Source organism: Echeneis naucrates, chromosome 7 (genome assembly GCF_900963305.1).
Source record: "Echeneis naucrates chromosome 7, fEcheNa1.1, whole genome shotgun sequence".
Classification (NCBI taxonomy): domain Eukaryota; kingdom Metazoa; phylum Chordata; class Actinopteri; order Carangiformes; family Echeneidae; genus Echeneis; species Echeneis naucrates.
In genome coordinates, this window is record NC_042517.1 from 22,542,063 (window position 1) to 22,603,010 (window position 60,948).

Below are 60,948 nucleotides of genomic sequence, written 5' to 3' on the forward strand. Positions count from 1 at the left end.
AGGAGACAGCTGGCAGGCACAGGCCTTAAGAATCCTGGGTGTGATGCCATCAGGGCCTGCTGCCTTTCGCTGGTTCAGTCTCTCCAGCTGCCTCTTTACCTGGCCTGTAGTCACTGTTGGGTGGTTGATGCTGGTGTCCTCAGTTGGGGGGGTGGAGAAAGAGGGGGGGCAGATGGAGAGGTGATGTACAGGGGTTATGTTTTTGATGTGTGGAATAAAACCAAGCTCAGAGTCAAAGAGTCAGGTATAAAATCCTGTTACTTTTGTGCTGTAGTAAATTTGCGTCCACCCATGACTTGATATCTAAAATTTAAAAAAAGCATCAATAAGCCCTGCCATCAGGAGACACGGCGATGCACAGATGTATCACATCAGCATAACTATGAAAGCTGATGCCGTGCCTCCTGATGACGTCCCCAAGGGGAAGCATGTAAAGAATAAAAAGAATTGGACCTAAAATTGACCCATGGGGAACCCCACACTTTATTTCATGGGTTCCTGAGGAACATCTATCCATACATGTGTCATCAGTGTCATGTCCAAGAAATGTTAAGTTATGTTGTAGTTTTTTGTTTGTTTTATTTTGAAACCTTACTCTCCTCTTATTTCAGGTGACTTGCCTTTTCCCCTTGTGTGCTTCTCACTAGTCTGATGGTGTGCCTCGCCCTGATTGTTTGACCTGTTTCCCATTACCTTGTGTGTATTCTGTGTAGTCTGTGTTGCCCTTTTTCCAGTTCGTCTTGTCTTTAGGCCAGAGAACACATGCCAATTTCCATGCCAAGTTTCAAGTCCAGCCAGGTTTTGTATTAATTTGTCACTTTGTATAGACCCTGCCTTAGTTTAGCTTCCTGTTAATTTGGTACTTTGTCTTGTTTGTGCTTCCTGTTTTAGTAGTTATTCCTCGAAAGAGTGCTTTTTGTTTCATCCTAGTGAGTGATTTTTTTTTTTTTTTTTTTTTTTTCACTATCACAGATTCCGAACAGGCTCTTTGGTCTATTTAATAAAATGCGATGGTCTAGTGTATCAAAGGTGGCAGTTAGATCCAGTAGTACCAACATTGGGAAATGGGTTTCCCAGATGAGGAGCTGCTAAAACAGGAGCTAATGTAATTAAACTCTTCAACATTTCAAAAGCATGTTGACACTGAGTGGACATATTATGTGCTGTTTTCAAAATCACAGGCCTAAGTTTAAGTGGAACCACAACCTGAAAAAAGTTGGGTCATCCTGCTGTTCCGGTATCAAATCAGAGTGTGTCAGTCATGGTCAAAACAGGTAAAGGAAACAACATGTGGACCTCCTCTTTTCACACTTTTTTCATTCATAATACTCATGTTCACCAAAGCCTGGGCCCTCGTCACCGCACAATCCGGTCGCACCCTCAAAGCCACCTCTCCATTTACCAGATCTTAGGACAAAACCATCTTATGCAAGGGAACAGACAGCATAGCAAACCCCATACCTCTAGCTAACACAACCTCTCCAGTGTCAGTCATGAAAAAGGAAAGACCAACGCCAAGATAAATGAATCCAAAGTGCCACTATCTTTTTAAGATCTTAACAGGAATTAGTTTATCACTCCCTACCAAACACACAAAACCACTGGTGACATATTTCCTGTAACCTGGATTTATTTTTTTTTTTTATTTTTTTTTCGTGAGAGTCATCTGACGATTGGAGAGATTTATCCACAAAGAGCACTGGCTCCACAGACATGCATGTGGGAGCAGCCATTGCAATTGCCTTTAACGGCAGCAACAGCTTCAACCTTCTCCCTCAGCCATGCTGGAGCGATAAGAGCTGCTCATTTTACAGGGCACTTACCTAGTTGTGACTTGTGTTAGGGTTAGTTTCCAATGACTTTTACCCAGGCAATAGTGACAAGTTCGAACTGAATCCAAATTGCCACCATCATTGCCTGACTTAACAAAAGGAAACTCGCCTCCCGAGCGCCTTTGAAAAACACCAACAGCACCATCTCGACATCCATATTCCCCTCGTAACTTATGAGTTAAGGCATACTCAGATCGCCATCCGTTCTGGCAGAGTGTTTTTAGACTGCTCCAATATGGATAATTCACACAAATCTTCCCAGATCTTAACGTCAGAGGCTAGTCACCATTGATTAAAGAGAGTGGACAGTTCCTGTGCCAAAATTTCTGTCTGTATGCCTCATGAAATTATTCATATGCCTTTAAAACGGCTTCTTTCACCAAATAATTACCACTATCTATTAAACACAGCACAGAAAAAGCTTCCTGAGCCTTTCCTGTTAAAACAGACTGCCACAGCAACGTCTGCTCAGAATCACTCTACTTTCTGTTTTCAGCCAGCCTCTAAAACAATAGAAAAAATGTACAGTACAGGCCAAAGGTTTGGACATACTTTCGTATTCATTTGAATGAAAAGTTGTGTCCAGACTTTTGGCCTGTATTGTATCTGGATCCTTTTCTGAAAAATTAGGAACCAAAACGCAGGCAACTAGATACATCAACCCAGAAAAACTGTTCTCCACATGTTTTACCACACGTTTTTATCACTAAATGCTTACCATCCCTGATCAAATCCAGTTTTTAATATCTCACACACACACACACAGCCGTCACAGCAGGCTATGTGTGACTTAACAATATCAATATGGATGTCGAGATGGTGCTGTTGGTGTTTGTCAAAGACACACACACAGCCGTCAAAGCAGGCTATGTGTGTGTATTGGATGGGTAGGCTCCTTCCTGTTTACCAGACCTTTTGGTCATCACTGTTTCCAAATAAGGGGGGAACCATTTCTCAATTTCACTTATCTTGAACTTCACCCATGTTGGTTATGCAACATTATGTATGTATGTGTGGTATACTTCACTCTCTCCTGACACTCCAGATGTTTTCTGGTGGTTGTTTTGACCTGTTCAGGTAATGGTAACCTGGTAATGCCAGCCTGACTCTCGTATTGACGTCTGAACCGGCTGTGGACCCTGGACCCTATCACTCCACTACAGAATCTGGACCAAAACCAGTTTAGCCAATTTTAGCCAATCAAATAATCTCTGAACTGAGCAGCGTATTGTTTCCTTTGTTTGAGTCCATTTTGTTCTGAACTTAAGAAAACAATCTGAACATAATAGACAGAAGTCCATGTTATGTTATATGGACTTGGCCAGCCAAGGCAATTAGCTTGGTTATCATGAACAGCTAAGAAGAAGACCCCTGAGAGTGTCGGAAGCCCCCAGAAGAATCAGCAGCAAGTTTGAGCTATCTTGTGTGTGGACAGTGTCAAGGTTCAAGATGGACAGTGGTGCAGATTGGCTGTCCCTGGTACCTTCTGTCTATCATGACCTTAAGGAAGTTTTCAATAAAAACCATAATGTCTCACCCTCCTCATCATCCTTACAATTGTGCCCTTTCTCTTTAAGGATGGGAGGCTATGGAAAGGTTCTTCACAGAGTCTCTGGCTGCGGCCATCATCTGTCCCTCCACTCATCTCCTTCACCTGCTGACCTCTGACAGCATCCCTGCACTGCTCTTTTCTGAATAGAAACGTCCCTGATGTTGCCGCTGGAAGACCAAAGACTGTTGTTCAAGTCCCACTCAAAATATTTCCTGTGTTCAATTGTGTGAAATAAACCTCTGAAATGAGCAGCTCATCGCCTGTTATTTTTGAGTCTCTTTTTCGATGATCACTTCCAATATGACTGATCAGACCTACAATAAACCAGTCCTGCCTTTCCTGTCTGATGAATCTCTTCTCTGCTGCATTATTCCATCCTTGGCCTTATTGCGATTGAAGCAGCTTCCTGCCTGGTTTTCTTTTCCCTTTTCTGTCTACAGACTTATTTTAATTTAATTAATTTATTTATTGGTTCACAAAAACAACTGGATGCTTCATTTGTTTTGTTTTTGACTTTGTCCCACTTCTGTACAAAGGGAACATTATGGAGAATTTTTTCTCAGTCTCCTTTAGGGAAACTAAGGCTCAGAAATAATCAGCTGCCTTACTCATACATTTTTTAAGAAATCATGGATTTCTTAAAAAAATCATGGACCTGAAAGCTTGCCTGGTGAGCCTCTCCTCAACTAATTCTCCTAAATTAGGCCTTCCAGCACTCCTCCCGAAATATTTACCCAGCAGACTAGCCAGTGAGGGAGGGAGGAGAAAAAGCTAGAATGGAGGTAAGAGAAGATTAAAGGTGAAGCAGCACAAAGAATGAAGCTAAGGGAAAAAGGGAAGGAAAAAGAAAATCTGAAATGAGGATGGGGAGGGGTGTGTGGTTATAATAATTTGCCCTCCATTAGTGTTGATTATGTTACCGTAATTTGTTAACCCTTTTCAACCCACATTCAGGTGTCTGTTTGTTATGCCTTTTTTGTTGTTTTTAAGTTTTCATATTCAGAATTAGCTCAACTTCTGCTAATACTGTCTGTGACTCAGTAAAGACTGTGTGAGAGAAGAAAGAGTTCTGAGTACAAAAAGCCCGGCAGGTTGGACATGGACATTAAAACCTGTTGATGGACTCAATGGACTGATATATTCAAATGTGAATTTGAGTGTTTCTAATATACACACATACTCTTTAAGGTAATGTGCTCATTGCAGAGTTGTAGTCAGTCGAGTAATGAGGGTTGAACTCTTCTAGGAAACAGGTTCTGGTTCTGTTCTTAGTACCATGTTGACACTCCTGATACAGAAGGTTTCGCTAATGCATAAGAATTGTTTTATTATTTCCACATGCCTGTGCAATGAAGACTTGCTTGCTGCTGGTATATGCAAAGACGAACAGCTTACACATAGTCGTTCACATATAGGCTAGAGACCTGCTCGCACATCATAGCTGTTTCATCATATACTCTTGACGTAGGTATTAGCTGTAAGAATCAATTTCTCACCACACTTTTGATTTTGATATCAATGTCCATTTCATTTCATTATTCAGTGTTTGAGTTTTTTAATGGTTTTTAAAGGTGTGACTTGAGAAGTTGGTCGCCAGAGGGGAAGGGACCATGGGAGAATTTTCCTGAAAGGTTTTTTGCTCCCATACATCTCTGATGTTGTTTACTGTCTTATGTATTCCAAGTGTATGCAGATAAATGTTGTTGTGTGTAAATGTTGTTGTAATGTTGGACAATATCCAGTATTTCATTTTTTATGTTTCAGTCTCACTTTTCAGTTTCGATTTTACGATTCAGCATATCATATCATTTTTATGTCTCAGTACATAATATCATTTTGTGTTTTAGTTTTTAGTTTAGCTTTTCAATGTTATGTGTTATGTTAATGTTTCTCCATCATTTATAATCAACACATTTAGTCTAAATCACTATCGTGATTTCAGGGGGGATATGTGGGAGAAAGACAAGGTTCAGAGGCCTTGTCTATGTTCCAGCATCAATATAAGAATCAGGTAATCGGGACCTGCTCTGGCGCCTAACAAGTCAAAACAACAAGTAGAGGACATCTGGGTGCCAGGGAAGAGAACTACACCACACATACACACAGAGCTGCACAATCACTATGGTTGAAGTTCAAGAAAAAATGTGTCATTGAATTTGTCCTTAATTGTTCAATAAAAACACTGTAAACCAGAATAACCAAAGAAAAGATGACACCGGAAAGTTCCACACATTCTTGGGTTGTTCTAGAGCTGATTTAGCTATGTTTATATGATCAGGAATTCTGCTCATTCTTTGAGTTATGTAATGATGAAAGATCAGATCCAAAGCCTCTTATGCTATTATTATCATATTCTCATATTACAATAAACCTAGACTATCACCAAATGGTAATGCTCTGAAGATGGGGTAAAGTTTGGAAACATCTACACTCTGAGGGATCAAGAGGGTTAACATCACAGTTATTTTTTTATTGTTTTTTAATTAAATCACATTTTGGACCTTATCTTCCACTTCTTCATGACTTCTCCTTGTTGACAATGTCCAGCTGCATAGACACATGAACTTGAAATAATACATGTGTCAGACAAACAAGGAGCCTCGTGAAAGGAACTGATAAACTCAGAGGTTTCAGACAATCTGGAATCTGTTGTCACATGGAATTGGTTCTCACTTCCAACCACCGTCAGATCACAGAAACATTTGTCTAACCACTTGCTAACATAACACACATTTAGACTCTATCCATGCAGAAAACCTTAACTACACGGTCTAAAGTACATCCAATATCACCAGTCTGAGTGTGGTAAAATAAAAATCATGATGTCGCTCAACAGGAAACAACAGGAAATTAAACCTGTGATATTTTTTTAAGCTTGTACATATTGTCAAATGAGATTAAGACCCCAAGACTTTGACCCTCACAGAGCTCTGGCCAGTGAGGAGTGAGCGGGCCTCTTGCAGAAAAAATCTGAATGTCTTATTATGTGGGAAATAATCTCAGGGAGGAAGTGGATGTTATCTCTATACCCATCAGCCATGGCAAGTGGCCTGCTCTCCTCACATATTTCTCTCACCTACTGTCTGACGTTAGTCTGGATCTGCTAATTATATGTATCCACTGGTTCTGATCCCTCAACCACTTCATCTGGAATTCTGCCAGATTCTTCTGCAATTTGAGCTTTCAGGTATTTCTTGCACCTTTTCTGATGGGAGAGGGGCTCCAGAACCGACCCTCTGAATCTCTGATTCACTTAGTGCCACAATAGCAATAGTTATTTTGCATGTTCCAAAGATTGTGACTTAAGAAGCGGTGCTATTGATCTCACGAAGAAATTTTTAACACAATGTGTGCAGTGTCACGGGGGTGTTGTTGTTGAGGGTGGTGGTGTGGGAATGAGGACCCAAACACAGGAGCCAGAGAGCCAAGTAGGTGTGAAAAAGGAATACTTTTAGTTAACAAAACCAAAACTACAAAATAGCAGAGACACTGATAATGACCAAAACAAAAAAACTACAATAGAACTGAGATGGAGGGATGAGAGGAAGACAAGCAGAGAGACCAGGCGCGGCCTATAAGTACTGCGGAAGCTGTCAAACTCAAAGAGGGTCATTTGACAGCTGTCACCGTCCTCCTCGCTAGCTTCTAACCTGCCCGTGCCTTATTTCCTGTGTGTTGCCTGTGTTGTATATAATCTGCACGATCCATATTCATTTGTATATACCAGCATGAAGCAGTAGGGGTGAGCTGCCATTTGCTTTTGACTGTTTTCTCCTGTTTTGTGTAGTTTAGGGAGGTTGGTTTATTTATTTATTTATTTATTTATTTATTTATTTTATTTGTTTGTGTCAAGAGGCTATTTTTCATCTGTAATCCCTGGACAGATGTTACAGAGTCACCCTGAAAACAGAATAGAATAAATTATGAAAATGAAATTGAAATTATTAACTTACTGAGGTCATTAATAGACATGCAGAACAATTAATAAAATGAACAAAGAAGAACATATATAATATTAATAAAAAATGTTGTTCAGGACCTCCTTAAAATGTGCAACACAGAGACTCATGATACAAGTTATGCAGGACAATAAATACATGAAAATATTAATGTTATTATGTTGTTTATTAATCTCTTTTTGTTTACTTTTGTTTCATGTAGGGTTTAGTTAGTAGGTGCCGGGAGAGACAGTTTTGTTTTTGTTTATTAATTTGGCATGGGTTCCCCCAAAGAGAAGCTTCGACACATATCCTGAATGCTGGCCGGTGTGTGTTAAAAATAAACTGTTCACCTTATTCGATAACTGTTTGTTTTGGTCTTCTTTTTTTTCTGTGTGTGCGTTGCACCTTCAACCCCCCTAGACTTGGGCGTAACACCGTCCCACTGGCAGATCATCTTGATGCAATGGGCAACATCTGCCCTGACAAAACATGGGGGCAGTTTTGCAGGTTGATTCCCAAAAAAACCCAAAAGCATTCATTGATGTAGGTATTCAGATTAGGATGAGGGGTAAAAGAAGAATGGCCAGAGAAAAACCACTTAAAGCTTCTTTTGGAACAGGAGCACCTGCATTGATCCATTCTTTCAGCCACTGTGTGAAAGCACTAATATCATATTTCTCTGACAGCCTTTGCATCATTGGGACATTAGAGCTGTTATGCCCTGTCATAACACCCTGATAAAAGAAGATATAGCCGGACAAGCCATTCGATCTCGCCAGTTTTTGAACTACTGAGCCAGTTGCATGAAAATATACTGTTGGTTGAGATTTCTTGGATAGGGTCTTGTACACATGCATTTGTGTTTGACTCCAGTGGTCACAGAAAAACTTGTCCAGTCCAGTGTCTTTAATGCTACCACTGTGAGGTGCACTGTACTTCAATAGCTGCAATGTGCTTCCATCCAGCGTGTGAGGAATTCACATAATATGTTTGAGTCATAATCTGGTACTTTAACAAGTGTGAGAATTCATATAATATGTTTGAATCATAATCTAGTAGTGTAACAGTAAAGCAGAGCAGCTTACGTAATCATGGCCTTGAGGAGCTGCTCGTGCAAAGCAGAATGACCTAGGTAATAATGGCCTAGGGAAATCCGGGGGTACAAAAGACTGGGACCTCTCTTTGTTGTCCAGAGCATTTTCACACACGGCGCTTGCATGTAATGCTCTCCAATGATCGTTGAGTGTTTATCCTCACCTGGTTTACCTGTCTTCGCATTAATATGGACTTTGGGACAGCAACCATGAGAGGAGCATAGCAAGTGTGGTTGCAACACTTGCAACACAGTGTTCTTTGGCTATCTGCACACACACCTATCCGGATATGAATAGCTTTGAGTTGCCAAGTCATCACTGTTTTCAAGATAACAGTTGCGCAACATTGGGCTGTTGATTTTGGGCTCTCTGTCACAATTAATGTCAAGAGGACCATGACACTCCTTACTGTATCCTCTGACTTCAATATAATTATTTGTGACTGATGGATAGACTTTGGCTCTTTTAAAAACAAATGTGCAAGGAATTTTAACTGCTTTCCAGATTTGCTCATTTATATGTGGGTCGAGGTGCCAGGCTTCAAAATTGTCCTTTTTTGGGTTTTATTATACTTAGCTTTGTATTCAGCCTTTTCTGGAATAAAATCCCTCCACTTGTCAAAAGGAACTTGAAGCTGAAATGACTGTTCAGGGAAAAGGGGACCTGATTCAGAGCCTGTGTTATGGCTAGTTTCAGGATCAGTTACATGATAACTGAATCCCAAAGCTGACCAGATGCTGTGTCTGTTTGTTTTGACAAAGGTGTACAGAGCCGTCCACATACTAATATTTAGAGTGGCTATGTTGCCATTTTGGAGTATGGCCTCGTTTGATGAGCAGAGAACTGCAAAAATCGAATCTCTGTCTACTGCTGGTTGTTTGAGCATCTAGTTTAAGAACAAACAAATATAATTAGGATTTATTGCTTGAATAATTTTGGCCTTTGCTACCAATCATAATATACTCTGTGCTATACTTCATATGCTTGGCTTGAAATCAAATATCTAGGTCAAGAGTTAGCAACCATAACAATGCTGTGTTTGTAGACAAAAATAATAATTTTAATTTCATCAAGATGGTTTATTATTTAAGTAATTATTTGGAAATTAATTTTCCCCTTCTAGCACTTTTGTGCAGTTGCTAATGACACATCTAATGTGAAAATGTTAGCTAACGAGCTAACATGAGCAGAGATTAAGATTTTCGGTCATTTCGCACTGTCGGCATTGTTCATGGACTGTTGACTGACTGTGATGTCTTTCATTCTATATTGTATTAACTCAGTTTTTACACATTTTATTGACATTGGCCAGAAGTTTGATTTTCAGGGGGGTCGTGAAATCTGTGCTCTCAAAGTGCTTGATAAGGTTTTTTTTTTTTTTATCTCCAGAGTTAAAGATGGCGGCACGGACACATGCTTGGCTTTTCTACTGTTGTTTATTGTTGGTTTTTTCACCCACATTTCAAGTACTTATAACCTTAATCCAGTATGGAAAGGCTGAACTGTGGGAATTGGGCAACAACTCTGGACTGTACGAACTTCCAAAGCTGGATTTTATTCCACCCAACTGCAGCGGACCACAGGGGTTCCCACCATCCCCCTTCTGTGGCCTAAGAGACACAGGAGATACCGTAAACAAAAGCGGGGTAGCGGGCGGCCTGCGCGCTAGGCTACATGCTAGACCATACAGACCGACACTACCAGGCCTTCTCCTTGCTAACGCCAGGTCACTTACCAACAAAATGGACGAAATCCGACTGAGAATCATCTCACGAAGGATGGAGGATCGAGACATGGCTGGACAACAAATTCCCCAATGCAGCAGTGGAGCTAGTGGGGCTCTCTCTGTTTCGGGCTGACCAGACTGCAGCTTCAGGCAAGACCAAAGGAGGAGGTTTGGTAGTGTACATTCACAACTCATGGTGTACAGTTGCTAACACAATCAAAACGTTCTGCTCCCCTGATTTGGAATATCTGGCAGTTAAGTGCAGACCATTCAAACTGGTAAGAGAACTCAGCTTTGTTGCAATCATTGTGGCCTACATACCACAGCGAGCCAATGTTAGGCCAGCAGTGGAGGAGCTATACTGCTGGATCAGCAGCCAGATGAACAATAATGGAGAGGCGGCTGTGATTGTGGTTGGGGATTTGAACTATGTGGAATTAAAATCTGTTCTCCCCAAATTCATAAACTTTCTTACCAGAGACTGCAATATACTGGATCAGGTCTACTGCAACATCCCAGGTGCATACAAGGCTGTAGAAGTTCCTCACTTTGGTCAGATGTCAGATCACATCTCTGTGGAGCTGATTCCTGCCAACAGACCTCTGATCTGTAGAACCAAACCCACCACCAAAACCATCCAGGTATCGACTGAGGGGGCTTCCTCAGCCTTACAGGACTGCTTTGAGCATAAAGACTGCGGAGTGTTCAAACAGGGAGCTGATCTGGAGGAATACACATCATCTGTGCTGTCACATTACATTCATTTCTGCACCCATGCTGTCCTGCCCACAAAGACAATCATGGCCTTTCCTAATCAGAAGCCTGGGTTGGACAGGACAGTGTGGCCCCTGCTAAAAGCCTGGGATGCAGCATACAGATCAGGAGACAGGCTTGATTATAGCAAGGCCCAGAAAGAACTGAAAAAGGGCATCCAACTGGCCAAACACAGATACAAACAACGCATCCAGGAGCACTTCAGTGGAAACAACCCACGTAATATGTGGAAAGGCATCAAGACCATCAAAGACTACAAGAACAACAATCAGCAGGTCAGCCATGACCCCAATCTGCCTGACACCTTAAAACAGCTTCTTTGCAAGCTTCGACTCCCTGCGTGGCAGAAGGGCTGTACATCTTCCCCAGCCAGAGATGCAGCAACAGCCTATCATACTGCAGCTGCACCAAGTGACTTCTGGAGGATCAACACCAACAAGGCTGCAGGCCCAGATAAGGTGTCAGGTTGGACCCTAAAGTCATGTGCAGACCAACCGGCATCAGTTGCCATCAGGGAAGCGGTACAGGAACATCATGACCACAACAAAAAGGCTCAAAGATAGCTTCTTCTAACTTGTGTTTTCTTTTAAAGCCAGAGTATCTGCAAAATTTCATTATGTTTTCATAATGACAATAAAGACTCTTGATTTCTTGGTTAAAGTAGCATGAGTGCACCTTAATGGCAAATAAGTTGCAGTGCATGATATTTCAAATACAAAACAAAATGCTGGCTATGGATTACAATCTTTTATTGGTATTTCAGACATAATTTTGGTTGACAGGACTGTTGAAGCAGGTAATCACCTGAAATCATCACTGGAAAATTAAAACTTAAACAGCACAACAGCACAAACAAAGCATATATGAACGGTACCATTCGGAGTAGATGGGGTGCTGGGTGAACTCTGGATGACCCAAGAAATAATCTTTAATAACTGAAAAACCTTAGCAGCACAAACAAAAATTTTTATGGCACAAACCAGCACAAAAGAAGCACAACATTTTGCATGGGGTGGGGGGGCAGCTTCCACCTAAGTGTCTTCTCTGCATGGAATGAACAATGATGTCAATAATAAATAATGGACCTCTGGACCTCTGGTATGCTTGTAGCCTTCACCTTTGTGGTGTTAAAAAATATGTTCTTTCTCAGTTCTTCCATGTGGTGCCATTGCTGACAACATGAAATGGGAAGGGAAGCATTCCAGTTATCTATGTAGCCCACATTTTTTTCCACAATACCATTTTGACAGCCAGCGGTTGAATGACAACATCCTCACTGCTCTGATTGGTGAGGGGGGTTGAAGAAAACTACAGTGTCTGACATTGTTTGAGCAAAATTATGACCTCCGACTGGCAAAGTTGGGTGTCGTTATTGCCAAAGTGAATAACAATTTTAGCCAGCAGTTTCAGATATGACTGGATGTTGGATGCTCTGGCACCCAGGATACACTCAACCATGCCTGCTGGTGTCACTATTTTAACCTTTTTTTTTAACCTTAACTGTTTGGCAGAGCTGGCAGAGCTGGAGGAGGGTTATCGCTCCCCGCCATGCTAATTCCACTAGCATTAAACAATACTACAGAAGTATGAGAGGAGTGAGTGTGCAACCTTAGCACTTATCCAGGATTGGGACCAGCACAAGAGTTGCCATATCGGGGAATTGAATCCTGGTATCCCGCTTGGTACACCACTATACTAATAAGGCTAAGAATGGAAACACTTATCACCACTGTAAACTAAATAGGATTTGTGCTAATGATAGAATGATGACTAAATCTGATGAACATTTGGACGGCTTCAATCCAACAACAGTCAAAGAAATTTGTATGGCACATATTATTTCTAATGTATGGTCATTCCTCCTGTGCCAAGATGGACACAGCTTTTTAACCCTTTAAATGTCAAATTTTTAAACACAGTTTTTGACAGTAGTGGCACTTTGTGATTTCGATGTCACATAGTACTCATTTTACAACAAAAACCTGCTGCTCCATCACAGCCACTCTAAAACTTTCTGACATGCATAAAATGTAAATGTTACAAAACTACTTGTTTATTATTGACATTATTAAGCAGAAAAAGAAAGGAGAAAGATTCTTATCATTCCAACTCTGTAATGTCCAAGAAATCATGTTATATGAAGTTTTATTTTGACATCCCACTCTCATCTTGTTTCAGGTAACTTGCCGCTCCCCCCTGTGTTTCCCACTGGCTGGACTGTTTGCCCCACTGTGATTTTTTTCCACCTGTTTCCCAATAGTGTATAAATAGTCTGTGTTTCCCTCCTTTGTGCCAGTTCGTCTTGTGAAGCCAGAGAACCCATGCCACTTTCGTGCTCCATTTCTCACAAAGCCAGGTTTTGTATTTCTATTTATTTTATGTTATTTTGATACTTTTCTTTTATATAGTCGTAGTAACTTTTCATCAAAGGGGTGATGTTTTTTCCCTCCACTGTATTTAGTAGTTTTTCCTTTGATATGTTTATGTATTTTATTTTGCCCCTCATGTTTCATGTCTGTTCTTCCTGTTTTATTTTTTGTAGCACTCACCTGTGCCTCTGTTCAAGGCTCCTGTCTGCCCTGCCCCCTCCTCGTCTGTGTGCACCTGATCCCTGATTGTGTCTCCCGCACCTGTGTCCTATTACCCCCAAACAATCCTGTGTATATATTCCCCTTTGTGTCTTGTCGCCAGTTCATTGTTCTTCACAGTTCACGTTCCAGGATTCTTCAGTCACAGTCACAGGCCTCACGTTACCTTTGCATGTATTGCTTGCCTTCCCGTGTACAGACCATTGCCTGGAGTAAACCACTGTTTTACCAAGCTGAGTAGTGAACTTGAGTCCTTACCACCCTGAGCTATGTTCTTGACAACATTGTCATTAAAAGATTGTTTATTTGAACATTGGCTCTGGAGTCGTGCATTTGGGTTCAAGTCCTAGTTAGATTGTGACTCCCTATATTATGTAGTATTATTGTATTTGTTGACTTAATATTGTTAGTTCTCTCTCTATTGTTATGAATGTGTATTTTTTGTGTGTGACACATGTTATTTCCATCAAGTCTTTTCTGGTCTGATTGAAGAAAGTTGTTCTTCACTAAAATTACTCCCTTTGCCTTCAGTGTTGAAAAGCTGCTGCCATTGTGCCTGTAGTTATAGCCCTTCTTTTCTAACAATGATAAAATATCATCACACAGCAGAAGTTGTAACCTCTTGTAAGTTAAGCACTGGTTGATTCGAACACCAACCATGCCACAAGGGCAACCTTTAAAAATAACAGCTTTGTATTTTGATGGTGTTGTCAGTTTCACAACCTTAATGATTTGATGAACTGCTCTTTGACTTTCCCAGAACCTGTTGTCTAATATCTGGCGGATTTTCTGCATCCCAACCCAAGACCGTGTTAACTCACATTAACATAAGCTCATCCCGTGGCTCTGTTCACTTCAGCTGAACAGTTTGAGAAACACGCAACAAACACGCTAAAAACACAACATCATGTGGCTTCTGGTTTAAATCTGCAAATGCAGTGAGCCCTGCAGAGACACACATACACATTTACAGATATAGTGCATGTGCACCTGTAAGCAAACTTGTAAGTACATAAAAATGATCTGTCACTCTGTCTCTCACATAGCCAGACACACCACACACATAGAGGTCTGTCTACAATTATTCTAAGCTCAACAGCAAATACACCTTGTGCCACCCGTATGCCAGCTTGCCAGTTTTTCACTCACTCTACAAACCCAACCTGTTTCTAATGAGTCAACACAAACAGCCAGGCAGCTGACACCAAGACTCGTGCATGTGTGTCCACGGGTTTAAAATGGATGTAGATACTATTTACAGATGTAATAAATGTTTATTTAGGCCAACTCCATGATGATAGTGTACAGATTTTGCAATATTGTGGCTTAATTAAGTTTGTTTCTCCATCTGTAATTTAAACTAGACATCCACAGAATCAAGATAGAAAGAAACCAGGAAAGAAGGCAAGAAAGAAAAAGTAAGTAAAAAAATAAAAACCTTTTTCTGTTTGTCTTTCTTGTCTTTAGTGGAGGCAGCAGGACAGGATTGGGCATGCCTGTTCTCAAAAAGCTCAAACTTCAGATTCAACCAAACAGAAAAAAGCCTATTGCTCGAGTCAGCGAGTCTATCCGCTTATTGTAGCTTATGGCACACAACATCTGTGCACATAAGCACAGAGAAACAAGTTTTTTAAACCAGGAGACCAAATATCAGAGACTTTTTCCAAACTTTGTTGGATATTTTTATATTTAGTTTCATTTAGTTTCTCCAGAAGTCGAAGGTAAACAATTGAAAGCTGGTTGAATATAATGTGCCCTCGGCTACATTTGCAGACATAACTATAGTTCTACACCATGTGACCTCATCTGTTTCTTCCACATGGGTAAACAGATGTTAATACTGAGACTTGACAAATAACGTTCTGTAAAGATGTAATCCACCTAAGGATGTATGCACCTGCCAGAGAGCTCCTGTTAACCCTCCTGTTGTGTTCCGGTCAAATCTGACTGATTTCCTCTTATAAAAAGTGCAGTAAATTTCATCTGTTTGTCATGAGGTTCCATGACACTGTTCATACATGGCATTTGAACACATAAAATAAATCTGAAATATTTTTGTAAAAATTTGTGTGCTTTATGAAACTTGTATACACCCATGGTGTTCCCGGTCAAAAAAGACTGGTGATTGGAAATGAATGGGTAAGACTACAATGAATGTATAAAACAGACTTCAAGCACATATCTACTCTCCTTTCTCACACTGCAACACGCAGGCGTCTTTGAGCAGACACACAAACAGACACCCATTCATACACACACACACACACACACACACACACACACACACAGACACATCTTAAGCCCCTTTATGGCTACCATGGCAACACCCAGCAACATCCACGCCAACCAGAGAAGGAGGAGTCAAAAGAAAGAAGTGCCAACTGTGTGCACCAAGAGATAAAAAAAAACAAGCTGTGTGCCACAGATGCGGTGTACACATTTGCAAAGAACATGCAACGACCTCAGTATCTTGCCCAATCTGTGTATGAGAAGGCAAAACTGAGGACCATGGACATGACACTATGGCACTGTCTTTTCAGAGCTACAATAGAAAGCTGCACGTGTTCAAGCAGTGTATGGTTTTGTAGCATAGTTGTAGTACGTTTTCCCTGTGGTGTTTGTTTTCAATAAATAAATCATACTGGTCAGTTTTGATCAGGAACACAAAAGTTGTTATTTTGTGCCACAGTTTAGACAATTTATCTGGTTTCAATAAAGTGACTTTGGTAAACATTTCAGTAAAGTACTATGATAAAAAGTACAATAGGTTTCATCTTGGTATTTGTTATAGTCAAAATAATTTATATTTCATGTTTTTTTCCTTAAAAAAAACAAGTGGTATGAACTCAGGTAAATGAGGCCTGTAGGACATACACAGCAAATACAAGTTCAAAACTTGTAAAGCTTAAATGAGCTGTGGTTGACAAAAAGATGTAACACAACATTAGGTGATAATATATGTATTATTATGGATTTAAAATGGAATACAATGATCCCGGTCAAAAGTGACCGGAAACACTATGAGTGCTAGCCGAAACGAACACAACAGCAGGGTTAAGATCGTTCCTATATGTTTCCTGGAGAGGCTAGACTTCTCTCAGGACCAGCAGCCTCCAGATCTTTCCTGTCTAATCAGTGTCAGAGAGACAGGCAGATGTTTCCCTTCACTTTCACAGATAACCTCATACAAAGATGAAAACCAGTTTTTGTCAATGGCAAAATGCAACTTATTTTTGACATTTTAAAAGCTAAAATGTATATTTAGATTTTTGCTGGAGAAAATCTTTCCTTATACTTCAGCCTCCAAACATCATGTTAAGCTGTCACTGATCTCTATTGTACTTTAACAGAGGTCATTCATATTCATATGTGTGTGTGAGTCTTTGTCTCTGTGAATTTTTGTGACATGATGTAAAATCTGTTTGAACCAACAGACATTGTGTGTGAATGTGTGTGTGTGTGTGTGCGCATGAGTCTATGCTGCACCCGTTCTCCAGTTGTGCCAACTGCACCTTGTAGAAGGCATCCAGGACTTTCAGTTGTGATTTTTTTTCTGTAGCTGCTGTAACTATGAGAGAATACATACATGCAGACAAACACAGACACACAAAAATAAACACAGTCAATGTAACAGAATCTATTCATTCTGTAATGCTGATTTTTTTTTTACTAGTGAGTAAGGACTGGTGCTGTGCAGTTGCTGTAACATAATTGTGTGGTGATGATAATGATGGTGACGATCAGCTTAATCTCAGTTCAATCCTACTTTGCCACCCAGTTTGACAGGTTAAAAAAAAAACTAAAATATGCACAAATACACAATCCTCAGCCTCAGAGCTGCAGATTGTTGTTTGCTTTAAGAAAAATCCTAACCTTTTACTGTAATTTTGTTGATTAGGTGTTTAGTAAACTGGAAGAATCAGATATTTTCTGACCGTGGTTCACCAACCACAAGAAAAATATTGCTCTCACTTCCCGAACCAGAGCCAGAAACAGGGGCCCCCAAAATCAAATCAAATCAAATCAGGTTTTTTTTGTAGTGCCAAATCATAACAAAGTTACATCAAGGCACTTTACATATAGAGCTCTTTATAAAATGATTTAAAGAGACCCAACAGATCCCTCGATGAGCAAGCACTTGGTGACACTGCCAATGAAAAACTGCCTTTAAGAGGCAGAAACCTCAGGTAGAACAACAGGGGGGGGTAGCGTAGGGTGAGAATGAGAGTAGGAGAGGGGGATATTCAAAATAGTTGTAGGCAGGAAAATGATGCTGCATGAAGTCCATGGAAATTAAGCTGTAGTATGGAATTCATGAGGATAAGGCAGCAGCAGGCGTTGCGGGAACATGGGATGGTGATGAGTCACCACCTGCAGGTCCGGGTCTATAGTTGGCCAAAACATCTGGATCAAGATTCGACTTTTTAAACTGGGATTTGATGACTACGGTATTAAGAGTCTGAGGTATATAATCCAAAGATAAGGTCAATCAGACATCAAATGAATGGCTCAATTAAGTAAAACATCTCTTTTAAGAGGCTATTTAGTACTGGGTCTAATAGACAGGTTGATGATCTGCATGATGATGAGACTATAGACGCTAGCTCTGAGAGATTCAGAGGTGAGAATGACTCCAGATGTACAATAGGCACTGCAGGTGATTCCGGAGTTGCTGTATTCAGTAGAAGATTATTGTCTCATGTAGGTAAGAGCTGAAGAATTCTTTCTCTGATTGTGAGAATTTTATCTGTAAAAAAAAGTCCATAAAATCATTACTGCTTAGAGCTAAGGGGATCACTGGTTCAACTGAGCTATGGCTCTCTGTCAGCCTGGCTACAGTGCTGTAGAGAAACCTGGGGTTGTTCTTGTTTTCTTCTAGTAGTGCTGAGTAATATGAACTTCGAGCAGAGATTTTTTATATGTTTTTAAGCTATCTTTCCAGGCTCAGTGAGACTCGCTGACTTACTGGAACGCCAACATCTTTCTAATTTCCTTGATGTCTGCTTTAAGGCACAAATTTGGGAACTATACCAGGGAGCCAGCCTCCTCTGTTTGATTACTTTCTTTTTGAGAGGGGCACATCGTCAAGATTTGAACACAGTGTGGCCATAGTGCTAATCACAAGTCATCAACCTATGTATGAGAGAAATCCTCATATGAATTTAGATATGGCATTGTTGGAGATGATGACCGAATGTTCTCTTTAAATTTAGCCACTACGTCTTCAGACAAACATCTTCTATAACTGAATGTATTCCTTGATGCTGTGTAGTCAATTAAAGTAAACTCAAATGTAATGAGGTAATGGTTGGTCAGATGAGTGTTTTAAGGAACTTGTCAATTTCAATGCCATATGTTAGAACAAGGTCAAGGATATGACTGTAGAAGTGAGTGGGTTCATTCACATGCTGGGAAAAGCCAATTGAGTCTAGTAGGGAAAGCTTTCGCTTTCTACATCAACATGTATATTAATTCATATAATAATTAATTATTATTAAATGTCCAAAATATATTCATGTTTCACAAAGACTCTTCAGAACCCCGAGTTGTTGCAACATTATTCTTCTTTGTTGGATCATGCCACCACAGCCAACGCAACCAAAGGGAAATATGCATGGAAGGTTTGAGTAAGAAAGACAGTAAGTAAGACAGTAAGTAAGAAAGAAATACTGATGGAGGGAAATGGGAGGAAAAGCTGAAAACTGATCATAGGAAGGTGGAAACAATAGAGGAGTTCCCATGGCTTTCTATTCAATTAAATCAAGGAGGATGTTGTTTAACTGCAATTTAGAGTTCTTTCATTTTCTCAGCAGGTGGAGGAGGATTCAGTTTAATACAAAGGGTAATTCTAATCAGCGCACTGATGGTGGTTTCAATTCCTTTGGACAAAGGAGGATAGTAAAGGTCAAAAAACTGAAGATCAGGTACAACTTGTAATTTCCTCAGGCTCATCTGATGACAACATATAGTTTAAGAAGACAGAGAAGAAGATGAAGAGAAAGACAGCAGGGCTAGGATTGAATCATCAAGTAGGAGGGAGAACAGACAAACAGGCAGAGCAGAGATACAGCTGCAAAGAATCTGATCAGAAACTGCTGTGTATATCTCTAACAACAACATTCAGTTACACACCAGTTCCTGGCTTTTCAAGCTATGACTGCTGTAAGGCAGGTAGAAGAACAGGACGCGAATCAACTTGGTGAAATTTGTCTTTTTTCTGTTTTGAGGACTGTTAAATGATCAACCATGTGGATGAGATGGAAAAACGCACCAATAAGCCAGAACATTATGGCCACTAAAGCCTGGAGGTCTGGACTCCACTATAACTGTGAAGCTGAACTTTGGGATCTGGACCAAAACAAACTAAAAGGTCCTTTAAGTGCTTGAGGTTGCCACTGATAGGTAATCATTGTAATCAGATATATTTCACCTATTGATAGGTATCCATGGCAACTCAGTAATCCATGCGATTCATTCACCTCACCTTTGAGTGGTCATAATGTTATGGCTAATTAGAGAACGATGTAATTCAAGTTAATCAGTTGCCTCTAAGGGAATCGAATAAACTTATGTATAACACAGATGTCTTCTACTTATTGTTTTGACTTGTTAGGCGCCAGAGCAGGTCCTGATGACCTGACTCTCATATTGACACATGAACAGAGACAAGGCCTCTGAACCTTGTCTTTCTCCCACACCAAAAAAACATGGCTTGCATACTCTTACCTTTTGTCCCTCTATATCCAGAAATATTTGAATGAGTTGGTATGGTTTGAGTCACCGCCACCATGTGATCTTTCTTTTAAGTAAGCAGTTGGACAGGAGGGCCTCCCGCCCCCCACTGACCCCATCCACCACTGCCACCACAAACCCCAAACCCCACCCCCTACCCTGTGGACGAGCTGAGGGCACCCCACCAGCCGTAGATGTATGTTCAGCAGGATGATGACTGAAGATGAACCAGGGCTCCGAAACTACAGTCCAGTCACAGACACTGCATGGTCTATTCAGAAACTGTCCTTATCAGACAGACAGGATTTTAGGGCATTTGTGTTGAAACTGCATCTTTGAATAATGACTAACCAGAGTGGGCTGATTGATCCAGGAGAACAGGAAAGTATAATGGGGGACAACTTCCCATCTTTTGTGACCTCTACATCCAAATTTCCGGAGGACTCATTTAAATATTAAACTGGAGCCATCTATAATAAAATTATTAAAAATCTCAGTAAACACACAAGAATACTCGTAATCACTAACATACAAGCTAATTACGTCCTGTGGAACAGCACAGATTGATGTTTGCAATTCAAAGACAAAGAATGATAACACCTCCATGAATACTAAAGTGATTTGAACATAACATTTGTGACTGGTTTTCCAATGAGAGGATTTTACAGTGAAAATTTTACTTAATACTGTGCATGATGGGCACAGAGTCAAAAGGATAACAAAATTAAAGAAAGCTAGCGAGACTTCCACCTTCATGAAAAGGCAGTGATACATGGGCTATCATTTTGTTGCCATCTAGTGTCACTCAGAGGAACTGGTTTATTTTCAACAGATGTCAGACAAACACACAAATGCAACTAATTCCTTCAATAATGAGTGAAAGTCATTCCAAACAACCGCACTTCTTACAAATTTGCCCGTAAAAATAATGCATCTTGTTAACGCTTTGGATTAAAGTCAATACACAGGTAATCCAAAAGTTTAATGTCTGGTTCCCTTCTCTAATTGAACAATAGGCCCCAGATTAGCAAATCTGCCCACATGGCTGCTGGTCTTTTTCTACAGTAAATTGGCTGCCATAGTCACAACCAGATCAGCCCACACTCGGTAGCTAGCCGAAGTTAATTTCATATCGTGACAGGGAAAAGTTTAAAGAGATGACAGCGATGCAGTACTGCCTGGGAAAAAGTGATGAGGAAGACTGAACATATGAGAAGATAAGAAATAATAGGTGACAGCTGATTAAGCATTTACTAAGTAATTGGGAGAGAGAGAGAGATGTGAGGATGAAAAGAGAAAGGATGAAGGGAAGGGTTCAGATAAAGAAGTAAGAGTCGCAGAAAACAAATGGAAACGAAAGAGGAGATAACGCGTTTCTTATAGAAGTGAGCTGAAGAGGAAGGAATGAATGGAGATGTGAAAAAAGAGTTGTCACGAGAAATTCAACATTCCCTGGTGGATCATGAGGTGGAAGAAAAGAGAAAATGGCAAGATGTAGTAAAGGAGCGAATATTTGTAATGTGACATTGATGTGTTAGGAGGAGGAATCGGAAGGAAAAGAATGGAAGTTTGATATTAAAAGGAGAAGTAAAGATCCTGCAGCGCAAAAGTTGGTGAAAGGGTGAAAGGGTGAAAGAGACAATAAACTCTGTATGACAGGGAGGAGTGAACAATAGGTCAGAGAGAAAGCCAAATTTATTTAAACGCTTCTTCATCATGAGTTTAACCACTAACCTTAAAACTAGGACAAAGGAACTGCTAGAAAAGTGAATATGAGACAATGTTTGGTGGTGAATGAGGATAGATAAGGGTGAAAAACACATTTAGTGTGAAGTCAAGAGTTTGGCCTCGGATTGGGAACAAAGGAGTGAGGCTAAGTTGCAACAGGTGACTTCCTGTTCTGTGTTATAGGGAGCCAGATAATGACATGTGACATCTGCCATTTAGTTGTCTTTTTGTTGTCTTAGCCTTCATTGTCTCACTCTACTTCATGCAACCTTTTGTCCCCCTTCTTGTAGAACTGAGTGATCTTGCCATTCTTCTGGATCAGAGAATATTTTTTGATAATATCTAATCAGATTAATTTCAGAATGGGAAAGGAACAGAAAGGAAGCAAATCCAACTAAAGACTAAAAGGGATTTTCAATTTTTAGAATGTATTAATGGCCTTTCTACAGCACCCCAGACGTGATATGGGGGAAAAAAAGATAAACTATTTCGTGGCCACAAATTAGTATTCTGTGCGCACATTATAACATGCACACGAAATACTAACTGTTAATATAATTCCTGGACAGCTTAGTAAGAAAATAGAATGCACCTTCTCTAATAGTTAGAGAAGGAACGGAGGAAGAGGCGCTAAACAACCAGAAGGATGGGGATAGTATGATTGAGTTTTATTTTAGGCTGGGGATGAGCTACAAAGACATTCTGAAAAGCCTGGTATTGCAAGGATTCATTATTAGCAAGAGGAATTTAAATAGAATATTGAGACCCAGGTTGCTTCACCAGCAGAGGTATGACTTGGACGCCAGGATAGATATCAAATTGCATATAGGAAGTCAAAGTGATTTTTCACAACCTGGAAACCAAAAAAAATTCCATATAAAGCCAGAATAACTGATGTACAAAGAATAAGCCAGTCACTGAGTTATTTGCAGCTTACTTTACATGCAAAGGTTAAAAGCACTTTGCTTTTTGGAAAATGGTCCTGTTGTTTCTTTAAATTTTGTCTGATGAGCCCATAAAGTAAGCATAAAAGATGTGACAGTAATATTAGAAATTAGAAAGGCTCCTCATGCCACTTTCTATTTATTTTGTGAGAACGAATTAGTATTTTGTGCGTACATTATATCTTTGTTTCCCCCATGTCATGTCTCAGGCTCCGTCCCTTTCAGCGCCCGTTAGAAGCAAAGAAAAAAGTTATAACTCATATTAGCATAGCTCGCGTTCTCCTTCTCTCTCTCGCTCTCAACGATTACAAATCTATTTTATTAGCTGCCCTTTAACTTGCTTTGATGGACCTTCAGCTCATACAAAATGCCATCCCTGCACTTTATGTTCTTTAAACACGACTGTGAATCAGAGGTGAATCAATTGCATCTTTCAAGGACATAATGTGATAGGGAAAAGTGGGTTAGTGTATGCTGTTTTGTTTCATATGAGTGAAGCTGTTAAATCAACTTTTTGTTCATGAGAAAAAAATTATTTCTACTGAACACAAAATCGGTGTCGTCAAGTATCTTCTAGTGATACAACCACTAACCTGTAATTGCATTCAAGGCCTCATGGTACTCAACAAATTTTAAGTGTGCAGTCATCTGTGTTTCACTTAACTCGAAATGATTTAATACCAGGGCAATAACAAGAGGATGAAGACAAAGGCAAAGAACAAGGACATTATATCAGGAATAGGGCTTCTTGTGCTAAGTAAAGAAAGAAAGAAATTGGAATTTAAAGAATGGTTAATAATACTGATAAAAACAACAGTAACAAAAATGTTTACCCATTCACTGCTAACAAACTAAAAATCTTAATATCAACTCTGCGACATCAATAAATGGTTGGGCAAAAACAGTAGTAATATGCTAAAGATAGAAAATATTGCAAAAGTTAACTCTATTATTATTAGCTGGCAGAATTTCAGTTACTTCAATTACATTTTGGTTTGAATTACATTAAATTGAACAGACTGGGCCTGGTCGCGATTCTGTTTGAGCTATAAAACATTATAATGTCAAAGATTTAAACAAAGTCATCATGATGACGCATGATTGTACCCTCCAACTCCACAACAAGGAAAAGTCTCATTTGAGTCAAGACTGTGAATTCTGCACATGCCTCATGTGCATATATGCATTCCAAGCACGAGAAACAGTAATTACAAGGAGCCCTCGGTGTAAAGGGGAGCAGTCTTTCTCCTCTGGTCATTCTGCTCACAACATCCCTACAGAAACTTCCTAGTAGGATGGGAGTGTGTTTTAGTGGAGATAAGATAGGTGCTACAGCATGCCTTAACACAGGAATGAGGAAGTGGGAAGGGGTTCACGTGAAACTGGTGTGTAAAGCAAGCTCCTGCCTTCCCCTGACTATGCCTCTATCCCTGCACCAGCGCTATCTCCAACTCCAATAAACTCTCTGGGGGCAATTTACTGCTTGCTCAGCACTGATAATACTGTCTACAGGGTGCAAAGAAGAGAGTGATAGGCTGAGACAGAAAAGAGAAGAAAACATATGGAGACAGTGAGTGGAGACAAAGGAGAAAGAGAAGATGAGGGGGAGTGAAAATGGTTCAAGAAGAGGGATGTAATAGGTGAAAGGAAGAGAGACAGAGGAAAATATTGCCATGGAAATTTCAAATGCTATCCCAAAGACCCAATTGATAGCTATGCAGAATGCTCCAACATGTTATTTAACCAGAGAGAAATGCACTGAGATGAATCATGACTTAACTCAACACAGACTTATCTCCTCAACTGAATCTGCTTTTCTCACTGAGCTCAGCGTTTAAAGGCTAGCCTTCAGTCAATTGGTTCAGAAAAAACGGCAAGGTTAGCCCTTTTGGGGGAGGCTCAAGCCCATCTAAATCTTGCCTTAGCCCATCCTATCATTTAGTCCTCAAATCGTATATATAATTTTTTCGCAAAACTGTTTTGTTTGGAGATGGGGAAAATGGTAAATGGCTCAAACGGGGCAGTAAAATCAAGCACAACCTGAATGCATCTCTTGTCTCTCATTGATGGGCGGGGGGCTCCTGTTTTACAAAACATGCAGCCTGAGAGCACTAAATGTGGGTCCTACTGTAGAGGCGGGGCAGATAACCTGCGGTGCAGCAGCCTGTTGTAACACTAATGACCAGGTAATGTTTCATTTTAGGACCTTGACATAATCTGTCAGATGTCTATTAAACAGCAGTTGACCACACAAAGATTTTATCAATGCCTCTTCTTATGCTTAAATTGGCTTGGCTTGTAATGATGTGCATCATGATAAACTAGGGCGCTAGGAGCTAGCATTAGCTAATTGGTTGCAAAGAGTTAAATTGTTGCCCAGGGGCAAAATGATACATATGAAATGTCACTGCGTGAAGCTGTCTTAGGCCAAGTTAGAAAGTCTAACGGAAGTGAATTGGTCCAGGTTGTTATTGCTGAAACGCAGGAGTTTGTTTTAAGTGAGAAAAGAAGAGAACATTTTTTTAATTATTGTTTTATATTTAGAGATTGTGAAAAAGTGTTACATATGATATGTTTTTGATGTTGATGTTTGACATTTTATTGTTTTGTGCAGACTCTGGCTGATTGACCCATGTTTTCAATCTCCATGGCAATGGGAGAGTAGAGATGACATAGAGAACATATTAGAGAAGATATCAAACATCATGCTATATGGTCTAACCAGATAACACATTAATAACAGTTTAATAAAAAAAAATAATCTTCCTCTGTCTACTGTAGGATACAATCTATACATGAAAATGTATAATCTTTCAATTCAATTCAATTCAATTAAATCCCCTCTTGACAATTCCTTGTCAAGAGGGGATGCCAGATGCTTCCTTGGGACTGAGCCCCCCCAAGAATCATCCCTGCTGAGAACAACAGACTGAGACTGCAAAGCTAAACACAGGCTACAACAGCACCAAACATTTAAGGAAACCACAATACAATAAACTTGATCAGCACAGCATCAGGAGCATCAGTCAGCACAGACAACAATCACAGACTGAACATTTGTTTTGCGGAACATGCTTTTTTTGCCGTACTTTAATAAAGTGTAATTGCACATCCACTACAGTAGATGGCAGTGGCGCTCTCCTTGCCAGAGTGTGTGCTATCAGCTATCTTTCCTGTCTTTTGAGTTTAATAGCATTCAGTGAATGGACTAACACATATATGACCATACAAACAGTCAGTCAGTGAGAGAGCCTCAAGCCCTCAAAGCTTGCAGTTTGCACAGTGTTCTTGAAAAGGACAAGGACAAAACATATGGTGTCATCATTGGCATACTTGTTTGAACAATCTATCTTGCTGAGACATAACTACCTTGAATAATCAATGCCAGAATCTTGTCACAGGAGTGCTGGTCATCTGAAAAGATAAAAGGAGAAACAATAGCAAATCTTCGATTTTTCCCAAGCAAGCTCAGTCTGCACATGTCACTCTAGCAGGTGAAAGGGAGTACCCTGAAGTGTCGCGTTTCCTGTCTTTGGCTGAGCCTGACAAGGAGTTCCATACCCTCACCATATTTTTGGTGGCTTTCCCCTTTTCTTTTGGTTTTCTCTTGATTTTTTTTTGTTGTTGTTTTTGGATCCAAAAGAGATCAGAATGTGGCCGCGCTAATCTCCAGACTTACAGTGTCTGGGCAGAACTGTTAACGTATACTTTGTAATTGCAATTGCCGGCAGTATTTTGGCTTTGGTGACACAGACCGCCATGTCCACAAAGTGTTCAAACATTGAATTACTGTTTGTTTTCTAGACAAATCAAAGTTTCTGTGTTACATGTACCACATCTAGCCCTGGTGACTGTCCAATATTTGTTGTATTATTTTATTTGAACGTGCAGTCCGCAGATGAACTGGCTGTAACGCCATGGACTGCTATTTCACCTGTTAAAAGGCAATTAGATCGGCTCATGCACTGTAAAAAATTATTAGGCTGGTTAAACTTAAAATATTAAGTTCAATTGCTGCCTTAAAAACATAAGTAAACTCAACTTTGTAAAATTCCTTTTTTTTTTCAACTCAGGATGGTAATTTATACATGTTGCTAAAATTAATGATAATTTATTGTTTGAACTTTATACTCCAAGTTGAAATAACTTAAGTTACATAATGCATTAAGAAAAACTTGTTTTCTTTTGTCAAAGAAACCTACACTTATATGTTAATTCAACTCACAAAACTCAGATATACCAGTTGTTAACTCATAATTTTTTATAGTTTGAACTTGATACTCTGAGTTTAAACTACTAACTATATTAAATTATCCAGTTGAGAATACTTGCTTTGTCTTGTCAAAGGAACATACAATTACACACCGTTCCAACATTTTTCAGTTTAATTAACGAACTAGATTCATACCAATTGCCTTTTCAAACTATATTAAGTCATGTTTTAAGGCAGCAATTGAACTTAATTGCTTATTAAGTCGACTAATGTTTTCAATTTGTTTGACTAATAATAGCAAGTTCACCAGGTTCCTAAAAGATTACACTGAATACACTTACAAATCAACTTCAAATACATTTATTTGAATTATTACAGTTTTGTTGTGTTGAATACAATTTTGGCAGATGGCAAACCTAAAAGCCAGTCTGACGCCATATTAAACAAGAACATTGAGTAAATTAGTAAATCAACCCAATCAGCTCTTACTACAATCAGTCCAACAGATTGAGCTGCTTAAATACATAACCCTCCTGCATGGGTCAAAATAATCCAATCTATGTTGACTCTATCCTTTCTTCCATCATTCTTTCCTCCTGTCTCTCTCCTTCCTTGTCTTAATGTCTTCCTTCTTTTCTCCCTTTCTTCTTTGCTTGCTTGTTTCCTTCTTTCTTCTTACATTATTTCCTTTATTCCATTCTCCCCTCCTCCTTTTCTTATTTTCTTTCTTTCTTTCCTCCCTCCCTTTCTCCTTTCTTCCTTCCTACCTCCCTTCCTTCATTCCTTCCTTGACCCAAAGACATGAGGAAGGTTAAAGTAAATCAGATGTAGTGCATTTCACATTACAGTGTGTTATATTAGTAAAAATATAAACATGTACCAGAGCACAGAACAATCAAAATCATCAAGTGGGTTATTAACAGTGCTTTAAATCCTGAGGTTGCTGAAACTTTGCATTAACCATTCAGAAAACACATTTTATGCTAAATAAACCAAGTCTGCCACAGCAGAGAACATCTGAGACCATCATCTCAGTTAGTCCGACAAAATAAGATGGTCAAGCTCCAAGTTTTCTTCAGTGAATAAAAAAAGAATGAACAGCAAAATGTGCCTGGTGACAATGAGGAAACAAATGCAAAGATTCTAATTTTTATGTCCTATTTTATTGAAAAGATTTAACTTTTAGAGGCTGATTTCTGTTGTCAGAGAATGAAATGTCAATGAAATGAAGCACACATCTTAAAACAAATTTCCCCACATTTTAACATCACCATTCTGTATTGAACAGACAAAGCCATTCGCCCTCATTATCAGTCCAATATAATGAAGTGGGACAAGATTAGTGTTTTCCTTAGCAATTTCAAAAAGAAAACCCTGAGACAGTAACTATTTTTCACAGTATAAGTTCAGTACAATCCTCAAGGTTTTGTTTCCACACGAGAAGCTGAAGTTGAAAACAGTGGACAGATGTTACAGTTTGTACCTCAAGATTCTGTTTCTCAATCCATGTATTCGGGCTGAGGTTTGGTCTAGTTTGATCTTCATTACCACTGTTGTGCACTAGTAGGAGTAATTTGGAGACTGGCAATTAATTTCAATGATTATGAAACTGATTATTGATATCTAAAATGATTTACTATGAGTAGTAAATTTCAGGACACCACCCTGTTACCAGGGGCCAGTGTCCAAATTAGCAAATCAATATCTCAAAAGGGTGAACAGAAGGAGTAAATCTGAGCACTGGCTGTTATAAATCCAGCAATTGTCACAATTATAACCACAATAATCACAAACGACGGATTAACATAGAACAGAATTTACTCACAGCAATGATTATTAAAAATAACATCACTCTGGATAAATGGCTGTTATAGTTGATTATTCAATGACACACATCAGCTACTAATCTACAACAGGTAAGATACGTGTAGGAATGGGTTAGCAATATGGATAGTCTTTGCGATGGTGATAGCTATAGTGGTAGCAATAGTAACATCATATGCAGCAACACTAACAAATAGCGATAGCAATGATAATCACAATAGCACAGCAACAGCAACTGCAATCGCACCAGTCTATCTATGGATCTTGAGGATGTATATTTGTGTACATGTGCGTGTGTATGTGTGTGTGGGGAGGAGAGAAAAGGAGTGTGTGAGCATGTGTGCACGTGCACGAGTCACGTGTGCACCAGCCAAGATGGCGGTGGAGTGACGTCTACGAGGCACCCGTCGGAGTCAAGATGGCGACTGGTTGCTGCGTGTGAATGTGTGTGAGGGGAAGAAGACGAAGGAGAAAGAGATCGCAGACAGCGTCGCCACAGTTGATTGTCACAATATCACTACACAATAGCCGAGACGGCGAACAGAGTTCACGGGTCGGGTATTGGTCCTTTAACTTGTGATATTGCACAATCACTGATCACATGACAGCCAATGGTTGCTCATCTCCTCCAGAGTGAGAGAGAGATCCACTCCGAGAGTCTGCAACGCGTTCTTCAGCTCGGTCAAGCCGTCCATGTTATCCTCAGATAACGGCGACATGATGAATCCCTCGACGGCAGCGGGGAAGATCACGGAAGACGATTGTTCTTTGTGAGCTTCTGGCAGTGGCCTCCAGAAATTTTTTATAGGGGTGGCCAGATGGAGCCACTTTAAATCTTGGGGTGGCACACCGAAACTATAAGCCATAATTTCAGAATTTTATTCTACTTTTGTAGTAAACCGGCCTGTAGAAATCTGTCAGAGACTTAAGGAAACGCCTACTAATATACTTGGGTTTATTATGTTATATTTAACGTTACTAATGACCTAATGTGCATAGACTAATAACAGTACAGTTAACATTTTGAGTTGCATAACAATTCTGTTTTATTTTGCAATGTATTTATTTTTTTGCAATTTTGCAATAATATTTGGCAAAGGGTTTACATTTATTGCAAACAAAACAGATACTGGGGAAAAGCAGATCGGAACGGGTATTTTGCACAGTTTACCTTTGGTGGAAGACCTCCTTAAATGGCTTCAGAAAGACAGTGAGCTCTATTAATGCCGTTGGTGTTTCCTGACCACTACTTTTCTTCCTCTCAAGAATGCACTTAAGCTGGGGGATCTCATATTGTAGATCATCAGTACTGCAGTTGTATTGTGAGGCAAATGGAAACACTACATCTTCTCACAAAATGTGGTGCTGCACGGATTCGAGGCCTGTATCCCTTTCATTATGACACTATTTTCTTTAGAAAATCTTCTCTTCACCTCAGAGAGAGGAACATCAATAACTGGAATGAATGAACCTGTCCAAACGGACTCCTTCTCTGTGCTCATGTGTGCAAGCAAAAAGCTTGGTCTGACCTGACGGCCTGAAGTTGTGGCAGGATGATGTTGCATTGCTCAGTAAGAGTTAAAAGTGTTGTTCCAGATGTCATTAAAGAGAGAGCCCTCTCTGCATCTCTCCAATGTGTCAACAAGAAAGTCAACAAGTGTGACAGCTGTGCCCGTATCAAGTTGTAGGGACTGTAAAATATCTGACAGATATTTTATCTCACCAAGAACAATGGTGAATGTTACAAGGAGGCTAACAAACTCGAGATCTATTTGGGCTAATAAACCTCTTGCCTCTACAGCTCTGACACTATTTTGCTCTTCTGATATTTCTTTTAGTAGACGTATGATGGCTGGAAGTCTGTCTCTCACTGTCTTGCAAGCATTATATCTACATGCCCACCGTATCTCTATCAGTCTTTGTAATCTCTTGGGACCCTCTGAAACATCCCCCTCTGTACCTCAAGCCGTCTTTGGTGCACATATGACCCTGACACAAAGACATACAGTTTCTGCAAAAGAGAAAAGAAGCAATTAGCTTCAGGGATGCATTTCACACTATCAACTAATACTAAATGTAAACAATGCGCATTGCAGTGCACATAAAAAGCTAATGGGGACCCTGATATTATACGTGTTTGCACACCAGTTTTTTCCACTCATGACTGAGGCTCCATCATATGCTTGTCCTACAAGGCGGTGTTTGTAGTCAAGACCATGCTTCTGCAAAATTTGAATTAATTTCTGTGAAAGTGCTGTTCTTTTTTGCTTTGGTCTTTAGTCTCATCAACCAAAATGCTGAAAGCCTCACTTTAGGCAACTTCACTAGTTATTGACCATTTCAGCTAGACAGTCAATTATTTCATGTCCCAGATATGTTGCATTTCTTTGACTTGTCATTTTTCTTTTGACTGTGGAACTGTGTTTGGCTAGCAGTTCCATAATAGCGAGAAAATTGACTTTATCCTCACCTTCTGATTCTTTACGTTCTGTGTAGCTGTGAGGAGCAGGCGTTCTCCAACAACTTTAATGTACTCTCTATTTCCCTTCACAAATTTATTGTATTCTGCATTTAAGGAGGCTGAGAGAAAGGATGTGCTTGCAGTGGATTTTTCATACTCTGTCCATGCTAATTTTGCATTAACATGCGCTTCAGATTTGGCATGACTTGAAAGTCCTTCATCTTTGAAAGTTGCTGAGACTGAACCCACAATGCAGATCTGGGCAATAATGTTTATTCCAACAAAGAAAACTCAGAAAGGAGAACCAAGGCCAGGCTGGAACAGGTTGCTGGAGACGACTGGGCTGGGCGAGGCAAGGCTGAGGGCATGCTAAGGCAGAGCTGGAGGATGGAAACACAAAGACAGGTGAGTCACGGAAAAAGTGCTGGTCAGAGCTGGAGTCATAGGATTCGTTCTCTTAGCAGCAATCACTAGAGCTAGAGGCCGAGAGCATTACCACGTGTGTGTGTGAAACAACGAACTGGCAATGAATGGAGGGGGAGGCTGGCTTATAACCGCTGTTGGTGTGAAGAGCAGGGAATCAAGTTGATGAGCAACAGGTGTGCAGAGGAGGGAGAATGCAGTTGGTACCGGAAGGCCCAGCCCTTGGAGAAAAGAAAACATGGACACAGAGCAGAGGCGAACTGGATCCTGACATAAATACTGAATCACCTGAGGAGGGGAGACTGAAGTGCCGGCAGGCATAACAGTAAACAGAGTCTTTACTCTGAGAGTATTCCAGCCATTTATGTGTGTTATACCAGTCTTTAGAGAAGCATTGTCTTCTGTCCCCTTGATATGTACAAAGCAAGATTTTCAGTTGTGGCTGCTTGGGCTGCTCTGCTCTTGACTGGGAGATATCTATAATGAAACAAGAGGCAAAATCAGTTATTCTGACATTTAAATAATAACAATGAAAATAACAACAATAACTATCATAGTAACGATAATAATACTAATAATAAGCCCCTCTCCATAGTAATTATCAATTGTAGCTGTAATAATGGCCTGTAGGCATTTCTATTTAGGCTAATAAAACTCAACAACTAATAAACATGAATCAAAAAGCCCATCAATTTCATTATTAGAACCACATGATCGTAACTTCACCTGTTGGTCAGGAACAGGTCTAACACCTGCTTTTGCTGAGTCCTGCCACGCTTCTGTGACCAATGGTGCTGACTGTCCCTGGTCTGCTGCTGTCTCATGTTTTTCCTCGTCATTGTGTTCCGTCACTAATGCTGCTCTGTCTGTTCCTCTCCTCCATCCTCCTTCTCCTCCTTACTAAGCCTCTGTTGATCCCCTACCATCTCTTTCTCTCCTCCTGCTGTACTTTTCTTCTTAAAACAAGAAGAGATGTCTGTGGACTTTCTCTTCATTGTCTGAAAATTGACATAATATATACAAGCACCAGCTAAAGACGTTAGCTAGGTAACTCTGTCAAAACTTAAAAAGCACATGTCACGAAACATATTTCCCCCTCTTCTTTTACAAAAAAATATGTTGACTTATTTACTTATCGGTACTCTTCTTAGTCTACTTTCTAAACTTATTTCGATATTGTTGACTGGCGAGAGGGGGAGAGGGCTGGCTACTGTGTGCGATAGAAGGTCTAGAGCGGCCGCCTGTCTGGCTGGCTGTGCATTTGGGATGAAATGCATAAATGATGCTACTACAATTTATACTGGCTGGCCACGCCTGGCCAACTCCTGGTGGCGCCATTGGGTAAATATAGAGATATCTTGTAAAATAATCCACGTAAAATGATCTTTAAAGTTGCTGCCTGTTGATGTTATAGCCTAAGCCCACTGCCGTATTTTGTTGTTATTGTTTTTATTTTGTTTGAGGTAGAACCTGCCACAAGCTATGAAAAGTAGTGGAACTTGTTATTTCAAGACTTCAAAAGTCCTGTTGAAGTGAGCAGTTAAAACTGTGGTTAAAAATAAATATAAGGCTACAACGAACCCTGAAACAATTGTGTCCTGTAAAAAAAAGCATGGTAAAAGGCAGGAACAGCGCCCCAGCCTGTGTGTACACCAAACGCAACACACACGCGAGTACACACACTCCTACATGCAGGCAGTGTGTCCCAGGCCGGTATGTACAAGTTCTACTCACTAGATATGGCGATACAGAAAGGGACATGGCATTTATCACAACAACAACAAAAACTAAAACAACAATTTAAGACTTAGAAATAAACATGGTGACTGGTGAGCATATCTGTTCTGTAGGGAAGATGAAACAACTGCACTTTCAACAACAACCTGTGTTATTGTTTGAACATGGGAATGATATGAAAATGTCTGTATTTACTATGAATGCATAAGTACATTTAACGAACAGATCCCTCACAGCCATGTTAAACTTAGAAGTGACACAACAATCAGTCAGTTTAAATTTAACATTAATTTCATAATAAATTTGCCAGTTGTGAGGTATCTTTCTTAAGATCACACTGTGGAAAATGATGAGACAAGCTAAGAATATTATGAGTGTTGATTAGATCATCAGGATGCCATAAGGTGTAATCATGATTACCTATACACATAGAGTAGCTTGAATTACATGTGCTGTATGATTCTGACTGTGTAATCAAAGTTGGTTTCCCTGAGGTGAAGTAATGTGTGGTTTTTTCTTCTTTTCTTGTTTCTTTTTCTAATGTTTGCTTGTCTATCTTATGTGGCTGTATAAACACTGTGGTGCTGAAGTGTCTAGACGCTCAGAACTTATACATTGTAGACAAAGACAGTCATTTTTGCAGTGGCCATCATGTTAAGTGCATATATCCTGGTTGCCCATGCATTTTTAAGACTTGGAATTCACTTTTTTACACTTGTACATTTGTTCTTAATGGCGTTGCTATGGCTCCTTGACATTTTCCTGCCAGGTGTGTGGTTTTAGTGAACCTCAAACTGAGTGTGATTATATTGCACACATAACTCATCATCTAAGAAATAATGAGACAGTGAGTTATATGTTCAAAGGCTGTGAATACAAATCCAATATACATAGTACATTAAAGTTTCAAAGTAGGCAGTATAGCTTGCATTCATTGGTAGATTTTTAGGATACTGTAGTCCACGAGACTGAAACTGCAGAGCCTTGTGGTTCAGACAATGAGGAATGCTGTGAGTACATCAGATCAGACAGATAACTGAGTGTGGCCAAAGGGATGCGGGCAGAAAGGGAAAGTTGCACAACTGTGCACCTAAGAAAATAAACTAAAGAATGAACCCTTGATAGTAAAATGTCACGCAGGTTCACCACGCTGAGAGGACGGAGACGGACTTCCACTAGAATTTTTTATTGATGGGATTTACTGTATTTAGATAAACACAAGGATAAATAAATGGTACAAACAGGGCTAGGCTTAGTTAGCTAGCAGACAAAACAATAAAGGGGACGGGAACAACAAAACTAAAACCACTACGTGTCACACCAAAGTAACAGGAGTGAGAGGGGAACCACCACCGGGGACACCTGCCACACACATTGGCGGCTACTGTCCTAAAAGAAAATAACCACTTATAATACTCTAGAGTATTATATATAATAGAGTGACACTCAGGCAGATACAATAAATCTGTTAAAAAGGACTGTATTAACACACACACACACACACACACACACACACACAAAGAATAAGGAAGTAGCTAAATGTAAATATGCAAACAAAGAAGACATAAAATAGCAGATAAAACAAAAGTAACCCAAAACCAGCTGTAGGCAGAGACCAGAAGTGGAGCAACAAGCCCAACACCTAATATTAAACGAAATAAAAAGAATGTAATTACAAATAAGTCAATTAGCAAAAAGATAAATAAAATCAAACAGGAGTTGTGATGGGGTGGAGAACCAAAGGTGCGGGAAGCACACTGTGCACTTTTAGCAGCGTGTGCAAATACTGGCAGCACAGCAAAGAGAAGTGAGGGACAGGATGCCCAGCTGGCTGCACAGATCACCTGGCTGCACGACACAGTGCCACACAGAGCACAGGAGGAGAGGAGGCATTAATTGCTGCCTTAACAGCCAAGCGAAGGGAGCTCAATACCTGGCCCAACATATAAACACTACCTCACGATGCAGACGGAGAGCAGATGCCACGCTCCCTCAAATCCACCCCCCGGTGCACACCAAACCGGCTTGGCCAACGCCAAAGTTGTTTTGCGCTGTCAACTGGAGCATGCCAGACAGAATCCTCACCCGATTGATGCCAGGCACATCTGAGTGCTCGAGTGAAAGCAGAGGGATGTGCTACGAAGCGAGATTAGTGCCTTAGCGAACTATGTTGAGCATAAAGCCAAGCTTTCCCGTGTCACGAAGGCGACTCTGTTTTAAGCGGGCTATATCACCGAGGTAACTATGCTGCAAATATAACCTGGTTGGGACCAGTTTTTGTTCCGACTTTCGGCTATAAAAAGCGCTGCCCCTTCACTGATCATCCTCCCTGAACATGACCTTACTTTTTCTGGAAGATTCAGGGGATTTGGGTGAAAGAATTGTTAGATGTACTCTTCGGTGGGAGACAGTTTTTCCAGACCGGAGTGATCTGTTGGCATTTTCTGACGATATTCTCTATGAGCAAAATAGATTCTCAGCTGAGGGAATATATTACATATGCAAGCTTGTTGAACCTTATGTAAGTAAGCCATGCACTTACACAGCCATCACGCAGCAGTTTATACATGCTTAAGAACACATTTTAAAGTAGCATTTACTGCAGTACCTTTTTCCCCATACACCAGTTGCTCCATCTCAAGTTTTAGTTTCTTGATTTCTAGCTCTTTTTTTTCTGATTATCCAGCTCTAGATTCCTTTTATAGAGGGCCCTCACATTGTCTGTTCCAACCTGTATTAATAGGTCATCGAGATCTTCATGTAAGAGTACAGGACAATTTTGACAATTACCTCTGTGTGGGGGCCAGCAAGGGTGTGTGCTGGCGGCTTGAGTAACACTACTATGTCTCCTTCAACTGTAAAATAGACTCTTCTCATCTGATAAACAATAAATATGCATTTAGTATTTTACCACCAAACACTTATACATACCCTGGACAAAGAATTGCTGCTGGGAGCTGCCAGCACCCCACCCCTCGACACTGGCGGTGCAGCTGAAGTGCAAATCCCCGTTCAGGGATAAACTGCAAAAAAAAAAAAAAAAAAATCCGTATACCAACCCAGTCGGGACATATGGGAGGCTGAGTGCACCGTGTGCAAAGCTGGTGCATATGTGCCCTTGTCCAGTAAAGGTGCCGGGGACCTCACAGCTCATATGGACACAGAGAAACATAAAAAGGCAGTGCAAGGTGAGAGTAGTTAAGCAAACTTGACTGAGTTCTTTGTGAAACCCTTTGTGAGCAACTGAAACTGTTGGGAAATATCAGCTCTACAGCAAAATATGGATGGTTAGACAAGGAGGATGAAGAAGATAACTAGATTCAGTTTTTTGTTTGTTGAAGTAATATCTTGTGAGGGTAATTTTTATTATTTTACATTACACTGAAAAAGTTGTGAAAGGTACTGTGTCTTATGAGCAAACATCTCATTCACTCCACTGATTGACTCCGGAGCTGACAACAACTTTGTTGACTCCGCATGTGTTGCACAAGCTGAGATCCCCACTGTGACATTGGATGAGCCCAGAGATGTACTCGCTCTGGATGATCACCCACCACACCCACCTATGGCAGAGTGGCCAACTCTGTCCTCCAGGAAGCAGCTGTCACATTTCCTGGGTTTTGCAAACTTCTACCATCTTATCATAGACTATAGCTTCGAAGAAACAAGATCTGCCGAGTTTTGAAAACGGAATTAGTGAACTCGCTAAAGGAAGTGGGACTGATACGCTGGCCTGCTAACTCACCGGACTCGCCTGCTACCCCTCCCCCGGAAAGAAGGCGTTGAAAGCAGTGTGCTAGGACGAGGAAGTGTGTCCGAGCTAGGCTAGAGGCTGAGGCAACTCGCCCAGCCATACCATCTATCCTTCTGGCGAACGTACGATCACTGGACAACAAAATGGATGACATTAGACTTCTGAGATCAGCGAATCGAAAAGTGAGTGACTGTCGTGTGCTAGTTTTCACTGAAACATGGTTAATGACAACATTCCGGACTCAGCGATACAACTGGAGCAGCTAACATGCTACAGATCCGACAGGGCTCTCGTAGACGAAGGGAAGACACGTGGTGGCGGCGTTTGTGTTTACATCCGCAAAGCGTGGTGCCAAGATGCCACTGTAGTATACAAACACTGCTCACCTCTGGCGGAGTTCATGATCGTGAAGTGTCGCCCTTTTTACTTGCCAAGGAAGATAAGTTCGATCCTGCTGGTTGCTGGTTGCTTATATTCCCCCAACTAATAACAACAGCAACAGAAGTGCGGCGCTGAATGAACTGTACCAGGCTATTAATGAACAACAAACAGCACAACCAGATGGTTTCATCATCCTTGCTGGAGATTTCAACCATGCTGATCTGAAAACTGTTTGTTTTATCAGCATATCCATTTTCCTACAAGAGGAGACAGCATTCTGGACTTTGTTTATACTCAGCACAAAGGAGCATACAAAGACACCCCATCCCCCACATCGGCGCCTCTGATCACCTCACCATTATGCTAGAGTGAAAGTCATCAAACCTGTTCTGAAAGAAGTGAGAGTGTGGCCACAGGAGGCGACCTCTGCTCTACAGGACTGTTTTGGGACAACACACAGAAATGTTCAAGGAGGCAGCCACCTACAACGGCATCACAGATGTTGAAGAGTACACAGACACTGTGACCTCCTACATCACCAAGTACATAGACGATGTGACCCACATCAAGAGCATCACCACTCGAGCTAACCGGAAGCCATGGTTAACAGGAGACATCCACAGGCTGCTGAAGGCCAGAGACAAGGCCTTCAAAGCTGGGAATGATTCAGCCCTAAGAACAGCGAGAGCCAACCTGTCCTGTGGCATCAGGAAAGCGAAACAAGATTACACAAACAAGATAACCTCCCACTTCAAGGACAGCAAGAATGCACAGAGCCTATGGCAGGGCATTCAGGCCATCACAGATTACAAACCTGCATCACGAAGCTGTGAGAGCGACATCACTCTGCTCAACAACCTGAACAGATTTTTTGCACACTTTGAGGAACAGAGAACCACTCTCCCACAGAAAACACCACCACCTTTGCACGACCAGCCTCTGTGCCTGTCTGCTGCCAGCGTAAAGAGGACACTCTCCGCCATCAACACCCAGAAAGCAGCAGGTCCAGACAGCATCCCTGGTAGCGTGCTAAAAGACTGTGCAGAGGAGCTGAAAGACGTCTTCACAGACATCTTTAACACCTCCCTGAGGCAAGCCATTGTGCCGTCAGGCTTCAAAGCTGCCACCATCATACCTGTGCCAAAGAAATCATCCCCATCCTGCTTCAGCGACTACCATCCTGTGTCACTGACACCCATTATCATGAAGTGATTTGAACGACTCGTCTTGTCACACATCAAATCCACCCTGCCCCCCAGCCTGGACCCTCACCAGTTCGCATACAGAGCAAAACGATCCACAGACAATGCAATTTGCTCTGCCCTCCACCCAGCGCTCACCCACCTGGAAAAGAAAGACTCATATGTGAGAATGCTGTTCATAGACTTCAGCTCAGCGTTCAACACCATAATACCACAACAACTCATCTGCAAACTGGACAAATTAGGCCTCAGCACCTCCCTCTGCAACTGGGTGTTGGATTTCCTCAGCCAGAGGCCTCAGGCGGTGCGTGTTGGCAACAACATCTCAAGTAGCATCACCCTGAGCACAGGGGCTCCACAAGGCTGTGTGCTCAGTCCTCTCCTCTTCACCCTGCTGACACATGACTGCACACCAACCCACAGCTCCAACCACCTCGTGAAGTTTGCAGATGACACAACACTGGTGGGCCTCATCACCAACGGCGATGAGACCCACTACAGGAAAGAGGTGGAGCTTCTTACCAACTGGTGCAAAGACAACAACCTCCTGCTAAACGTCAGCAAGACCAAAGAGATTGTTTTCAGCTTCCAGAGAGGCCACACCCAACACCCCCCACTGACCATCGATGGTGCTGCAGTGGAGAGGGTGAGCAGCACCAAGTTCCTGGGGGTGCACATCAGCGATGACCTCTCCTGGACCACCAACACTGCATCACTGGCCAAGAAAGCACAGCAGCGTCTCTACTTCCTGCGCAAACTGAAGCGGGCAAGTGCTCCACCACCCATCATGACCATGTTCTACAGAGGAACCATTGATAGCATCCTTACCAGCTGCATCACTGTGTGGGGCCGGAGCTGCACTGACTACAACAGGAAGGCTCTACAACGCATCGTGAGAACAGCTGAGAGGATAATTGGTGTACCACTCCCCTCCCTGCAAGACCTATACACCACCCGCCTCACCCGCAAAGCCATCACAATCGTCAATGATGCAAGTCACCCTGCACACAGTCTGTTCAGCCTCCTGCCCTCTAGAAAGAGGTACAGGAGTCTCCGCTCCCGCACCACCAGACTCACTAACAGCTTCATCCACCAGGCCGTGAGGCTGCTGAACTCTCTCCCCTGCCCACTCTCAGTCCCACCCAGAAGGAACACCAAGGCAGGAGGAGTCTAGGAACATTGGACTCTCACCCCCCCCCCCGCCTATGCAATTTGCACACACCTGCTGCTAACTGTTATATTTATATTTGCACTACCCATTATTATTATTACTACTACTATCCAAGTACTGCCTATTGACTACACTTGCACTAAAACCCTACTTTTACAATAACAACTACCTCAATGCACACAGCTGGAACATTCAGTGATGTCTTGTCTTGTCATACCCTGCTATGTTAGTAGTGGACTCTATACTTTATGTCTTGTCTTGTCATACCTGGTTAGTTTAGCAGCACTAGGCAAAAGTAGCCTTAAGCTACTGCACTTTATTTATTTTTTTATTTATACTAACTTAGTTTAGGATTTGTCTTGTTGTGCATCTGCACTTTACTGTTGTCCATGTAAACGCATAGGATAGTATGAAATGCAATTTTGATTCCTTTGTATGTCAAGTACATGTGAAGAAATTGACAATAAAACTGACTTTGACTTTGACTTTGAGAAAACTGAAACATGGGGTTATACAACACAGTGCATGGAAAAAGTTATCATTTAATTTTTTTTATCCAAATTCCATAGTGTAGTAAAGTGTGGCATTTTGGAATATTTGAAAAAATAACTAGCCAGAGCTTCTCTGTGTTTCACTCTCACACGCTTTGTTTTTCTCCACTCCTTCCCTACTCACGGCAACAGCATATACAATGCAACACACATTCCTACACCGCTCTCTACGGTCACATCTGTATAGCACAACACAACATTTCCCCTTTCCTTGAAGGAATTACTGTCAGCTTGGATGCAGTCCATTTCTGAGAATGGTCCATCACTGAGCAGGTAGGTGGTTGGTCCCACTTTCTTAATGACAGTGAATCTGTGAATCTGAATGATCCCTTTGGAAAATGTTTGGGTCTTTGGACACGCACATTGTCATTTACTTGGAGCATCGGTACTTTTGCACCGATCTGTCTGTATGTGTACTCTTTGCTCTTTTGTTGCTTTTGTTTGACTGTCTCTTCCACTTGTGCGCATTTTTCTGTGTCTCAGTAACTCAAACGGTGTAGCTCCTGTCATAGCATGTAGTGTGGCACAATAGTTCTGTAAGAACTCTGTTACAGTTTGTTTCCATGGCCTGTGCATTTTGTCAGCCATCTGTACATATTTTTTAAGCACACTGTTAAACCTCAAAATAGCCCCGCTAGCTCTTATATAATATACACTGGAGCATAGGTGCTTTATCTTACTCTCCCTCAGAAATTTGGCAAATGCATTGGAAGGTGAATTGACAACCATCAGAAACCAGGCAGGAAGGACTTCCCTCACAGCTAAACACAGTGGTCAAGAACTGAATAATTACACCAGTAATGACAGTAGGGGCACAAGCTACTTCTCCCCACTTACGATAATAATTAATCAGAGTTATGGCAAAGCGACAGTCCCATTTAGCATGTTTCAAAGGACCTGTAATGTCAATCCCCACCTTTTCCCATGGTCCATTTGGGAGATCCACAAGTGTTAGTACTGCAGGTGCAGTTTTTGCAGTATACTGACATGACACACATGAAGCTATCATATTGTGTACATAATTGCCAATTTGTGGCCACCAATATAGTATAAAAAGTCTCTGCTTTGTACGCACCAGTCCTTGGTGTCCTTCATGTGCCAGATCTATCACAGAGTGAAACAATAACAACAAAGTGATCTGTTAGATAAGTGGCTGTTGTTATCAACAGCCAGTTCATCTCTCACATTGAAGTATGGAGCAAGGTCAGGTTTCACATTCTCCCTGCATTTCGGCCAGCCTGTCTGAATCTGACATCTCAGCTGTGTCAGTTCAGGGCACGTGTCACAGGCTGCAGTGAATTCTGGCAAAGACAAAGCATGCAAAAGACTCCTCCAAGACAGCAGTAACCATATCAGGTACCTAAGAAGAATCTCCTGAAGTGGGAAGAGGACGCTTCAAAGACAGTCAGCTGTCACAATAAGTTTGCCTGGACAGTAAGTGACATAGGCAAAACAAAGCCGTCTAGCTGACCATCTGGCCCTTCTTAGTCCAATACGACCAGTCCCTTTGGATGTGAGGAGAGATGTAAGTGCTTGGCGGTCAGTACGAAGCGTGAAGTGGCATCCCCACAGGTAGGCTCTGCACTTCTCCAACGCCTAAACGAATCCAAGAGCTTCACGCTCAATAGTAAAGTACTTTCTTTCAGCAGAGGAAAGCGTCTCCAATAGGCTCAATCAGTTCATCACAAAGCATCTGCTCCTCCATATTTCCAAACTCACAAGCAGCAGCAAGTTGGAGTAGTGCAGCGAGAAACTCATTTACCGTCTCATCAGGCCTCTGTGTCCACTGTTGAAATTTGTGACGTTCATGTTAACGTTGGGACAAAGTCACTTTTCCAGTTCCTCGACAGCCAGAGCATATAACATGCTTTGTCCCTCTGTGCCAAGTACATAGAGAGGAATGGCACGTTTTTTAGAATCAGGCTAGCTATCCCCATTAGCTTATTGTTTCCGTTAGGGTTAGTAAAATTAATTCAAAACTAGTTTCTGCACATTTCGCCAATGCAGTACATTTAGCAATAGTGGTAAAAAACCTCTACTTTAGTAAAGAAAACTATTATGACAGTTGTGACAAAAGCTAATGTCCACTGGTTAGATGAAGTCTTTCTGCACTGTGTAATAGAAAACTCAGATATAAGTTTTATGATGTGTTCAGTGTTCTGAGATGACTTGTGTTATGAGTGACTGTACAGATAAAACTGAATTGAATTGAGTTGAATTGATGAATACCAGGTTGTTTCATGATACAAAATAGATTTTGGATTTAAAATTCTATTAAGCTGGTTTATTTTAGGGGTTTAGTGAAGGGGTGTAATTTTTTACCCTTAAAACAAGGGGAGTATACAGAATGTTAAAACTCAAGGGTTAAATAGATTTACACCTAACTTTGGTTTTTCATGACAGGAAGAAGACACTGTTAGCAAACTGCTCATATCAAGAGAAAACCAGGACACAGACTACTGGACTCCATCAACCCACCTCTGCAGCTCTTCCATAGTGGTGGGGTTTCATTTGCTAATGCTGAACTAGGTGCTGTAATGGTTGTCTGGTTGGTTTCGTTGCTGTGAGCTCTGCTGGGTTCAAAAGCTTGAGCTGGCACTGTGAGAGGCCCTGGGCCGAGACAGTAAGGTATAATGCTTTGTGACAGCATCATTGCGGTTGTCACAGAGCATTATAATGAGGAATGTGAACACTGAAAAAAATCTCATCATTTCATGTCGCAGCTTACAGTGCAACGTCACATTCTACAATAGCGCACTGTGACGACTGCTAAGGGCATCATCAGTACCCTCCTGCCCTCTATCCAAGACTTGTACTTCTCCAGAACTCGAAAGAGGGCAGGGGACATTATAAAGGACTCCCCCCAACCCGCACACTGTCTTTTTGAACTGCCTCCATCTTGTATGCACCTCAGAGCAGCTTCTTCTCTACAGCAGCCACCCTCGTGAACAACAAGAGCTAATAACTAACTATCATACTATATATAGTACTATATACTATATACATACAGTATATATGTGTGTGTGTGTGTGTGTGATTATATATTTATATTATATTTTTTGAGTTTTCATTTTTTCTTTTAAATGCTTTTAAAAGTTTTATTTCTTTATGGTAGAAAGACAACAACTGGCAGCAGAGAATTCCTTGTATGTGTTCACATACTTGGCAAATGAGCTGATTCTCAGATGCTCTGTTTTAGTATTTGAATAGGTTGCGCTTTTTAACTTAGCTTTGTACTCATTGTATTTTGTTTGAATTACTGTTGTCCTTGCTGTTTTTTTCTCTTTTGCACTTGAAATACAGGAAAGGAAGCACATTAATATTTCTATTCATGGATGTGTATCACAATCATTGCAATGTTATCACAACTGCATAGAGCTATTTAGAGCTGCAAACACAAGTTAATGATTCAATTTAAAGATAATTAATCAACAACTATTTTAAAGCAAGAGGATAAGTTGTTTTGTTTTGTTTTGTTTTTTTCTCGATTACTGATGTTGATAGAATGAAAAGATTTGGCAGTTGATCAGACAAAATATAACATTTGAAGATGTCCAATTGATATGTTGGAAATAACGGCAAACATTTTTCTTAATTTTCTATCATGTTATACTCATTAACCAATTCATAGTAATAATATTCAGATCACTAATGAATAATAAAATAATGATTACTTAGCAACAGGTGCGAGCTGATGCACCAGCTTTACCTTCACCCCCAGGAGGATCTAGACTCAGTCCTTCCTGGTGCTCTACCTGGAGCCCATGTCCTCTGTGTCCTGGGAGAGCTCTGACTGAGGCCCGGACTGGATAATCTACCATTATTCACTATCATGAAATAATGTTGCTGTCCTGCCCAATGACAGAATCTGTGACAGAAAACGGGTTGCAAGATATTTCTTAAAGCATCCCTCTCTCCTGGGGAGAAGCACCAAACTCAAGCGTAGTCTATAGTTTAGAGTTTTAACAAGATGAGAAAACAATTCTAATGAAACCTTTATTCGAATTGCTTTTGACTGGCATCTGGCAAAATCCTGTGAACGAATTAACTTTTCACACACTATATTGTTACACAAACATACACTTGAGAATTGATACACAAATTTGGAGAAACAAACATTGTCAACAGAGTTTATTTGTAGTTTAAACACAAAAGTCATATTCAGCCTGTGTTCCCTGTGCAGGTTGTGTGTTTATGGTATACTAAGAATCCTCTAAAAAAAAAAAAACAAACAAACTGAAAATCCCCAAAAGCTCATTGCTGCACGAATTCACAACTACACACTGCACTAATTCAACCTGATCACGAGCAATTGTGTCTCATGACTCATCCCTTTTCTGGACTGCAGTCACAGTAGATTTAAACAATTGTGTTTTGTAGCATGGCTTGTTCAGGTGCTTCATGGACTGATCAAGACAGATTTTTTTTACACAATCATTTCAGACAATTATACAGCCAAATGCACCATTTTAGCAAACAACACCTCTTTGCATGCAAGGAGCATGAAATGCAAAAGTAAAAAGGAATGATAGAGCTTTCAAAGGAATTTCTATGCTTAAGAATATGACTGATCATATATCACTGTGAAGTGTAATCCAGGACTCTGGTGTGCAGGAATGAATACTGAAAGCTGGGTAAACCGGCTCTCTGAACACAAGCCTGAAGGTATGGAGATGCTCCCTGCGCCCTTTGGTGCTGTGGAACGTAAGCATTCCTGCCTCATAGTCCAGTGCTACCTCAATCCTTAGGGGAGGATTTGTCATTTCCCCTAGAGCCACATTGCTGGAGGACTGGCAAACTGTCAGCTTGCCGTTTTTCCACTGAAGTCGCCAGGACACAGAGTTGTGTCCCAGGCGGCTGTGGTCACCACGGCGAGGGATGGACTTGTAGCACACACCCAATGACCACATGCTGTTCGGCCCCACCTCCACCACCCACACATGCTGGCCCCCTGAGAGGCCCTGAGTGCACAGGATCTGAGGGGCACTTGTGAAGCGCTCTGAGTGATCTGGATATGGCTGCTTGGTGGAGCTGTACTTGACCGTACGTAGGTCATTGGACACGATCAGGCTAGGGTGGGAGGTGGTGACATTGAAGGTGAGATCCAGGGGGTTCAAGAGGCATTGGAGAGAATGGAGCTGGCGGTTCATCTCATAGCGGAAATCTTGGATTTTAAGGCCTGTGTGGAGGCGCCTGGTGTTGAGTGGGGTCTTCAAGGGCATAATGGAAGTACTGGTGCCTTCCACAACTTCCCTCAGCTTCTGGTCGATCAGCATGAACCTGGAGTTTAGATTGGAATTTGGGAATTTATATTGCATTGTGTCCACTTTAGAGCTAAGAGAGCACATGAATGCATGGGTCATTGTGGACCCTTCTTTGTTTGCATGTTTAGTTTTTGTGATTTTCTTTTACATTTATATTTGTCAAACTGATAATGAGCCTTGAAATATGTATTTACCTAACTTTTTTTAGTATCAACATATTTTGACGGCTATATACATACTAGACTACATATACAAAAATATATAATTTGCATTATACATATGTTTCAAAATATGACATTATTCCTTTTTCTAATACTTTTCTTTTTTGCAAGTGAAAATGCTGTGCTCATTATCTATTGCTCATTATATATGGTGACCTGTCTAAGGTATAGCCCACCCTCGCCCAGAGTGAGCTGGAATTGACACCAAAACGAAAAAAGTGGTAGAAGATGGATGGATAGATAGAGTATCATACCTGTGTATGAATGTACATGTGTCTGTCTCATTGAGCACCTCTGCTGCACTTTGCTGGGCCTCCAGCAGCTGCTGCTGCTGCTCTTCCAGTGCATTCAGTCTAAGCTGGCAACTCTTTCTGTGTTGGCCTCTCTCCTCTTCCAAAAGGACACCCAGACGCTCCTTATACCTGAACGAATTTCAGTCACAGCACATCAGCAGGAAGTGGGACTGCTCCACCAGTCAAAATTAATTAGAATTCTATTTACTCCATGTGTATCTCAAATCTTAACATGCTGATTTCTAAGGTGCTTGTCTTTTTCCTCCAGTATGACTGTAAATTTTGCAGCCAATGACATTTACTGTCCTAAACATGGACAGAAATGCATTTAATCACTGAGTCAACCATTTAAATGGAGGCACAGCTAATTATGCAAGTATGTAGTGTTCATCGGGACAGGGTAGTGTTTATTTCATTAGGTGAGAGGAAATACATTTACATTCTGTTATTGTTGCCTCTCAGTTATTATTAGATTCTTCACCGTTAATTGTTATATCATTGACATGAAATTGGCATAGTTTTGATTCTAACCATCTTCAGTGAGTAACAGATGCATTTACAGACATCTCCATAAAGCATGAAAATTCAACAAGTCAGTCAGTCTAAAAGCCACACTCATTCATTCATTCATTCAAGCATTCTTCTTCACCTGCTTATCCATTTCTGGGTTGCAGGGATGCTGGAGCCAATCCCAGCTCCCACTGGACGAGGGCAGGTAACACCCTGGATAAGTCGCCAGTACACCATAGGGCCAACACAGAGAGCCAGACAGAGACAAACAACCACTCACACTCACATTCAGATTTTGGACAATTTAGAGTCACCAATTAACCAAAACATGCATGTCTTTGGACAGTGGGAGGAAGCCACACAAAAAGGCCCCAGGCCCCAGGAACCAAACCCACGACCTTCTTATTGTGGGGCAACAGTACTAACCACTACACCACCGTGCTGTCCATGTTTATGTATTACTTGTGCTCATTATTGAGATTTGAACAATTTTACATTTGCTTATTTGCTTCTCTGTGGATGTGGTTTGATCAGAATTAAAAAAAAAACAAAAAAACACTTCTCCTGTGAATAAATAGATATGTGTTTCTTTGTCTGGCATTTATTGAAGTTTAAAAGCATATTTGACTGCTTCAGGGTGTCATGTGCTACTTTTCATGCCATTACTGCAATGCAGACGATTACCTTTCCACCAGAGAAGCCATATTGTCCACAAGAGTGACAGCCTTGGTGAACAGTTTGTCTCCTGTAGCTTCAATGGCTCCCTGCTCCTCTGCTTGCTTCTGCAGGAGAGTCTCTGTCATTTGTAGCCTGCAGGCAAACACCTGCAAAAACAGGCATGTGTATAGGGGGGAAATCAGGCATAACTGGTTGTGCATTTGTTTTAGCAGCCACGATGGAAAACACATTTTCAAAGCAGGTGAAATATGTGAAGAGCCCACATGGGACCTTTTAAAGCAACACAGGTGTCAGTCAAGTATTTCAATTAGTGGACTGAATTTGCCTCTGCTGGCTTCATTGCACATGCTCCTATCAGTCAGAGATGTTTTTGCATTGCGGAATGTTGGCAGCGTGCCACAGATCTACCAGCACTTGATTCAAACCTCCACAGTTTCATGTTCCAAATGTTGTTTCCCACCAACACAAAGGACAGACATGCTTTCTGAAGAGCTATGTAATTACAGGGCTGACATTTCTGAAGCATAATAAATTTCCTGAGAAGAATAATGTATTTGGTGCTCGTTAAAAAGGTCAGCAGGTCATTGTTTCAAAGAAAAGTTTACAGTAAACACTTGTTCAAGACTCATTCATTAATTGTACCAGATTATGTGCTAGGGTGCACACATTTCAACACTGAAAATCTTTCACCTTTTCATTTAACTGTATATAATTTAGTCACAATGGATCCCTAAATTATTGGAAATTATACAGTTCCTTGAGTAAAATAAAACCTTCCCCGCAGAAAAGATTCCACATATTATAAGTATCTAAAAGCCCATCATGCTGTAAAGGCAAAAGTATCAGCTTCCTGACAGTAAAGATTACCTTGCTGCGACTCTCCAGAGACTGCCTAATCTCCTCTTCAGCCACGCTGAAGGTGAGAAGGTCGTGGTTCTGGTGATGGCCTTCTATCAGGCAAGTGCTGCACAGCAAGGTCATGTCATTGGAACAGAGGTATTCAAACAGCCGCTGGTGCAGATTGCAGCCCTTCACTCCCATTTCACTAACAGACTCCACTACAGCATGTGTCTTGAATGACTCTTCATCAAAATGTTTCTGGAAGTGCCCAGAGCACGGTGACACCTCACACTTAAGGGAGACCTTCATGGCCAGCGACAGCTCATCAGTACACTGGTTAGAGAACACCTGCATCCCCTCATGCTTGGTGTTAGGCAGCCGTTGCTGATGTGCTGTGGTGGCTCGGTAGCCCTCAATAATGCCATAGAGTTTGAAGTTCTTCTTCAGAGATCCCAAACCTTGATATTCCTCACGACACTCGGGGCAGCGTGGGGGGTTTTGGCCAATGTTGACGGTGGTCTTGCAAATACAGTCTAGACAGTAGTTGTGTCCACAGGGGAGAACAACTGGATCAGAATAGAGCTGAAGGCAGATTGGGCAGGTTAGCTCGTAGTCGAGCTGGTCCTCTGGCTTGGAAAAAAACATGATAGGAGGAGAATGGGTTCCTTGGTTATTCCTCTTCTCTTCACACTGTTCCTATCAAAAATTTCTGCCCATATAAACGTCACCTCTTCCTTTTATTAGGCACCGATTGCTGGTGTCACTGCTCCCATCTGAAAAGACTGCAAGCGAGTATACAGTGGCAACCCTTGATATAGTAACAACGCGGAAGTTAACCAGCCTCAACTATTTAGCTGAATATGGTGGATCGACAAATATGTGCTAGACCACATTCCTTTCCAAGAGGCCATGTACTCTGCTGCTGCCAGGAATCAGCACCATCATCAGGGCTGCTGTTGATAGTAAAAATATGCTCAACATAGCAATATTTTTCACAAGTCCTCAGACACAAGGGCTCACCTTCATTCAACGCAAGACCAACTTGAAGCTGCACACATATATAAAGCTTTTTCCGGGTGGATGAAAGTCAAGAGAATCAACGTTTTATCCAGCACTGTTTGTTTCACATATTCATGTGTACAAGTGCATTTTGTCATGTGTTTGGATGTTCATAAATGGGGGAACCTAGTACTGTATAGGCCTTCAGTAACAATCAATTATGACAATGTCTCCTGTTGACACAGTATAACAGACTCAATGCTCAATACATTGAAATCTCAATGCTTCCACTTTCTCCAGGTCTATGTTCTCATATAGAATCTGAAGGGTGTATTTAACAGTCTTTCTAAGTGAGCTATTTAGGTTACAGCAATGGAAATGAAGGTGAAGAGTGTTCTCTGAAATTACCCATCCAACAGGTTAAGAGCAGTGGATCCACTCGTTTCCAAAATAACTGAAAACCATGGGTCTCTGAGACAACACACAGGAGCTGACGTGCAGAAAAGACAATCAGTTCACAATATAGGTGTTTAATTAATGGCCATTTATTTGGTCAGAGGTTTGAGATTATTTGGCAGAGAATAGTGATGGTCAAATTATAAATTTCATTTTAGGAGTCTGTTTTTGAGAATACCATCTCAATCCATGGGGCATTTACTGTCAATGTTTCTGTTCAACAATTTGATCACCTTTGCCTGCATATGCTTTATTCTGACCCCGCCAGGTTCATCTTGACCTAAATTATGTAAATTGCTTCCTTTTTGACAGGTCAGCGGGTAAATTAAAATCAAATCAGATTTATTTGTATAGCGCCAAATCATAACAAATTTACATCAATGCATTTAACACATAGAGCAGGTGTCGAGACCAAGGACACAAGGAGGACTAAAATGCAGTATTCACAAAGTTTATGGATAAAAAACGCTCCCAAGGAGGAAAAAAATCCATTAATGCTTTAAGGTAAAAAAACAAACTCAAAGACTTGGCTGTACAAACTCAAAGACATGACAATGCGGTAGGAATCAGACAAGATGAACTGACAAGATGACAAGGAGACAAGGGCTATTTAAACCTGAGGTAGGGGAACACAGGTGGCGCCAATCAGGGGCGGTGTCAATAATCACATAGAAGGGAAAACACTCAAAGGGAGGAAATCAGGTTCTGAAACGAGAGGAAAAAGGTGAGTACAAAATAAAACAGGAAGTGAATAACAGGACTTGGGCATGAGACTTGAGAAAACACTTGAGAAAACACCACTAACAAATTTGCTGAGACATAACACCCCCTCCCCCTGGTTTAGGGCCAACTCCCAGAGTCCCTAAATGCCATGCATAAAAGTCGCTGACCAGAGTCTTGTCCACAATGAAACATGAAGGGATCCAAAAATGCTCCTCAGGCTTGTATCCCTCCCAATCAACCAAAAACTGTTTCCCATAGCCACGATTGCAAACTACTAGCAGCCACTAGGAGCCTACCAGGAGTCTTGACAAAATTCACTGGCCCACCAACAACAATCCGAGGCAGTGGAGGCGGAGCAGCGGCAGGCACCAGAGCACTCTCCTTGACCGGCTTGACCCTGCTGAGGTGGAATGTGGAATGGACCCTCAACGACCTGGGAAGACACAGGGTCAGTGACCTTTGACACGGGAAACAGTCCCACAAACCTGGGAGCCGGCTTCCTGGAGTGGACATGAAGGGGTAAGTCTTTGGTAGCCTGCCGCACACTTTGGCCAGGCCTGTAAGAAGAAACTGGCTGCCTGTTTTTATCCTCTGCCCCTTCCCCTTGGTGAACCCCGGAGAAGGACCCACCAAGCACAAGCCCAAATGCGCCGACAGCGTCTGACCATGGCATGAGCTGATCTCCCCCTCATTGTTAGGGAACAGGGACAGCTGGTAGCTGTTGACACACTGCAAAAGTGACAGGCCTGTGACAGATAAGGGAAGGGTGTTGTGGGCATATTCCACCCAAGTGAGGTGGTCACTCCAAGTGGTTTGATTCTGGGAGATGAGGCATCGTAAGCAGGTCTCCAGCTCCTGGTTGAGGCGCTCAGTCTAACTGTTAGACTGAGGATGGTAGCCAGTGGACAAGCTGACTGTGGCACTTAGGAGCTTGTAAAATTCATTCCAAAAGCTGGAGATGAACTGTGGCCCTCTATCTGAAACACTCACTCACTGGGTGTTTCACTGGGGAAACCATGGATCCTGAAGACAGCTGCAGCAGCAGACCCATTTGGGCCCGAGGTGAGGTCTTTCTGTGCACACACTGGACATGCTGCCACATACACAGAGACTTACTTTTCCATGGCCGGCCACCAGAACCGCAGCTTAATGTGACATGTAAGCATGGACGTGCAGCAGCAATAAAAATAAGAAAAAGAAAACAACAGAAAGAGGCAGAGAAATGAAATGAAATACGATAGGCAGTCTTGAACAGATGGATTTTGAACTGTGATTTGAATTGTGTGAAAGAGTCAATGTTTCTAAGTTGGGGTGGTAATGAGTTCCAGAGACATGGAGCAAAGTGGCTTAATGCTCTACTCCCCATGGTGGTGAGACGGGCGGAGGGGAAAGACAGTTGAATGGAGGAAGAGGATCTTAGGATTCAGGATGGAGCAGGGACGTGGAGGAGATCAGACAGATAAGGGGGAGGCGAGGTTGTGGATGGCCTTGAATGTAAACACTCCTGTCCTCCTGTTGGAGGACAGGAGCATGGACGTGTGAACCCAATGGATTACCTTGGAGCATAATGAAAAAGGTTGATGAGGGTTCCCCCTCATCAACCTTTTTTGGTTTTCAACTTGATTTGTTGACCCAGGCTTGCCTCATCAAGCTCTGTGCGTGTTCACATAAAAAAGTGGCATTTAGGCATCATTTGATGCCATTTCCGCAGAAAAATGGTGTGATTACATGCCGCATATTTCAGCCAAGAGGGGCAAATTATGATAATGGAGAGCTGTGAAGAGTTCAGACCGATAAGAACAGCTAAAAGCAACACTTTTGCTGCAAAAAATTGCAGATCGTGTAAATGCATAATATAGCCGATATAATATACTATAATGTGATATAATATCATATATATGATATAACTTTAAAAGCTTGGCTTTAGGCTCAACATACCTCACTCAGGCACTAATCTCGCTTCATAGTACACCCCTCAGCTCATCATGTCACCTGTATTGTTACCAGTGTTTTCTTTACTGTTTGAGGCGCCATCTTGTGGTTAAATAAAAACATAGCAATCCAGGCAGCAGACCAAAACAAAAAATTCAAATCAGAGCTTAATACTTAAAGAAATATTTGTTGTTCTTTACTGATATTCTGAATTATAAAAATGATTTTTTTGTTTGTTTGTTTGTCTTATAGAATAATAGAAACACACCTGGCAAAGAACAAACAAAACATCTAAATCCAGTATCTTGTGAGGTATGAAAATGTGCAAAAAGTAATTTCCAACCCAAACAATATTTATGAATGCACACATTTAAACATGGGCTTTGATTCAGCATACATTAAGAACTTTATTTAAATCAAATAGTTAAGGCTGTACATTAACAATTGTAACATAAACCAATCAAATCTTAAGTCCAAACAAACTATATTCAATAAAATAATGTTATGTAAAAATTAAACTCTCATGAACAACAGAGGTTTCTAATATTTGTAATATATAATAGTGCAAATGAGGTAACTAGTTATTGCTTTTGCTCATTCTCCTGCTACAAAATATTTTCACATACGTCATAAAATAATAAATGTCAATACAATAATAATAATAATAAATTTTATTTAAAGGCACCTTTCTTGACACTCAAGGTCACCGTACAACACATAAAAACATCAGTGAAGATTTAAAAACAGCAGCAATAAAAATAAGAAAAAGAAAACAACAGAAAGAGGCAGAGAAATGAAATGAAATACGATAGGCAGTCTTGAACAGATGGATTTTGAACTGTGATTTGAATTGTGTGAAAGAGTCAATGTTTCTAAGTTGGGGTGGTAATGAGTTCCAGAGACATGGAGCAAAGTGGCTTAATGCTCTACTCCCCATGGTGGTGAGACGGGCGGAGGGGAAAGACAGTTGAATGGAGGAAGAGGATCTTAGGATTCAGGATGGAGCAGGGACGTGGAGGAGATCAGACAGATAAGGGGGAGGCGAGGTTGTGGATGGCCTTGAATGTAAACACTCCTGTCCTCCTGTTGGAGGACAGGAGTGATGTGGTGGATGGAGGGGGTCTGAGTCATGATGTTGAACTGCTGTGTCTTGAAGGAAACTTGTGCATTTGGGATCAAAAGCTTGTATTCCATTCATGATATCACAATTGTCTTTTGTGACGCACCTGTCTAACTCCCCAAGTATAGTGTCCACAATGGGGTAGAAGATTGTCCTCCTAAAGGGATCCTTGCCACCATTGTTGCGCTGGCCCATTGCAGAGGTTATTACAGACCCACCAAGTCTGGCACTAACTTTGAGATTGTCACCAATGTCTCTGTACTCCTGAAATGAGTCCTTGAGTGCCCTCACTAAATCCACTGCCATGGCAAGGTCAAGTGAAGGAGATTGGAGCGTGCCAGACATCACCTTTGTATCCCCAAAGGAGTTGTCGAACGTTTGCAAGAAGACTGACAAAGCTTAGGTCTAGCTGAGTCAGCAGACCCCGGGCATCTAGAGACCTTTCCCACCATTTTCATTTGCAGTGTCATGCAGAATACGAAGTAGAGCAGATAATTGGTCCATTAGATTCCTGCAGGCCAAGTATCTACATTCCCATTTCATGTCAATGAGCTTCTGCAACTCCTTGGTGGACTTTTATGCATTTCCTTTTGCACATCAAGTCATTTCTAATGAACCAACCCAGTCTCACCTGAAATCGTGAAACTGTCAAGTTTTTTAATCAATTGTTTTGCGCGTACCAGCACAATTTTTTTCTTTTTTTTTGTGTGTGTGTTAGCCAGAATGTAACAAACGTAATCTATTACATTTGGAAGTTTACTTTTGTGTATACAAGCACAATACTCATATGCCACAGTGAACAGAAGGGGTTCAATTTGATATTTTTTTATATTTCTTTTATATATTTTGTATTCATTTTAAATTGGTATTTTTTCTGGTTTGTAGTGGAACGCCAATCAAGTGTATTTTGCATTATTTCATCCCATTTTTATGATCTAATGCTTTTACTCCTCTTTCTTGCTGCAGCATACAGGCACTTTACGATTAAAAAACTCTTATTAATATCTGCTTCCTGCTTTTTTTTTTTAAACAGACAATACAGCTTTGAATGCCTGGATTTCCTCCCACCATCCAAAGACATGCATGTATAGGTTAAATTGACTGTAGGTGTGAATGCGAGCGTGAGTGGTTGTCTCTTTTTGTCCTTGTGTGTTGGCCCTGCGATGGACTGTACACCCTGTCCAGGGTTTACCCCATCCCTCGCCCGATGTGAGCTGGGATTGGCTCCAGCAGCCCCGCAACCCGGATACAGATAAAGCGGTTGAAGATGAGTAAGCGAATGAGAAATACTAGGGTTCCTGTCTATTTGGAATACATTTAGAAATTGTCATTGTTGATGCTTATGTATTGTAATGAAAAACAAGCATTACAAATGTGATGCATATTGTACCCTATGTTACTATTTGTATGTACTTGAAATGTTCCTGTTTGCACATACATTTCATCATGAATGGTATTAGTGTGGATACTGTCCTCAGTAATGTCAGATTTTTGCCAATAATCAATGTGTTTAGTTAGTTTTGTAGTTGCTATTCCAGTTTTTCAACTGATAATACAATCGTAAGTCATTACAGCTTGAGAAACTCACATCTCACATCTGCTACTGTACTGGCCCACTGATCTTTGGTGGAAATTGGTGTATTTAACACATCTAAATACACCAATTCCCAGAATATTTTCTCTACCATCTGAGGCTGGTTCTAATACAGTAAAATCAATCTGATCCATTAAGGACACTTTGGAGCATGAGAATAATCTAACAATGACTCTCCTTCGTGTTATTTATGGTTAAAAAACCTGCGCTGAAGGGAGATTACAGAGTATGAACATCCATATACTAAATTTTGAATATACCATTAACAGTTTCTCTTTCCTCTTTAGGATGATATTTAACCTCTATGTGAAGTGCCTCTTCCAAATGGTTATACACACAATCAACTTTTTCTTTTTCAGTTGGTTTCAATTGGATATGATCACTCACTCTGTTGATGTAACTCACCCTAGTTCCCCCTTCAGTCTCAGCAGCAGTTGATTCAACTCTGTCCATGACGCTGCTTAATGGCCCAGGTGGAGACATGGTTGAGAGCAGTCTCTGCAGCTGCTGCTCAAGTTTTTGTATGCGCTGCACCATGTCCTCTCTCTGAGTCTCCTCCATGATGTGGGAGACCTGGGATGACAACTGTGCCTGTGGATAATCTTGATCATGTGGTTCTTGCCCATCACTACTCTTGCCATTTCACAAAAAATAAATAAATAAACAAAATCAAAAAAATGTCAATCTGATATTTGCTCCCACCACAAATAATCAATACTGCTTCGCTAATCCTGACAACGCCAAAATGTTACATTAGCAATACAACAGACAGTCAGATATGTAAGTAAAATAGTGTCTTTATTGTTAAAAACAGCTCCAAATTCAATTACCCTCACTGTACCAGACTCCAGGTTCAACTCCCACTTATTATTACAGGATCAGGGGGAGATAAGTTCACACCTTAAACCCTTCATGACTGCCTGACTGGGAATGTACTGGGTATCGGTGGTGGGGGGCAGTTAACAAATAAAACCCACAAACAAACAAGAAGATAAGAAAAATAAGAACCCTGGCTCACGTGCCAGGTGGACTGGAATAAAGAAAAAGCAAGCCAAATAACAAACAAACCAAACAAAATTATTCCTGGCAAGAGCAGTGTATGCACCCCTGATGCTCTGCAGGGAAACAAACATTAATAATCATAAAACCACTTATTACCAAAAAACATTAAAACACAAACCAATTAAAATATGTACTACAAACAACTCCAAAATACCTGGTCCGTCACTTTTCTACCAACAATCAGCTGCCTTCAACTCAGCTGGGAAGCAGGTCTGAAATTAACAGACAATAAATGTAATGTGCTAAACACGACATCACAAAATACCATTTGCCATACCAAACAGAATTCTCTACCAGCTTTTCCTTCAGCTCATGCTTCCTACACGCCTGTGTGGAATGAGGTTTGCACCTGCCTCATTCCACCGGCCCCAAACCACTAACAGAAAAAAAACCCTCTCTATTCCTCCTGCAGGTCACCATTTGTAGCGCCTTCATTAGTGTACCTACCACACAACAATTGGACGACAAGGTTGATAGTTGATGATTCAATTCGGAGAGGTCTGATTTGACTATTTGAGGTCACCCCGTGAATATTCTGAAGGGTCTGTGCTTGACACTTGTTAAAAGGTGAAGCTTATTAGAAATACTCACCAACCACCTGTAACAACAATAAAATGTCTCATCTGTTTTAAGTGGCAAGGAGTGGGCCGATTCCTGGCAGCCAAAGGATTCTCTTCAGATTAATTAAAAATAAAAATGTGTGATGTGAATATTTTTGTTTCAGCATATATATATATGATATAAAGCTTCTATCTTGTATTTAATGTAAGCTTTATTTAAAATTGAGATAAGATGGAGACCTCAATATACACTTCACTTCAATTATATCACAGCTGACGTATTAGGGAGCCACTGGGGAGCCACTGACCACAGACAATGACAACAGAAGTTACAAATGGGAGAAATTTATTAAAACCCAGGAGGGGATGTAAGTTAAGATGGCAAATAAATGGCAAATAAAAACACTAAAATGGAATTATTAGGAATATTATAAAAGGAGTCCAACAGGTGGCACTAGTGGGGTGGAGCTGGTGGCAGGCGAGAACAGTCGACAGTTCAGTTCCTGTCTGCTGTCATCTCTCTCTCTCCTAGTCCAGCTTTGCTGTGACCTCTAACTAACACGTACAGAAAATAGCTGTTCAGCCTGTTTAAGAGTCTGAGGAACCCCGTCAAAGGATAATGCAAGTGGGGACATAGCCAACGTTCATAAAGCAATAAATAAAGAAAAGCAAACGAAACAAACAACACTACATACATGAAATCAAACGCAAAGCAAATAAACAAAATCAAGGGGTTCCTCTTTTCCTTTGGTCTGCACGTTACTTAACAAGCAATGATTAGGGGAGTAGATAAGAGTGGTACTTAGCTCGGAGGGGGGGCAGAGCTTGCCCAAACCTCTCCACGTTTCCTGCAGTGCATCTCTCCATAATCCTGCAGCCGACCGAATCACTCCATGGCTCTGACTCCTCTCATCCAGCCGTAGGCTTCACTATGTTCTCCTCGCTGCTGTCATCTGTTCTCTGCTCCTTACCCACCTTCTCTTGCTCTTCCTCCTGCTCCTTTTCACCTGATGAGGTCCCACCTCCTCTGCTCCTCCACCAACTGCACACCTGTAGCCTCCTGTGCTTTTCCGGGGGAGTGCTGACTGGCGCCAAAACCCTGTAAGAGATAAAATATAAACAGCCCACTAAACAGCACCGCCCAACTGGAACAACTCCACACAGTCACCCTGTGACATACTCATCAAGAAATAAACATCATTAGCAAATGATGAACACACACATGCACTCCGCCCCTCTGCCAGGTCAGCTCCATAGCTCTGCTGACATCAACATCCCTTAGCGGACCTGTTGGTCCAAGTCACCCTGCTCCAAGTGGTCCCGCTGGCCTAACTCGTGCCACACTGCCTGCCTGTGTGCCTCCACCCAAAGCAGCAAGACATAACACATATGACACAGTTATAGCGTGAATACACTTAGGTCTGCAACTTAACTCTGCAAACAGTGAATGCAAACCCTTGGCGTGGGACCATTGCACAACAGCTGATCCACAAATTATCCTCTCCTATAAATGAAGCTTTGCACAAATTCATGCAGGACACTGAAGTCATAAGTCTGGAGAGGAGCCCTCAGTGCCAAGTCTTATTGCATAACATTGGTGGCAATAAATAGTTTAAATCAATGACGAGAGTGTTCTTGAATGCTCACCACAGTCAACTATATCAAAATACGACCTGTCAAAGGCCAGATTTCTCACAGCAAGATGCGAGGAAATGAGTACAGGCCATACTTGTTTTTTTCACTTCTTGCCTATGTGAGATAGGTTTTTTCTGCAGTGGCCTCAATCAAGACAAAATACAGATCAAAGCTGGACATTGCAAAATTTTATTCAAACTTTTTATGAACCAAAGGGGGGCCCAGCAGAGAAAGTTTGGGAACCGCTGATCTATCCTGTCAGCGGGGGAAAGGATACAGCAGCTAGGCTGAGGCTATGTTTATGGCCATTTGAATGGAATTTGGAAAGATGATTATTTGGAAGGAAACATATTTTTATGGAAGGTTGTGTCTAAACTGATCCAAATGTGACTGTGTGATAGGTAAACATCAATATTTTGAACATATTTGGCCATTAAGTAGGCCTTAAAAAATGTTGGACTTATTTTATCTAGCTGGGACCTCAAGGCATCTGAGAAAGTGCACCAAAAGAGGCTTGGCTTGGAGCAAGATTAAAATTAGATCTTATTGTAGGTGGACAATGAAGACATCATTGGAAAGGTCTTGACCTAGGGAGTAACATATTTCAGAATGGAAAATGTGGGTGTTTCCTTCTCCTCATGAATGGCCTTTGAACCTTGAAATTAGAATGTTTTTGAAGGCTCATAAAGAAGCAACAAAACGTGCTACAGATATGGGATCAACGGTTTTGGAAAGCTCTTGATCTATACAACTATAACCAAATTAATAGTCAATAGGGGGCGCCACTGATGAGGGCCAAAACCTGAAAAAAACGAACAAACATGGTTTTACCATTTTATCAATAAGATGCATTGCGTTTGACCTATTAAATGTGTTCCCCATCCTCAAAACCTATTACTAAGCCAACAACATTCCTGGTAATGACATAATAGAGAAAACACATTGGAAATACAAAACAATATGGCGGAGCAGTTTGGTTGCAAGATTAGGGTTGAGAAAACATATATCTATGTATCTATATATCTATTTTTATACAAACTGTTTAAAGTTAAGATATATGGTCATATGTAAAAAAAATATGTAAAAATTTACCTATAAACATATATTTATTACAGTTTAGTAGATGGACAGTTACAATTCATGAATTGCAAGTAAATGCATTTGTCAGTGGAATGTCAAAATTAGAGTTGCGGCTCCGCACTTTAGCTAGTCCAACTTATGCTAGTATAGCTAGCCGCCCCCCTGTAGCCAGTGCAGGCCGACCTCGACCAGCTCCTAAGCCAGCTAAGACAGTTTTCTCCCCCCAGTGGCTCCTTAGCAGCCAGGATCCAGTCAGGCTGGGTGACTGTCCGAGACAAGAGGCATAGTCGTAGGCAGCAGCCCCCAGTTCACCAACAGGTTCTCCCCACTCAGCGAGACACCCACTGAAAAGCCAACTTTAGTGATTGGCGATTCTATGCTGAGGAACGTGAAGTTAGTGATACCAGCAGCCATAGTTAAGTGTATCCAGAGCTGGTCCAGAGCAGACAACATCCAGTCTTATCTGAAACTACTGGCGAAGGGTAAACATAAATATGCTAATATTGTTATTCACGTCGGCAGTAACGACACCCGACTTCATCAGTCGAAGTCATAAAAATTATTGGAATCTAATGGAAATTAGTGGAATCGGTGTGCAAGTTTGCCAAAAAAAAATTTGGACACTGTAGTTTTCTTCGGCCCCCTCCCCAATCAGACCAGTAATGACATGTACAGCCGCATGTCGTCATTTAACCACTGGGTGTCGAGGTGGTGTCCCGAAAACAATGTGGACTACATAGATAACTGGAAGGCTTTCTGGGGGAGACCTGGTCTAATTAGGAGAGATGGTGTTCATCCCACCATGGATGGGGCTGCTCTTATATCTAGGAATATGGCCGATTTTATTTGAAAGCCAAAACCGAGTCAAGACCAGGAGGCAGAGCCGCAGTTAAACACACTCCTCTGCGCCTCTGTCAGAGAGGTTACCTGCCGAGAATAGAATAGAGTCTCTGTCTATGTTTAGGTCTATAGAAACTGTGTCTGTCCCCCGACCCGACCACCTAAATTTAGAAAAGTTGCTAAATCCAAATTAAACAGAAGAGGAGCTAAAAACCAAAACTTAACTGAAATCAAAACAGCCACAAATTCGATCTCAAATAAAACTGCAATTGAATGTGGACTGTTGAATATTCAATGACTATCATCAAAATCTCTACTAGTTAATGATCTCATCGCTGATCATTTTATTGATTTATTGATTTAGCCAGAAATCTGGCTGGAGCAGGATGAGTATGCTAGTATTAATGAAGCTACAGCCCCCACTCATGTTAACTTTCATATCCCTCGTACCACAGGTCGAGGAGGGGGGGTGGCAGCAATATATCAATCAAGCTCATCAATCAACCCCAGACC

The 60,948-nt window shown here is 41.1% G+C and overlaps 1 protein-coding gene across 1 annotated transcript; it reads right to left on the bottom strand.

The window, feature by feature from the left end:
- Positions 1-44,744: 44,744 nt before the first annotated feature.
- Positions 44,745-49,254, bottom strand: LOC115046824 (E3 ubiquitin-protein ligase TRIM11). The gene is made up of 4 exons (XM_029507449.1): positions 48,462-49,254; positions 47,601-47,740; positions 46,368-46,535; positions 44,745-45,908 (listed from the first exon to the last, which is right to left on the bottom strand). The coding sequence occupies exons 1-4, from the start codon at positions 49,077-49,079 to the stop codon at positions 45,200-45,202; spliced, it is 1,635 nt and encodes a 544-aa protein (XP_029363309.1). The 5' UTR covers positions 49,080-49,254; the 3' UTR covers positions 44,745-45,199.
- Positions 49,255-60,948: the final 11,694 nt, after the last annotated feature.

Excerpts from the sequence above, each read along its gene's own strand:
- LOC115046824 (XM_029507449.1), bottom strand. The coding sequence starts at position 49,079 with ATGTTTTTTTCCAAGCCAGAGGACCAGCTCGACTACGAGCTAACCTGC. Across the intron at positions 47,741-48,461 it reads CTCTGGAGAGTCGCAGCAAG|GTGTTTGCCTGCAGGCTACA; the intron begins GTAATCTTTACT and ends CTGTTTTTGCAG. Across the intron at positions 46,536-47,600 it reads ATGGCTTCTCTGGTGGAAAG|GTATAAGGAGCGTCTGGGTG; the intron begins GTAATCGTCTGC and ends AAATTCGTTCAG.